The following is a 69,193-nucleotide window of genomic DNA, read 5'->3' on the forward strand; positions in this document are numbered from 1 at the left end:
CTCTGTCTCCTCTTTCTCTCCTCTCCGTGTTATGCATTAGCATGCAAAGGCAGCCCAGTGATGCAGAATGCAAATATTGTCACAGCGGGTAATTGAGGCAAATGTTGTATTTCCATACCCAAACAAAATATTCACTATAATATATATGCATATGAGAGTGCCTTAAAGTCACAAACAATGAAGCCCCCAAAAAAGATTAAATAAAGTAAACATAGTAAAGCTCAATGGTAAACTTGATGTTTTAATTGCCCACTTGAACGATAAACAGCTGGTTAGAGTGAAAGCATCTGGTTGGGATTTGTATCCCAGATGGAGCAGTTCTACGGGATGGTGAAAAATATATAAGCGATTGGGTAAATTAAATGTTGTTTTAAGGAGGAAAGAAATTTACTTTCAAAGATTGAGTGTGTAATATTTAGGCAAATTATTGAATATGAAATAATCCTAGTGATGTTTTCACCGTTGTGTATTAATCTATCTAAATAGTACAAATTTTTGTTTTCTTTACCCTAGAATTGGCCCTTTATATTTAAACACTTTACATTGACATCATGGGTGGGTCCGCTCTATGGAAGCCATGTTTTCATCCAAACTGGACAAACTAGAGACCTTTTGAATTTGTATGACAACTGCACGTTCTCTTTCATGTTTGGAAGGGGAGGGTGAGGTGAGGGGTATTCTGCTGCAACATGCAAATTCTACACACTGAACCTTTAATACATTTACACCCACGTAAGAGCTCCAAAGCCGCGGGCCCCCCCCAGTGGGATCCTGGTTCCGTCCTCCTTGTGAGCAGCGGGACACTGATGGATCGATAGGTCTAGCTCTGCTTCAATCAACGACCTGACACCAGTGGTCCTGGCCCCCCCACCTGCTGCGGACGTTTCCGCTGAAGTAAACAGTGGGATGCACTTGAGATATTAACCCTGCTTAAAAGACTGAAAAATGTTAACAACCATTTTAAAAACAACAACAAAATGAACATTAAAGGGTTAGTTCACCGCAGAATTATAACTCACTCTGGACTGAGAAATGACAATCACAACACATGAACATGATTTTCGCCCCACTGCTAAAATATCTCCTGAATGCTTCGCTCTTTTGATTTAAAAACCCTAATTTCTTGGGAGTGCCCCATAGAGTCTACCGGCGTCAGTGTTTAAGGAGGTAGTGCGGGTCGTTCACCAACCAGAAAGTCATCGGTTCAATCCGAAGATCCCAATGTTGTGTGTTGGTAAGATACTCAGCGCTGAATTGTGTGTTTGATGTTTGATAGAGAAAGTGCTGCATATAGATACACTGTATAAATATGCATGTGTTGCTGGGTGAACTGTTGAGCACTTTGAGTGGGTAACAAGACGAGAAAATGTTATTTGAATACAGACTATAAATACAGCTATTTGCTGTTTACGATGTGCCCCAAGTGTCATACCACATTGATATTAAGCCGCCATCAGCATCGATGATGTTTCCTCCTTCCCTCGGCCACCATTTTACACAAATCAGATTTATATGTAAGTGCGAACGTGTTATGTAGTCTGAGTATGGAAGTCCACCAACTGAGACACAGGAAGGGTGTTCGAACCTTGAAATATTTCAAGTGCGGAGGTATGATTCAAATTGCACAGTAATGACTGCCACAAGTCACAAATAAGTTTTCCGCGCTCACGGAACATAGCCTTCTCTTGGAGTGAATATTATTATATCCTTGCCCTTTTGCTCTGTTTATTCAGTTGTAATGAGTCGCTTTAATATGGCAATACAAACACAGGGGCCCTTAGTTAACTGGATGTTTTGATGTCTGGACTCGGAATGCAAACATGGGAAAATGAATTTATGTGATAGGCAGTTTGCTTTGCAGCAAGAATTGATAACAGCAGATAAACACGTACAGGAGTCAGGGGTGGTGATTAGGATACACAGAGGATGAGGCTCAGATTGTTTTCGTCTTCTTAAAACTCAGCTTTAATGAATACAAATACACATACACTCCTTCGCACGTGCACATTCGGCAAGGTGTGCTTCATGCTTCTGAAATCTGCTCCAGGTATAACACCACATACACATGCCCTGTGGTAAGCTGTTTATATTCTTCGTATTATGATTTGTGCCCTATTAACAATTCAAATGTATCTGTTGTCACCAAACTGCAAAAGGCGCATAAACCTCTGATACTCTTGTGCCCTTTTCTAGCCTTTCATTCTGCCGTGGCTACACGGCTTGCAAATTCCACCCAAAAGCAGACTAAGCAATGAAAGTCTTTTATCAGCACAGCTGGAGCCCAAATACCCCGTGAAATAGTATTTAATATTCGCTCCCTCTCCCTTGCTGAAGAGATGCCTCCTCGTTTCCTTTGTGTTGCTGTAATACACAAAGTCAGGCCTGCCTGTGCTTACCATCAAGGTTCCTGCTGCTTGTCACTTTCTGCTCTGATATGAGGTTTTAAACCCTCATTCAATTCACATTTGATTCCTTAATTTTGCAGGCAGCATGTTGAAGTGACCGTTATTTAAACCCCCGAGCCAGGATTGTGCTCTTGTATCCAGGCATACACTTAGATTTGTCTATGTAAGAGCAAGATGCTGTAATAACAGAGATACTCTGCATTTAAAGAGTTTGGAGCTAGACCGAGCACAGGGCCGATTTTTTTCCTGAACAGGTCCAAGCGAAAACTATCTGAGCTTTTTCCGAATTTCCAAATTTTTCAGGGACAAGGTACAATTTGTTCTTCTCATATATCAGCATACAGTCAGAGAGGAAACTATCGGTTTCTGTGAGAGATAATTCAAACCCAGAGGGTAATTTTAAAACATGTTTAGGGACCTCAGAAGACTCTAGTCACCATCTGTATGAAAAAGTATTTGTACTGCTAAAAAAACAAATATTTCCCAATACATGTAGCAGACTGTCAACTCTGTTTAGATTCACAATGAGAAATGCGATTGGTTGGAAACATGAACTGTTCATAAAGATGGACAGTACCCCAAATGTGAGGCCAAATCAATCAATGCCCCTGGTGGCTGCAGTATAGGTTATAAACCCGCCTCTTTCATGTAAGTGGATGGAACGTGGGCAGAAATACAGGTAATAATAGCTAAAAAAACATATTTCTCAAATATGGTGTCTTTCATTCTAGGTTATTCTTTTCACTCTGAGGTATGTAAATATAACTGCTATTTTTTCCAGTAAGTTTAGTTTTAATATGATATTGTAAAAAACAAAGCATGATGATTGATAGATGAGACTGACTCACAATTTGTCGACTGTGTGTATTGGCAGGACCTCACTACTGCTAGTCCGCAGACTTCAAGGACAGATTTCAGACAAAATTAAACATCAGCCAGAGTTGCTGTTTTTAGCTAACTCATGGGGCTAATGCTAGTTTGATTAGCTAGCTAGCTATATACGATTAATATGGCTAAAAATGAGAAGCCTGCTCTGTTCTTTGTCGGTCCGAAATGAGGGATTTATTGTTTAAAACTTCCAAACTTAAAATATCAGTGTATAATGTGCAAGAATTGAAAAATAAAGGCTAAATGTTTCTTACATTTGGGTACGGGACCATTTTGGAATGGCTGGCTCCTGCACAAGTTTTGATTGTGTGTTCTTACTCTTATTCAAAAGGCAGAGTTGTCTGAAATATAACTCTTGTGTCTGATTAGTATTATATTCAGTGGGCGAGAGGAATTCAACTGTGTGATTACTAACGCCGTCATTCACTACATCAGTCTCTCAGTGTGACTAACCTTGAGCCAAAGCACAGAGAGCGTGAGCACAATAACTGCTGGGCATGTACTGTGAATGCTACGACATTTGAAAAGGGAAAGTGTGACTCTGTGTGAGGGGTTGAGGCAAGATGAAGTAACTGATTCATACTGTGTCTGACTAATGTGACTTTCTTAAGTGAAGAAAAATGGAAGGTCAAAGTTGAAAGAAAGAAATATGTATTTTCTTTTTACGAAGTTAGATGTATGGTTGCTGTGGTGGCGATATGACACCTGGGTATTTATTGCATGGATGCAGTAGGCAATTTGTAAGGGGATGAGGGGGGGTACCATCCCTTTAAACTAAAATTAATAACCTGCCAAATCTGTCATCCCCTCTTAGCCATCCCCCCATCTCCTAAGAGAGAGAGGGCTGTGTGTGCAGGTAGATAATTTCTGCATGCAGGTGAACATCCTATTGTTAATGCTGAGCTCTTTGGCTCATTTTCCCTCATGTCTCATGTCTCCTACAAATAACACACCGGCTATCTGTTTCACTGAGACTGACCATCAGCAGCACCGGGGTCCTACCCTCGTATGTGGTCTGCGGCCAACTGGCCATCCATAAAGATTTTACAATCTTTAGTAGTTAGGATCCAGCATAAACTTTGTAGTTCCTTTTCCATTGTCAAAAATTCCTCTTACACCCGCTAACATTTGGCTTTTTGTGTGCAATGGGAGTGGATTCATACAGCATTCACTCCGGGGTCAAACAGTCTGCAGCTCTGATCTGTAGTTATGCAAACGTGACATCCTGGTAAACACGTTTATTTGGCAAGAACGAGATGTGAGAGTTTTTGATGCATTTGTGAAATTGAATATGATGCACAGGAGAAACTAAACAGAAAGGCAAACCTCTCTACTGGAAATGAGAAAGGGATTAATGGCCTTTTTTTGTGGTTTACCAGCGTTTAAAAGAACGTACGTACAACTGCTAATTTTGCTGTAAAATGTCGTGTTTATAAAGTAATATTCACAACATGTTTGGTGACTATCCCCTCCGGTTAAAAATGAACAAATCACGTACTTCATGGATGAAACTAAAAATGTTTGTATTTTAGTCGTAATTGTTGATTCACCTCTTCTCAAAATGCTTGTTTCTGTTCCCATGCTCTACAGAGCATTTAACAACACTCCTACAATCTCAGTGAAAAGCATGTTGGAGGCTATATAGACCTTTAACTATCTGGAAGCAATGGGCCAGTGAGAGAGATGAATCATGTCGACAGCAGAGCTCGTATCACCCGTGGTGTAAAAGGGACATTGCTGGAAGGGAGCGTATCATAATATGGATGCCATCATTAAAAGCAGTGAGAGTGTTCTGCTTCGCATGGAACACAGACAGACACACACACATAGTGTGCAAACCCACACATGTATTCACCAGATACAGACACAAAGAGTGCACAGAACTCTATATCTCTCTTACACACACAAACACACACACACAAACACACACTGGACACCTGAACAAACTTTGCTCAAGGTGAGGGAATAAAAGCGCCATGCAATCCTAATATCTTCCATTCTACACTGTTCGAAAAGCTATTATCTTGAAACGGATTTCATTAATTTGCGCTTATACAGTTTGGAAAGTCAAATCTTTAGGTCTTATTTTAAAACATAAATATCTGTGTCCCCAAAGCCAGAAAAGGTAAACACATCCACAAACCTGTAAAAAATGTAGTTGAGCCATATTCACCATTTACCACATGGGCTTCCCAAGGTTCAGAGCCAGATTACACCTTGCCTTGCCTCCTCGTTTATCTTGGGATATTTGAGCCACATTTGCTCTTTTGTAAGTGGGCAACTTTAGGCCAAAACTCATTTTGTTGAGGCCACAAAGGCCAGAAGGGCTGCATCACTGCCTGAAGTGGCCCACATCTGTATGCTATCTGGGTTTAAGAGTAGGATCCAATAAAATAAAATAAAACACATAATAAACTTGTTTAATCGATTCTTTTAGGGTTGCTAGAACTTTCCTACACCGACCAAAAGCCTCTCAAGCCATCACTTTGTAGTTTAAAGTTTATGTGAAATTGATAACAGCTTCCAATTATTAACTGTTTATATATCCTTCCTTCATTCCAAGTGTTTTGGGGGGGAAAAGCTTCAAATTGGGTGTGAACAAGTATTTGATACAAGCATCCATCTATGCATCTAATCCAGTTACGAAGTTTGGGACCTGCAGCTTCTCAAAGTTCAGTGACTTGCGACATCATACAATGGTAACCTTTTTCTAAGAGACAACAGATACATCCCTGTGGTGGTGATTTTACCCTTTAGAGAAATCCATAATTTCTGGCAGCTCAAGATTAATAATGTTTTGTCTGATAAACAGCTGACCTGAGCAATCGTGTGACTGATTATAAATAGCCTGCTTAAATGTTGCTGTCACTCACTAATAGGAAACAAGACTGAGCGAATGTAACACCGCAACACAATTTCTGATCTGAACTAATCCAAACAAGGTGAAGCTGTAAATCAGCACAAATTTAATATTCACAGAAATGGAAAATGTTGCCACTGGCACCTAAGTGGGAGAGGAGCCCATGGGGATTTTCTAGAGTAGAGGATGCATATTTTGGCTCATAACTAATAAACCCGTTTAAAAATTGAGCTGATTTCCTTATGCACCTCCAGCAAACACTTGTGTGAAGCCACAAAATGAGGCTGACATGCATTTTTAATGTGGAAACTCCAGCGTTTACATATAGTGACATCATAGGTCTGAGGGTTAGCTCTGTGGTTTTGTGACTTCCAGTAAATTCTTCCTGTTGAAGTTGTGTTGCAGCTCTCCAGGGTGAGGGGAGGTATCTAAACAAGGTGATTGAATGTGCAGATGTACAGCTTCCTGCTGGTGATTTGTACAAATCAGAGCCAAATAATTCACTGTCCATTCAGAGTCAGCTTTCAGCGTTGGGTGGGCCTTTACTGACATCTAGTGGTGTTAAAACTAACTTCAGTTTTGGCTGAGTTGAGTTAAAAATGATGCAGGGGTGAACGGAATACAGCTTCTTTACTTGAAGAAAGTTTCAAAACCTGAACGTAATAGATTATAAGTGAATGTGCTGGAATCAAAACCTTCAGTTATATTTGTAATCTAGATAATGCTCATAATAAAAGAATTAAGTCAATTTACGTCATCGTCATGTGAAGTTATGTGAAGATGCAAAGTGAGACTATCCATAGTTTTTACCGATTGTACGATTGTCGTCACTGGAGCATAAAACGTGAGCAGCCTTTTTGTAGTAGCATGTTTAAGATTGGCTAATTTGACTTATTCTTAAAAAGTTTGAGTCTGCAAGAACCTCAACCTTATAAAGACAGTAATAATTATTAATATTATGAACATTATCATCATTTTATCAGTATGTTATCACTTCTGTTCTTTGCAAAACAGTGTCATAACTTCCTTTGTACCTTATTTACGACGTATTTAAAGTATTTACATTTTTCTTTTCCTTTTTGTGTGTGTTTACCTCGTATTTTATTTAATTGTGATATTGGTGGCTGTTGCTATGACAATTTATCTATCTATCTATCTATCTATCTATCTATCTATCTATCTGTCATATCAGTCGATCCTTTAGTTTTTTCCTCCAGTGCAGTTATAATGTTTCAGTCTGTTCAACGACTTAAATATTAGCCTCTGAATGCTCAAACAGGACAGAATAATATAATGCACTACAACAATTTAATGAAACTATGACAGAAAACGCCCTTTTTTCTGAATAGAATACAACAAGAAGGACATAATTATCGACAAGTCAGGAAGACCTAACAGAGCAGAAGCAGAGCCGAGGTATAAAGTAGCATTCAATGGAATTTCTAAGGTAAGGGCAAGCACTTGAAGAAAGCACTTGAGTACAGTCGTCATGTACTTGGCCGTGTTCCACACTGTAAAGCTAAAACCATGAGACCCTATAAATGCATATCAGACCAGACTTCCTATCAGCAGATACTTAATATTCAAGGATGGAGATTGAAAAAGATCCAAAGGGAATATCCCTTCTTTTAACTGAGTTCTGAACTTCAGATAAGAAATGTTAATAGTATTCACTTCAAAAAAGAAAGACAGACACGCTGGGGTCTCCTGAGCCACTGGGCCCTTGAGCCTGCTCTCTGAAAGCCCATCAAGTATTCCATCCCCGTCAGAAATGTTAATTCACATCCATTTACTGTAAACCCTTGCTTGAGTATAAAGTTTCACAGCTTTGATCAGGTTTATCAGGGTAGTTTACTGCCATACTTTATGCTTTTGTACAACATTAACTGAGATTACTCATTTGGAATAAGCCTCAGCCTTGGTCACAGCTGACATTTTGACTTTTCAGAGTAAGAGACACAGAGTTTACAACTAATAATAACAAAGACTGTTCAATACCAGGACCCAGGACAACTAAATGGGTTAAATTCATCTATCTTTATAGACCTGCTCTCAGCAGCCATCTTGTCTAGTAGGAAAATAATAATCATGACTGTAACCAAAGCACACCTGACCTTATCCATCATGTAATCACATTTAAAAGAGAGCAGCTAACCTTTGCATACAGCAGGTAGGATCATCATGGCTCCTTCCCTGTGACATCTTTCCTGTCACATGTTCTTTCTGCTTAATTTAGTAAAATGGCTCCTTGAATGATGCTTTCGCCACATTGACAATTTATGTAGTTGACTTCACTCACATGATTCCTCAATACTAATAACAGTATTTAGAATAATTGTCTTTCATTTGTTTAATTTAAATTAATCAACTTAAATGTAAGATTAGGAGCAGTAATACAGCGATTTATTTGAATATGAATTTTGAATAAAAGTTTGTTAAATGATTTGGTACTTGTTTCATGTCAACACGACATTGACATGTTTGCCATCATATAATTTGTCAGTTTATTTGTATCACTTACTTGTTAAAATGACGCTGTGAAAAAGGCTGTTCATGCCTTTGCTTTTACTAAATTCAAAACTGTAGTTATCATCTTTTCCTTCTTTAAATGAAACAATAGTAAGGAATTAAAGTCATTTTAGTGCATGTAAAGGTTACAAATATATACGTATAATATATAATATAAATATAATATATCAATTTAAAATGGGATTATTCTGAAGTATAACTAAACAACTGCTACTAAGCAATTGATCATGTTTGAAGGTTTGAATATCTTCTGTATGTGTGTATATATACAAACATTGCACAGATAATAAATATTAGTGAAATAAACTCAAACTGCAAATACATACATTATGTCAAAACAAATTTGATTTAGCATACATTTAATGTAGAAATCATTTGTGGTGGAGTATTGATATATGTTCAAATTTAAATTCACATAGAAATCCTGCGGGGGAAATCTATTGGGGGTATGATTTAGGAGTCTGGGTGTGAGATTTTGTGTAGTAACATTTTTACGGTCAAATATCATTAAGATGATCAATAATAGATTATATAATTATTCTACCGAGTTTATGAAATAATTGAATCGGTACGATGATTTAAATAAATGGACAGCTATAGATTTGAGGGACATGTGTTTTTATACTGCTCTTCCGCTGCGTCTCCATGGACCTTACGTACGTACTGCGCGATTCACGACACTTCCGGTCGCGGCGGTGCGTGCGGTGACGTTGCTGAAGGCGCAGCCTCCACAGACGCGGAGCAGGACGGTGACAATGGCCGAAATTTCTCTGTATCTCACTAACGTGAACGTGTCGATAGGACAGAACATGGCTGTGGAGCAGGTCAGTGCAAATCTTCTCCTCACGTCGCCCTGTGGTTTGCACAGTGCGGCGAATGCTGTCCCAGCCTGCAGCCCTGATGACACTGGCACAGCTCTGCCTGGTGATGAGGATGATGTGACACGAGAAATGTTATTTATTCATTTGTAACCCACACCCTGCACCAGTGTTTGAATCCTACCTGGAGGCTGCATCCACTTACTGACCCCCCCTTGTACAAAAAGAGACTCATAATAATAACAATAATACAATAATGTGTCTTCACGTTTGCCTCCATCCTTAACTCCATCACCCCAGAGCCAGAAGGACTTTGAGTGTGTGGAGCTGGGGGAGCAGGACAAGAGAGAGGAGCAGCAGCAGCAGAGGGAGAAGGTCCCTCGCCGGATCATCCACTTCTCCAGCGGGGAGACCATGGAGGAGTACAGCACGGACGAGGAGGACGCCGAGGACCAGGAGCCGGAGAGGAAAGACCTGCTGTCCTCCCCGGTCGATGCGGTGAGGGTGAGGAACAGAGGAGGGCTGGGGAATTTGTGTGTGGGGGCACAAGGAGATACACATGAGGACAAAGGGGATGATGGGAGGGAAGGACTGTGTATGTGTGTGTGTGTGTGTGTGTGTTTGTGTGTGAGAGGGACAAGGGATTTGTTTTGTGAGCAAATAATTCAAATGAGAAGCAGCAGTGGCACAAGTCCCTCATAACGGTGACTTTATTTTTGTTGTGTCGCAGTCCAAGATGACCTGGGGTCCATACTTCTGGTTCCACATGTGGAGAGCGGCCACGTCCACTGTCTCAGGTTTGTTCTTCCAGGTTCCTTCTTCACAACATGGAGGCCGTGGAGCTCCAGTGTAATGATGCAGGATGAGTGTGCGAGTCTGCTGTCTTTGGGCTGAACTCAGGTTTTCTGATGTCATGTTGCCGCCTTTTATTCACATCACCTCATGCTGCTTGGTCACGTCACCCACATGGATGTGTAATAATACATCGATAGGGTCAACCTGTCCCAGAGCAGGTTATCTCAGACTCTCTAGTCTGGAGGTCATCATCCCTGCTTGAACCTGACAAATGACTGTGTTGACAGTAGAGTAGCAAGTTCTAACAAGCATTAAAGAGGTCAGTTGAATTGAATTGTATCAGAAAAAGGAGCCTAATTAAAGTTTGAACAAATCTGAACTGATACTCAACTTGAATACAACCTATATGTCATAAAGCACGAGTCTGAGATCCAGTGATTTTCACATGTGTGACCAGCGATGACTGTCCCTCAGTCAGAGAAACTCTCTTACCCTTTGCTGTTGTGTTTATATATTCCAACAGTCTGTTGAAAACACATCCAGATGAGGTTAATACTTCACTTGTGTCTCGTCTCCCTTGTGCTGAAAACCAGCAGATGAGTTATCCGATGTGTTTTGGACAGCCTTGTATTCGTCGGTCGGTTTGTGATCCACACACTTTGGTGCTTCGTTGTCATTGGCAGCTTCTTCCTCCATTTCTTATTCATTGGCGTGTTTTCTACTGAGAGAAGGTCAGTCAAAAGGTCAGAGTGATGGTTATCTCACCCAGTCAGATGGTCACAGCTTGTGTGGGTTGGCGAGCTTGTAGATGGAGCCTTACTTTTGATAGTATTCCTTGTTCTTCTACATAATCATACTAAACTCATGTCATATTTAATGTATTCGTTATCACTTTCATAGCACTCTCTGCTGCTGCTGCTGCTTATGTTATGTGCTGCAGGTCATCACTGCTTGGTCTCATGTCATATGAAATGCTGCACTCACAGTTCTGCTGCTGCTGCATGGGGGGTTTTGGGTCATGGAGAACTCCAGTCTACAAACTTTACGAATCCAGTTAACTAGTTTTATAAAAATACACATTTCACAGTTCACCTTATGTCAGTGAAGCTGTAGACCTTTTGGAATTATCAACGCTGCTGACTTTAAGTAGCTGCATTTGTTCAGCTAATAGAGAATTAGAAGAGGGGTTTGTTACTTGAACTGTACCAAAGTGGAATAAGTTTTTCCAAAATGGGCACTACATCATATCTGTTAGTGTGTTGGTTTGTGTTAATACCAATTTCCCCCTGTTCTGATTTTCCAGCATGTGACTACCTAGGCGAGAGGATGGCCTCCCTCTTTGGCATAACCTCAGCCAAATATCAGTACGCCATCGACGAATACTACAGGATGAAGAAAGAGGTGCGTTACAGTTCTGACAGCGCGTTAATGGGTCTTTGTATTTGCCAATCAGCTGATTTAATCTTGTGTCCCTGCGTCAGAGGGAGGAAGAGAAAGAGGAGAACCGACTGTCGGAAGAAGCAGACCGAACCTTCGACCATCTACAATCTCAGGACGACGAGGACGAGCCCGTCGCCGTGTCGGAGCGGGCCGGGGCGTCCGCCGCTCGCCTCGACGTGACCTATCGGATCGAGGATGAAAATCGGGTACCGCCGAACACCATCAGAGTCCCCGCTCTCGTCACGGCGACCTAACCATCCCGGGGGGGGAGGGGGAAAGGACGTTTGAGCTTTAATGTCTGTCTTTTTGTTGAAGAAGGACCACTGTCTTGTTTCACCGAGCACCGTTTGGTTTGTGTGTGTCGACGCAGCTTCAGATGGGCAGTGCTGCTGTATGGTGGTTGATTGGCAAGGACGGCAGAGGCGGTGTCCCTATGCAACAGCGTAGCAACTGATAAAGTAACCGCTGGATAATTATCAAGAGGTGTGATATTTAAAAAACAAACAGTACGAGCCAGGACATGAAATAAAATGATCCAGTTTACCTGCTCGAGCAACCGTTTTTCCATTTCAGGCTCCTCGCAACATTATTCAACACTTTATTAGCTGCAGCAGCGTCCCAGATCTGAGCGCCCGCTGTGGAGTGAAGGTTATACGTTGCTCCCCTGTGCTTCAGATGGACCGGACACTGTGCCTATTCACCAATACAGCCCAGTCAGTGCCAGATCTAGACTAACATATATTTGAAGATCATTTTAAGTGATTCAATATGTCAAATAGCCTTCGATTTAGCGCGCACACTCACATTTGGATGAAGTTGTTCAACTATCTGATGCTGTTTTGTCCAGATCTGTTCAAAGCAGTGTGGCCTTGATCCACCTGGCTGCGCTAAAGAGCTGGCTACTTTAACACGCCCTCACCTGTTTGATTGTAGTCTGAATTAGTGTTCATTAAGCTCTTATTGCACTCAATGTCTGTGGAAGCACTGAGCAGATTAAGCCTTGGTTACTACTGACATTTTGTTAAAAAAAAAACAATGAAAACGGGTTTAAATGTCCTGTTCTTTGTTGCTCCAACTCTCTGCCTCATCTGCTACACATTCAAAACATGTAATAGTAGATGAGGCGTGAAGATCTTTGATAAAGGCAGGGAGCATTGTTACCCTGAGTCTGTATCCAGACATGCAAAGTTACATTTTTAACAGTTTTTAGTACGATTTTTGATATTTATGTATTTATTTTACCAAACTGATTGCACTTAATTCATGCATTTTTTTCTATTGCTTTAATAAGTAACTCTGTAATGAGCTGTTAATAAAACCATTGTCTGACTTTTACACATGTCTCTCTGTTTTATTCCACGAAGTCAGTGTCTGTGACTCGGTGCTGCAGCGGGAGTGATGTGACTGATGCTTGTCGGCGCAAACAGAGGAGCCTGTGTTGTCGTGTGTGCAGACCGATCTGAGGTCAGCGACTCTGTCCACCCGCTGCACAATGTCCCCATTCTCAGGTCAGAGTGGGCTTCTGTGGTCCCCGAACGACCTCCGCAGCAGCCACGCCCCTCACCGCCAACTGTCAATGTGACGCACTCAGCTTCACAGATCAACAACATGCTGAGTGGACGCTGCTGGGTGTGATGGGGGAGTGCGTATGAAGCCACTTTCAGACGTGCACTGAACTTCGGACTTTTTTCCGGGAAATTAGCCAGAGGGGGTGCATGTGAGAAAGCAAATGTCAGAGTCAGTTGTTTCAGACATTTTTTCAGAAACTTTTCCTGCCAGCCCCTTAGCAAAATGTCAGGATAATAAAGGTGTGGATGATGTTTCTGACATTTCTCCCAGGGAGTAATTGATGAAAAAAATCCGTCGCATTCAGGAACCTGTTATCTATGATTGTGTGAAACTTGTTGCAGCTTTAGTGATTTAGGGGGGCCGTTGGGCCTCCTGTTGTGCTCTTCATATGTGAAAGGCAAACTCTAGAGTTCATGCCTGAAAACAGCTTTAGAGTCTCTAAGACACTGGCAGGGTCATGAACTATTCTTACAGTGCTAGAGTAACAACAATTGTGAATGTATATGTGTGTTTGTGTGTCGGTTGACGTACAGAGCCAACATTGCGATCTTTTCGATGTCTTCATTCATCATAATTATTTGTTACTCTGTAGAAACCTCCATCTCATCACATAGTTTTGACAATAGAGTGCAGTGAGTTTTTCTCAGCCCGTTTCCAAAACATACACTAATTTGTTATTGTGGAAGCATAATACTGGTCAAATTCTCATTGGCTTCCTTACAGTCAGTTAGATGAGAAGCTCGATACCGCCCACATCTCTGTGCCACGAACCGTGAGCGTTACCTCGGATTTAAAAAATGTCTCGAAATGTCTCAATCTCAACAAGTAATTTGAAAGTGGTTATGCTTTCCTGAGAGGGGGAGCTTGAAACTGGGCCCGTCGCCAGTACTTAAGGACTTAATGAGAAACAAAACGACTTATGATGGAAATGTTGGGCAGCGACCATGACAGGAAAACTAAGCTTTTCTTTCTGCAAAATAGCTGTTTCCTGGAAAAACCGAAAAAGAAAAGCTGGGCTCTACTGGTCATTTAGACAGGATGTGAAACTACACATTCAGACTTTGGCGTCCTTCAAACTCACAAACAAGATATAAAAGCGAAGCCTGTTGGTTGCTGAGTACATGCTGCAGCACGTCATTCTGTGGTGGTGCCGTGATGAGACAGCTCATCTGTGAGAGTCACGTTGTGAAATGGGTCCGTGCCACAGCCTGGCCTCCCAGAAAACTGACAGACAATACCACCCACTGACAGCCCTGCACAGCCAAGATCACAGAGTCATGTCACACTGATGAAGGCTCGTACATCATTCGAACACCCAGTGACAGGGCAGGTTTTTTGAAATCATGTTTACGATCTGATATGGATGTTGTTGTTAGGAGCATAAATGGAAATGTGCGTCAAAGGTGAGGTTCCTTTGCAGCTGAAATAGACTCAAACTACTGAAAAACAGCTCCTGGTGGTTTCGTCTTTATCATTAATTGATATGTTTTGGAATCATTTATGTACATACATTAAGATTTGTATTTCCCTTTGCACACACGGTGTGCAAAATGAGTCTTCAAGAGAATCTCATTTATTTATGGGGCCAGTTTCCACATGCAAATGGGACTTTGTCTGGTGGATAATTATAATTAGTCATTATTAATATCCAAAGAATTAAGCCAGATAAGGATGTCACGATAAGTCCTGTCAGTCAAGTTAAAGGAAAGGTTGGCAATTTGTTTTTGAAACACTTTTTATCTTTTGTGTTGAACTCCTCCTCACCTCCCGATCAATTCATCATTTTTTAAAAGAGAAGGAGACAGTGTCTGTGTCCCTCATTGGACTGCTACTTTTGTGGGCAGTAGCTTTTATGGGGGGGGAATAATAAGCATGTTGATCCAAAGAAGTATATTATTGGGAGGATACATTGTGGCTTAATAATAATAAGGTCTTCCTTATGAAAACAATTTTGTTGTTATGTTTGACAGTTCACATTTCAGTAAAAGATTCATCCTTCTGTTTCCCAAATGGACTTATTTTTATAATTTCCATATAGACTGAGGCTTAGACAGACGTTATCATTAATTGAACCAATTGGAAGCGATGTCCATTTGAGAAGCTCTTTTATGTTGATTTCAGCTGCGGGAGCCCATCACAGATCATTTACAAAGATAGAAACACTGAAACTGTGTTATATACTTTATTATGGCCACTGGAGGCACTGTTCATGTGTGAAGAAGTTCATATAATTCTGGTTTATTTTCTTCTCTGCTATTACCTGTACAGATACATTACTGCTTAGTCAATGAAGGCAGATATGTTTTCAGACTGTGTAGAACTGTATGAATGTATGTATAAACCTTTTTTCCAGAAGCTAGTCACCAGTGTCAGGTTGGTCTGGCTGGCTGTGGAAACTTTTTTATATTTACCGTCTTTATTGTGCATTTCCTGTTCAGTCCACTAGGGGGTGGTGCTGTATTTAATAGAAGAGGCGAACTGGGGTTACTATGGTGCATAATAAAAGTCATTGCTGAACTAATTTTGTAACTAAAAGTTTTTTTTTAAGATTTGAGGAAAAGTTTTGCATGAAAAACGACTCATACAGAAATAATTGTAAATGAATGATGGATGCAAAACATCATCTAATGAAAGCTTCTTGTCTTGTAAATTTGGAATATAAGCAAGTTCGATAAAGCATATCCACCACAGGCCTTTATATAAGAGTCTGTGCGCTGGGGCAGCAGAGACAAGACTGACTCGCCTCATCCATCTCAGCCTCTTCCTTCTAGAAGACGTGAGGCACGCACCAGTCATCGGGCAAACAGTGATTAAGTGGGAAAATCCAGAGTTGAGAATTCACAATCTGACTGAGTGTTTACTGGTGCAGCCATGAATGTGCGTGTGTGTGTGTGTGTGTACTTGTGATAGCCAAAACGTTGCTTCAATTGTCTTGTGCCAATCCCCCACCTGTGTGTCCACGTGCCGGCCCCAATTCGTCCGAAGACTCGGAGCATACCTGACATTTTTGCGGCCCTTGAGCGGTGGGGGTGGGGGCCAGAGGTGTTTACTGCTCTGGGGAGACCAGTTCAGCGACTTACCCAAATCTGGTGTACGCCAGTTTAACCTCGCGTCCTAAAATAAAGTATCAAACCACACCTGAGCACCATATGTGCTGACACATCGTCTCTGGGATTAATCAGCGTGCACGTGACGATTAATCACTCACAGAGCACTAACAAAAGTTAGGTAAGTGCCGTAGAGAGATCGGGTACCTGGCACAAAACTAGAGGGGCACGTTTGTGGCTCATTCAAAGCAATTTCCTCGACATTCGCAGAAAATGAAAGAGGACTACTGCTCCTCAGCGGTGAAAGCCACATGTACATTAATGGAAACAGAGGCAGAGGTGAGAGAGAGACGGGGGGACAGTGAGACATATAGAAAGACAGAGGGAGGGAGGGTGATGAGAACAGCAGCAGCCCCTTTGATGTGGGCCTCAGCTGGGCCCTGTGTGTGTGTGTGTGTGTGTGTGTGTGTGTGTGTGTGTGTCTGTGTGGTTGTGTGTGTCTTCGGCAAAGCAGGCCTGCTGAGGGAAGGGGATTTCCAGCGCCGCTTGGTCTCCTGTCTCACCCCCTTTAGCCTTTGCTTCCTCCGTGGGCTACAGCATAAAAATACAGAGAGCCTGTCTCGTGTGAGACAAAGCCCCTGCAGCTAACACTGGAACGGCAGGAATTGTCAGTTTAATGATGAAACTCTATGTTATAACCACATCTACTTTGGGTAGTAAAGGATGTAGAATATGCAAGGTGAAGGAGAGTGGGCTCTGTTGCTTTGGGGTATAATGTTCCTTCTCTTCAGCTTTGCATGCTACATGGAAACACTGCAATGTTTGCGTCGCAACAAAGTGTTATACACAGTATCTCTTCATTAAAACATCACTTGTTGCCATAAAAAGATATTGCAACCACAATCTCAACATTTACTAAATGAATATTTACCTCCATGCACTTGTAATTTCTCTCAAACACACAAAGGCCTATTTCTTTTAGCAATGCATGCCCCGAAAACACCAAATGTGAGATAATCATCTCCCCCACATAACTGCAAAAGCTCCTCTGCATGTTTTCTTATGTCTGCACATCACACCTCTCTCACTCACTCACCCTGTCTGCACACATTGCCCTTCACACACCCAAGAACACATGCATACACCCAAATGCAGAAACATGTGCTTGTCAAAAAGCACTTCACACACTCATGTAGCGTGTGCACGCAAACGCATGCACACACACACAAACACGCACACACAGAAGGTTGTGGAAAGTCCCTGGCACAAGTTGCCTTCTATCTCAGTTCTAGCTGTTTGCTAGTACAGGTGGGTGCTTCAATATGGCCTGTGATCATACATTGTGCTTTACCAGCTGCTCGTGCAATTATTGACTGTTTGCTTTGGGAAAAACTGCAAATAAGCTCAATAAAATACATGAAAAGTCTGTTCGGGGGGGAGATCCTCACCTGCTGCCAGATTGATGAGGCTCGCAAGCTTCCAGTTCATATCACAACAAGGTTTTACAGTGTGGATTCAATAATTCTCCCTTAACCCAAATATAGAAGAAAAAAAAGGCAACTATATCCCCTCATTCAAGAAGATTCACACCTGTTTCTACCCAAAGCACAAAGCAGATACGTGGGTAAACAAACAGGAAAAGCATTTAGATTTATTTTAATCTTTAAGATACAATTGCAATTTTAAATACAGAAATAATGTTATCATTTCAAAATGATTCAAATCTGGTATAACATTTTTATATTTTTTCTATATGTGAACCTGTGAGCTGCATGTGCCATGCTCCTGTGTAATGTGCAAGCTGCACATGCTATTTTCACCATCAACCTCACCCAATACAACAAAGACATAACAAGCTCATAATCTAATTCGATGCATATATTCCACACCACTGTATCTTCATAAATCTAGAGACAGTTTAATATTTACCAAATTATTTGAGATTTTACTCTACTGTTGAATGTTGATATATCCAGTCCAGTAAAACAAGCTGAGGTGCTTAGACGAAGGTTTGCAGGTCGTGTGAGGTTACGGCCTTATAGCCCGACCTATATACACATTTACTATCTAAAAGCTGAGGATAAACCAAAGGAGTTATAATTATACTACTATTTCAACTTAAGATGAGAAATCAGTTATCCTATATGCATTACGCCACATTATCTTGTTATTATAATTTTGAATCAAAACTCTCCGTTTGGTTTGCAGTTATTGGCCTTTTTATTATTCTTTGTCCACACTGGCTTGGACAGCAGGAACCAGAGTGAGGCCAATAGGTGGAAATTATACTGTCTCCATGATAGATGAAAACTGTGTATTTATTTAAATTGTATTGAATTTTCTCCCTGATATTTTTTTGTAAAAGTGCATCTGCAGAAAAAACACATGTCCACATAGACAGTGGAAAGTATTAGTCAGTTCCTTGATCAGTAGATGCACATGACAGTATCTAGACTTTATCATGTTTTTCTTTTAATTTATGACTCAGACTCCTGTCAACCATCAACCAGTGGACAAAATGTATCTTTTATCGCAATTTCTAACTTTCTCCTCATCTGGACATGAGTCAAGACTGACGGATGTTTGCAGTTTGTGAAAAGCCCCAGTGTGAAATTGATCTTTTTGGTTAGATTTACTTATACGTATGAATGAGTGATATTCACAACTAAGACAGACAGAGCAAATGCTGATTAAAATGTTTAGGTACTTCCATCAGTCAAACCTGATCAATATAGAATCAGTTTAAATCAGGATTTGGACCAACAACAAAATGTATAATTACTGTTCCACCACAAAGTGATGCAAGACGAATACAAGGATACATTAAATGACTACAAAGTGACACAAAACAACCAAAGAGGCATAAAAAGACTCACAAAACAAACCACAAAGAAAACATGAACATGAGAATGACGCAACATAAGACAAGGACTTGAGCAATATGGCCATATCAGTGTTTTCTATCAGCCTGTGCCCCATTCGGGCCCAAAAGTTTCTAAACCTGCTATTTTGTAGATTGAAATGCTCAAAACAACAGTTTAAAAAAATTGTATGTGATGTAGAGTCATGTTATTGAAAATTGTCATGAAAATTAAACATAATGGTTCACTTTTGGCCTTGACTTGGCTTGGTCGGTGGGTGTTTTTTTCTGCAGGGTGGTGTCCCGCTCCCTTTATTCGGAATGACCTTATGTAACTGCCGCTCGGGGCAAAGTGGTAGTGAAACATCCTCTGCACAATAATGACCCTGCATGGGTGGAGTGTGTTGCTTGCAAAGGCCGCTGAGGTCCGAATGTATAACTCTAGGTACTTTCCTCTCCATCTGTCACTCATGTTCTCACATCATGCAGACAGCGTGAACAGTGATTTGAAACCAGGAAGCAGTACATTTCAGCCCACCTTTAAGCTGTGGTTGTCTGTTGCTGGGGTCAAAAATAACAGTGACACTAATTCTGTTGGTTTTATTTTGTCATTCACAGACATCAAGTACATAGCAATGCATTACTGTTGTCATTGGAAAACATTTGATCATGAGCACAAAGGTTCAGATCTTTTGAATTTGGTTTAGATGTTGCTTCTCCTCAGGCAAATCTCTGAAATCTTTGAAGAGGCTGGTCTGTAATGGAATTGAAAAAAAAAAGCAAAATGATGAGTTATTTTAGGCAAGTCTGGAGTTGTACTGCCACTGGTAACTTAACATAGAATGTTGATGACTATGTGAAGCACAGTGGCTTAATCTATTTTAGGCGTAGCTGTCAGGCATTTAAATAGAAAGTCAGGAGTTGCTAATCCAGGCCCAACCACTACTAGAGGTAAATCAATCGGGTGGAGCTTTGTAACATACAAAAATAAATAAAAAAATGTTTTGTATTGTCTTGCTTTGGTATGGCAAGGTGTGTTTATAGACTTGCCTACGTGAGTAATGAGAATAAACACGTATCGAATCTATGATTACACACAGGTTACACACAGCTATGTAATATGCCAGACTGCATGAAGGTGGTTAAGCAAACACGCTTCATGTTGTTTTACTTTGTTGAGTTCACGTCAAGGAAAACAAGCCATTCCAAAGAGTAACGCTAGAAACATCGGTCATTTATTTGTTGCAATTACTATAAATCAATAACATAAAACAGCTCTAGAGTGTAGATGAAAAAAAAATATATCATTATAAGTAAAGTTTTTTTTTTTTTTTAATTTTGAGGCGGGGAAACAAGCTGCAAACACATCATCACCTCATTTGGGTTAAAAAGGCTAATGTGTCAGTAAAGTGTTGCTAATTTAAAGTATCATTAATGTTCATTTGTCTGGCCACCTGATGAATCTATGTCTATTATTTGTTCCCTTTTCAGCTCTGTTTTGCCTGATGCTCTACTATGCTAGCTACTACGTATTGTATCTGCTGCTTGTACTACAGAGCATACAGATCTACTACTTGTACAAAAAATAACTAAATTCCTCTAAAAAAACAACGATACAAGATAGTCCTTATACCAGGATCGCTTTGTTTCACAATATATCTATGTCCAGACAACACAAAACGACAAAAATCCCAAACAGGCATGTTAGTCCAGTGGGTGGTGATAAAGTCTACATCAACAGTTTTTGATATACTAGAGAAGAACGCTGCGGGTAAGGTGGTGCAGTAATGGTAAATTTAACTGCAAACTTGTAATTAGACGTCACAGTGCTAACCAAACATAGAGAAACCAGCCATTGTTGTTATTGTATCTGGCACATCCTCATCACACAAAGCAACAGTGGGCATATGCATGAAGTCAACTTGAACGTCACTGTTTTTTTTTAGATACTTTGCTCTTTGGTAAGTCAAAATCTCTTTCTCCTTTGTTATCTGCATGTTAATCAAGGCATAACTTTAATTCACATGATCCACTTTGCATCAGCAGTACAAAACTCCTGGATGTGCCCGGTCACCTGCGAGCTCCAGAAGGGGTGAATGGCGAGCATGTGAGTCTTCAGGGAGAGGTTATGTCATACAGTATAACAGCTTGAGGGGGCAATTAGAAGGTAATGGCTGTATAAACACACATTCACGGAACAGAACTTAATTTCATCCCTTGCTTGTGACTAGACGCTTCTGCGACTCCACAATCCGAAAGTGCTTCAATCCCAAGAGAAACGGCAGGAATGTGAATAACGCTGTGTCCCTGAGGAGGTCAAGCATTGGAGTGCATCTCGGCAAAGTTCAATTGTCAATCAGCACAGCTTGTCCCCGAATCTCGAAATGCTAACACACAAAAGGAAATCTCCCGACATCCTGGAGGACAGGAAACTCCCTACTTTTGTTTTGCTGTGGCCAACCCACGCAGCAGCAAAACAATGGATATTTTTAGCCCTTTTGTTAAATATATCCCACTTACCAGTGCTGTTAAGATGAAATTGCTATTTAGGTTGTTTGGCTTTTGAGGCGAGCCGAGGACTGTCTCACGTAAGCTGCTTTGATAAAACACTTGTGGCTGAAATCTTTGCATTTTTCCTTCGTCCCAGTCAGGACACGGGTGGTGAGGTGCATTCAAAGCCCACGGAAACCAAACGCACGCTCACAGTGCTTGTTATGTCTGTGCCTCGTACACGGTACTGTATATTTACGTGAAAGACCTGGCTCTTTTATCTTCCCTTTTAAATTCACTCAACACAAAAGGATCCCACGCCTTCTGATGTAGCTACCAGACCAGCCTGTTTGTCTGTCTGTGGGGGGAAAACAGCTCATAACACACGGAGGGAAATATGAGAGAAAGAACAGAGGGAGGCAGTCAAGCAACTCATTGTCCAAAGTTGAGGATTTAGCGGCGCAAAAAACATGGAGACGCACAGTGAGAGAGGAATTCCCCCAGTAGGTTCAAACGATTGCAGATGTGTGCCTGGCCGACTGCTACTGCATACATCTGGGCCAGAACGCTTTCCCGCACGCCTCCTCCTCCATCCTCCGAGCCCTCCATGTCTCGTCTTCATAACACTGCCCTCTGCTCTACCCTGGAAAAGCGATTAGGTAGAACACATGGCCTGGTGTAAACTACCACTCACCAGGCAGCCAGTCCAGCGGCTGTGGCGGTCCACAGCAGCGTGTATCATGGGAGGCCTGAAAAGCCCATTATCTTGGCAACTGGGAGGGAGAGATTTGGCGGAGGGGAAGTTTTGGGGGATTTCAGAAGGGAAAGATGCAGCTTTCTAAGTAACAGTGCTACTGGAGGTCAGCAGTAGTCCGTAGCTTGTGCAAAACTGCACGTTTACAGTCAGACGGTTTTTGCAGGATTTTCAACATCTTCAACCATGTTTTATTTTGAAATGCAGAGCCGCATCTTGAAACTGACTCCAGGAACTTTAAAAGAAGTGTGAATGAGTAAACGTGCATGCATGACCAGAGTACAGCATGTCCCTCTTTGTAGGGAACATTTCCTGATGAATTATTAACAGATCTATAATTGATATCAAGTAGGACCCATATAAAAACTAGTGGCATGTTTTGCTTATTGTTTACTTCCTTGTTCAAGAGAAGACACGCACCTGAACTTGTTTATGCTCATTCGGAGACAACAGACACTCTGCACATGCCCACAGACACTGATGCGCATGTGCAAACACATACTAGTGGGAAATTCCCAGCAAAAATTCCACTCCAGCAGTCCTCTGTGAGCACATTCCTGGGTTTTTCACAGCATCTTGCTGCTGAAATGAATGTCGATTTTATAGTTGCAGGGCAGTTTTGAAGATTCCGCGGAGCCTCAAGCTAGCAGTAAATCTTTCTTGGCTGAGGATATTTCATGTAAGCTTATATCCCTCCTCAATTTCCTTGATGCAGATCCTTTTGGGAAATCGAGGGAGCATGAAAGAACAAGCAGGGAACAGGGAAGAAGGAAGAGACTTATGAGTTCCAGAAAAAGGGATTTCTTAGGTGCTCAACATGTAAATACAACAATATGTTGTGTAATAATTTGCGAGATTACATCTGTACGTATATAATTCATGTTTGGCCAGATCACAGAATAGCATTATGACTAACAATCAGTCATGTAATTATATAATTTAGGGAACACACAAACTCCCCTAGAATGCCCTGCAATGATTTCAGAGGTGAATGTAACTATCTATCATAACTAAATAAGGCGGATGAGGGCATGTTTTCCGTTTGCAGATAACGTGGACACCCAATTAATGAATGTGTAACTGTTCGAGGGGGATTTTTATAGGCGTACAGCAGAGTGCAAAAAAATGAGTCATGCTTGTTGGTGACTTGGATCTTTTACTGTCTCCACAATTGTATCTATTAGGCTGTGGTCTTGCTCCGGGATTGCTCAATATTTGGTGTAAAAATCGTGTTATTGTAGTAGTTTGATGTATCTCTTTCATCATCATATATGTAATGGGCCAAAACACAGTGGGTTTGGGTGCTGCTGCACAGTACAGTTGGCATCGCTGCAGCACAGTAGGGTGTTTCCTCTCTTCGTAAACCATCAGGAGATTACTTCCCTCGCTCTGGAACCACTGTGCTTCATGCTACTGGCCCCTGAAATGAATCTGTAGATGGGATTTCCAGGTTTTATTCCAGCCAACCATGGAAAATCCCCCGTCTCCAATTAGGAATACTTTAGTTTTATTTGATTGATGAGAAGTCCCACATTCATTCACCTTGCTTCTTAAAGCTACAGTACTTTTGTATTTGCAGTTGAAACAAAAAGAAATGTATGTGAATAATGCATGCTGTAATAATAATGCAGTACTGGTAAACAAACGCTACCGATCTTCAGTTGATTAACACGTTTTTAAACATGTGTACCATTATTTGTTCGGTTGAGTACTTACATTTAAAAATGAATTATTCTAGCGTTGCATCCTCATTTTTTGCAGCCATTATCTCTTTTGAAGAGCAAGTAAGAACGTAGTAGATGTGCTGTGTTGTTGTTTATTTATTACAGTTACGAACATTACAGTAAGGCTTGGGCCTCCATACTGTGCCACTATGCTATTGGGGACTAGCTGGTGGACAAAACTGAGCATTTAGCACCCAAATATCTTGATAATACCCTACAAAATAGTAGAAGAGTGAATATCAGACTTTTATTTATTTCGTAGTCCGAGGCAAAACCGCAATTAGAATTGCTAGCTGTTTAAAAACACACATTAGCCACATCAACTCTTATTAAGTTGACATGCCAATGTTGTGTTTCCAACTTGTTCCACTGAAAACAAGGGGCCAAAAGGTCAGGTGCTCTGCACAGCAGTGTTATTGAATAATGTTTTTTGAGCTAAACAGAGAAATGTGTAATTGATCAATGAAAAAAGTTTGTAGCAAATAAATACTCTGCTTTTTGTAAGTTTTAGCCTCATGGGAGAAGCTATGTTCTGGTTCTAGTTAAACAAAGTGAAAAATACAACTTCAAAGCCTGAGGGTAGCATTCGCTGTCATGTGATGAGTAAAAAGGTTAGGTTTGTCGCTATCAGATGATGGGATGATGGCATTAAAGGTAAATATAATAAGATCGCTCAGAATGAGGCAGAGGATGACACAGGGATAAAGGTATGAGGCACAGCAGACAAAGCTTACCAGCAGAACCTTATAGTTAAGGCTTGTCTGAATACGCCTGCTGGTGTGCACTGAAAAACACTGTGAGGTTGTCATGACTCAAAATACAGAGAAATACTGGGAAAAGGAGAAGAGGGTTTGGGTTTCCTGTGGTACAGCAGAGTGAGGCATGTTAAAAGTTGTTGTTTGGCCCAATTTGGATTTTCTTCCTCAGGTGAAATTGGATCCATCTCTATGTTATTTCTATGCACTAGGCCCAGATCTCCTGTGGCAATGTGAGAATCACATGTTTTTTTCAAATTATAGACTCTACCCATCCTACAGGTTATATTCAGGGAGAAGAGGAAGTATGTGGGAGTTTAAAAAAGCTATTGATCTTGCCCACCCACTCAGACATCCAGCCATGTGGCTTCCTTTTTCATACTGGTATTTTTATATGATATTACAAGCTGCACTGAGACAGGAAGTGCAACTATTTTAAATCAAAAGCTCTCAGTCTGTGAATATCATTAGTGTTTGTTAGTCTCTGGGATTTAATGCACAGGGTATTTCAGGATCTATTTTCATGGGATAATTATAGTAAAATGCTTTGGTTAAACCACAGATACCCCCTTCAATGCTGGCTCTGCTGTTAGTGCAAACACATTCATGTATGGTTCATGTATTTTCTTATCGGAAAAAAAGGGGATGCCTATGTTTCCAATGGTCAATGTACTTAATTTGAATTATGGATCTTAAGCGACAGGAAAAACTTGGATATGTCTGGTTTATATGATATTGCATTGAAATAGGCTGCAGTAATTCAACTTCAAACTACATAACATACAGTTGAAAGAGTACAGGGGCATCTCAACAAGTAAACATATGAAGTCCAGTTCTGAGGTAGAGTATTTTTCAATCTGTGAAAATATGTGTATACTTATCTATTTTCTTTGAGGCACTGGAAGGAGCATGCTAAAGAAAGTTTAACACAAGCCTTTGTCACAAACTGGAGGAGTGAAATATGATTAGGCAGCCTGAAGGGTTCTTGTGAAAGATGCCACAGAGTAGCATTAAGGGAAGTGTTGTTCCAAGAGTTTATGCCAGTTGTTCATACAAGGAACTAAACATCCCAATAGCACAGCCTTTAACTTCGTGGAATTGCTCATACTACATCAATGTGTGACATCCTTAAAAATGAAATATGTTTCTTTTTTTTACTATTAGTTTAACACTTGATTCAACACTTAACATAAGTCCTGTTTACACCTTGTTTACTTGTGATCTGTATCAGGGTACCTTCTATCCACAAGCTTCTGTCTTCAGACCGGGTTTCAATAAAACTAAATTCTGCCCGTGACCAGATCTCAATATGCAAGTTAGTTAGCTGGGATCAACAGGCGTCATTCATTTTTTTTAAATCCACTTTTTGCAAGGTGACGACGTCTAGATGTGGTCTAAACGTCTAAATCGTGGCCTGGACTCGCTGCGGTCTGCGTACATTAACACTTTGCATTAATGTGGGGTGGTTTTTTTCCAGAGAGGATATCCAGATGTGGGCTGATGTTAATACCAGATTCAAATGGGGCCACGATACCCACTGTAGACTCAAGTGTGGTATCAATTATCCGATTGAATTCATTTTCTTATTATTTCCTTCTTTTCGCTCAATTTCTGTGTGATTTATACACATTTGTTTTGCACATTTCAGTGACGGACACTGTAGCAGTTGGGCAAGAGCTGAATGGAGTTATCTTCACTTTCTATTTGAACAAAATAGGGTCCTTTTGTTTCTCCTTTCCTCCCAGTCTCCATCAGGCTTAACGCAGTGTTTATCTGCAAGATAATCAGAGCAGCACCGAAGGGAATCAGATCATGAAAGCAAAGTCAGAACATAAGTGAAAGACGAAAAAACATTTGCCAAAAAATAAAGGCCAAGAGCAACATTTGCTGTCAAGCTGTTCAGTACTAAAACGCTTATAATAAAAAGAGAAATAGACCGGACCTTGTTGGAAGATCAATTAAATTAATCAATTAGATGAAGAGAAGACAGAGAAACAAATATTGTATGAAAAAAAATACATGTTAGCCTACAATGTTTTCCAGGTTGTGTGCCAACAGTTGTTTTTTGTTCACACCAATAATTCATGACATTATGGTCATAAAATATTATTTACTTAGGAGTAAAGCACTCCTACACTTTTTCTTCAAACCACACTTATTGCATGTGTGTTAATCTCTGTACAGTACCTGGGTGGTTTGCTTTTAAACTCTGCTGTCACTACACCATGTAATTATTTACGCTGCTGTCTCACTGGTATACAGCCAGTCCAAGATTACACCATTCTGGGTTATCGTACTTACCTTACAGGTTTGAATTTCTCTTTAATACCTTTGGCATTTGCGAACAAGTATGACAACACAAATTGCCACATATCTTGAGAATACTGTGCAACCACCTGCGTGTTTGCAACATGACAAACCGATAGATTACTTACAAGGAACAACATACAAATTCTAAAGAAGATGTCACACGTATGAGGAAGTGAGAATGCGGAATGTCTATCACACGCATGCTGGGTGGAATTGTATCACTTTTGCCTCACTTTGGATTATTTCACTATAAATTAGCCGTTCGTAGAAGCTGCACACTTGATTCAGCTTCATAGAAACTTTATTGAGAGGAGTAACATGTAATGAATATTTTCTGTTTGAGTTATATTATAGTTTATAGTATTATATATTTTGTTCATGTTTTTACAGTAAAATATAGTTTTAAAGATTTGAGCAAAAATAGCACCAAGAAATGTGTCAGATATGGAATGAAAAGCTTTTAAAATGTACTGTACAGAATGAGTCAATGTCCCGTATTCAGTTATGAGGGTTTTCAGAGAAAGCAGGCCTAATCATACCAATGTTTCCCTTGTTGCCTAACATCTAAACTTCTGCGCTTGGAAAATATTAGACAGACTGTGGGTTTTGAATGTTGAAAAAAAAAAAAAATATCATAGATGGTGGAGATCCCCCCATAATCCAGACAACCGTCCCACGCCTCTTTCTCTCAGACAAGAGGGCGGGGGTCTTTCTGGTTTCAAATGTGAGCGAAAGCGCTGCAGTATAGTATGAATGAGCTGTGCTTTCATATGGCATAAGGACCGGATGCTGGAGGAGAGATGTGGTGAAGGGGACAGGAAAGGGGGAAGAAAGTGACAGGTGTCAGGTTGGAGGGGCTCCCTCATGGGTGGGAGGTGGTTTGCATGGTTTTAAAATACCAAAAAACAGAAGGTGCAGATGGTCTCTCGACGTAAATTGGAAGCATTCTGAGGTTTGACTTACCTCAACCAGCAGTTTAATTCGGTCTTAAAAATACATTTGATAGGTCATTTCATAAAAAATGAATGTCTCCATTTACTGGTGTGGATTTTCTAAAATGATCCTTAAGTGGACATTTTGAAGTTGCAAAATCCATGTTGGAAACTCACGTCTTTATCATCTCTGCCACTCACTCCTTTAGTGAGAAGGAGTCTGGGTGTGCCGGAGAGGACTCGCTTTTTGACAGTAAACGGCTGTTAAAATAACTAAAACCATAATCGGGTCATATGAGGTTGGGTAATTAAATATAAAAACTCCCATGTATGTAACCTGCAATTATACACTATCACAAACTGTGCTGTTAAAAGAAGATTATGAAGTGGTATCCAAAGATGAAGTTATAAGATTGCCCCTGTTGGCACCGCAGGCCGAGGGGACGACTTGCTTCTTATCGCTGATCATCTGAATGCTCTGTACGTCATTATCTGAATGTGCTAGTGACTTATAAAGAGGAAGCACACATCCTCTCTACAGCTGCATGAGCTACCTGGGGACACAGGGAAAATCCCCACATGACATGCACACACATTTGAGGCTTTTTTTCTTTTTTTTTACAAGGAAGAAGGAAATGGGAATTAAGAATAAAACCATGTAATCCGTAACTGATTTTGTCCCACAAACTGTTAAAACGTTTCCTTCTAAATGTGGCATTACTTTCACATATATGGTAATATGATGAGGAAAAGGAAATCTGTGGTGTCGTGAGGGTTAATCTGATGGTTATTTCCATATTTTTCACTTTGTCACAGTAACATACAATTACAAGTTTGGCTTTTAAATGTTGATGTCTAAACCAGGCAAAATGAAAGTAATATAATAACTTATATATCAGTAGACGCTTTCTTAAATAAAATAAAAAATGAGGCACTCAGGGCTGACACAGACCAATACATGTATGTAATTAGACAAATATAAATTGAACTGTGGAAGTGATACCATTTAATAATTTCTCTACATTACACTCCAGAAAAAATATTCAAAAGCCTATACTTAACATAAAAGTTGCCATGCTGAGTACTCCAATACAAGACTGTCCTGCGTTTAATAATGATAATAAGTGGGGAAATATTATGAGTACAATTTATATAGATATCACAAGTAATGATTCCCCAAACATTATTGTCCCTGTCAGTGTATTTCAGCAGATATTGTGATATTGGATTACTTCTGATGCTTATGTGTAAAAAGCACTAAGTTGAAGCTTGGCAAGGTATAACCTAATTTAACAAGCTTATTAAGTGTTGGTTGATTTAACTTAGCAATGTGTTTAGAGTGTTTACACAACACCTCAATGTTTGCATAATGCCGAAGAGCACAGGTTCAGGTCCGAAAGGTTTCTACATAATTTACAACAGATGCATGTTGAACAAGTGACAAAAGTTTACCATTTGACAAGTTCACATTTAAAACTTCGATTTAGAGCTGTTCAATTATATTTATTGGTTCATAAGTGATGACGTCAGGAACCTGTGTACCCGAATTTCTAGAGGTTCGGAAATGAATCCTAACTTTTGGGTGAACTATCCCTTAAAGCCATTACAATATATTTTAAGAGTAAGTCATTGAATATGAATGCAAAATACCAGTTTTCCAAAATGGGTGACCTTCAAATAAACATTTAACTTGAAACTATACTTTAGAGTACTTACATTACTTGAGTGGTTCAGAGGACACAGCAGAGTAAAAGTAGTGGTAGTAGTATAAGTAGTATTATATCACCATGGAAACAACGGAGGCCTCTCACACCGGATGGTGTTCTGGTCCCTTCAGCTCAACTTCCGGGTGGAAACTGTGTGTATGAATTAGATTCTGCCTGCAATAATTTATCTGGAGGAACTTTGTCGGCGCCGCTAACCTGTGTAAAATGTCCCGAGGCTCAAGTGCGGGGTTCGACCGACACATAACCATCTTCTCTCCCGAGGGAAGGCTCTACCAAGTCGGTCAGTGCGCGGACGGGTTCAGACAAAAGCCGGCTCCGAGGCTCACCTGTTTGTTAGCTAGCTAAATGCTCTGTCATGGTTCGCTTAGCTTAGCTTGGCTTCTAGCTGGTAAACAAACAACGCGCCAAAGCGAAAGAGGCGTCGGATGTGACCATGACCTTTGTATCAATGTCCTGCGAGTTGTTCTTTAACATCTAGTTTTCTGATGATGGCAGGGAGCAAGACGGAATCAAAACAGCTAGCTGGCTAGCAGGGTCGTTAGCATGGCTAACGTTGCAGACAAGCAAGCTTGATTCATTGATCACAATGTACTGTTTATGCAAATGTTGCGTGATGGAAAAGTCACTGATCATTTTTCTATTTAATACATTTTCTCTGTAATGATCTCATATTACCGCCAGTCCATCCATCCAGAGTTTAGCTGCTGATATCTTATCAACATCAGCAGGTCCTGAGGTTGCACCACAGGCTATTTACTGGAATGAAGTGAACATTTGCTCAAACAGCCTTTCACTGAACATGCAGCATCAGGTGATCCATGTTTCCTGCTGAAGGAGACACCTTTGTGTGTCTGTACATGTTGACCAGACTGTCCACAATCATCTGAGTGCCGTGTGGGTTAAGTATCATTTATAAACGTCCATTACTGTTGTTTGAACAAATATGTGCATTGTCTCCTGCTTGTTTGCAGAATATGCTTTCAAGGCCATCAACCAAGGTGGACTCACGTCAGTAGCCATCAGGGGGAAGGACTGTGCAATTGTTGTAACACAGAAAAAAGTGCCGGTGAGTTGTCATGTTGTTTTCACATGGGTCACGTCACTAACGTCCTCCTGCAACCACAACACCTGGTTCTTCTTCATTGTGTCGTCCATACTGACAATGTATGTCAAATGTATAATACTCAGTATGTGTGGCAGGTAATTTTCATTGCAGCTTAATACTGGTCAGTCAACAGTGTGATTGTGTGTACATCTTAGTGTTGGTATTCGTGAGTTTCACTATATTCATTTCCCCCCCGTCAAACACTCATAGTTTACTGCAAAAATGTCTCACTTTTTATATTAGATTATATGTACTGTGTTTTCGATAACAGCAGAAATAATAATAGACGTGCATCATATTTTTAGAGCCCAATATATATTTGAAAAAGTCACTGTGTATATATATTATATGTAATGTATATTGTATAATATATTATCTTTCTAACTTCAGGAAGAAAATGATTTTCTTTCACTCTTTGTTTTTCAACGATGACGCCACTATCGCATGCTGATTAGTTTTCTCTTCTTTAAAACAGGACAAGCTCCTGGATTCCAACACAATGACTCACCTTTTCAGAATAACAGATAATATTGGATGTGTAATGTCTGGGATGACGGGTAAGGAAAAAAACTGATTTGATGAAGGAAACTCATTATGGACCCTTAAGTTTCACTATTTTATGTGGAAAAAATCCTATAATTTAAAGATGCAGTGTGTGGACTTAAATGATATAAACATGTTGCAGATGAATACACCTCACCTCACCCTCCCCTTCCAAACATGAAGGAGAACCGGTGGTAGTCTTCAGTTGTCATAAAACAAACAATTTAGATCATTACACACTAGTGAAAACATCGCTAGGATTACTTTATATTAAATTTCTGCCAATAGATCCCTTTCATCTAAATCTTACACACTGGACCTTTAAAGTCATAAAATGCTCAAATTTAAAAACAACCTGAAATATGAAAAAAATCTGGGTCAAGATTTGACATGAATACCATTTTTAAAAGAGCCATTTAAGATCTCCATTCTTTTATTGTCTTATTAGAGGTTAGTTCGTGGCGGCTGCTTTGCATTTGCTTCTTCTCTTTACTTTCTGTGATAAAACTGTTGTCTGAGAGTGGCTGGTTTAGAAGACACAGTAACATTTCTATCAATCGGAACAATCCAGATGAAATCCAATTCAAACCCATCTTCATAGTTCTTTGCTTTCAAGATTGAAAGCACCATAGTTACTGTATGACAGTTTAGTGGACGCTCTAAATCAAATCAAGCCTCTCTTCTCTCCCCCTCTTCAACATGCTCTGACATCCAACAGCTGACAGCAGGTCCCAAGTGCAGCGTGCTCGCTACGAGGCGGCCAACTGGCAGTACAAGTACGGTTATGAGATTCCAGTGGACATGCTGTGTAAGAGGATGGCAGACATCTCACAAGTCTACACGCAGAATGCTGAAATGCGACCACTGGGCTGTTGTACGTATGAATGTTTTTTTTTATTCACTATTGTTAATTTTTGGTCAACGCTTGTTAACCACCACTCTCCTCTCAAACGCCTGTTTACCTGCAGGTATGATCGTGATCGGCATAGATGAGGAGTTAGGCCCCCAGGTGTACAAGTGCGACCCAGCAGGCTACTACTGCGGCTTCAAGGCCACCGCCTCTGGAGTCAAGCAGACAGAAGCCACCAGCTTCCTGGAGAAGAAGGTGAAGAAGAAATTGGACTGGACCTTTGAACAGACAATTGAGGTACGTTGATAAAGTAGGAACAGGAATGTGAAAGTAACTTTAAAGGTGCTTTCCAGTTGTGTGCTGTCAAATCACGCAGTGAATTCTCTTATCAAGTCAACCATTATGTGATATAATATAAACATAAACCTGCTCTTGTCCTCCTCCTAACGTATCTATTCCTGTTTTTTTTCTTCCTCTTTTCTCTGCTTTTAGACGGCAATTTCTTGTTTGTCAACTGTTCTTTCCATTGACTTCAAGCCCTCTGAGCTCGAGGTGGGCGTCATCACAACACAAGACCCCAAGTTCAGGTAAAAGTCAGGCAGCACATGATCTTTTAACACATATCCATTTGGTAGGAGTCAGTCTAAAAATAGCAGCTACAAAAAAATAATCACTGTTAGTCATCTTTCACAACACATCCTGTTTTATTTATGTGTAATGTTTTATGTTATCTTGTTTTTACTCTTCTCTAATCTTTTATATTAATTATGCTCTAATGTTGTGTGATCTTCAAATTGCTTATTTTTTCTATCGTTTGCCTTCTATTCTTCCTTTTTAACTTGTTAATTACCTTGTCATTGTGTTTTGAAAGGTGTTGTGCTATGTCCATCATCAAGTAATTGATTAAGCCGCTAAAATAACAGAAAACAGTGAACATTTTTATAATCCCAACAGTGTGACATTCTCTTGTGTAGCGGCTTCAAAATTTCAAAATCAATTGTTACACCTCTAGTAAAAGTACAAATTGATTTTGGACTTGTAATGTATTTAAAATGTTTTATTCATTTCTGTATTTTTTCCCTCCAGGATTCTGACAGAGACTGAAGTGGACGTCCACCTGATGGCCCTGGCCGAGCGCGACTGAGCGGCCTCCAGTTAGATTAAAGCTAGAGCATGATGGGATCTGAAGTTCCCAGATGGAGGATGGTGTTATCTTTGTTTGCTGTACATTAACCTCACTGTTCATTCTTCAATAAAAAGAAATATGTTTTTGGAGTAAAATAACGGTTGTACTTGATTTATTTTTTACTGTTTATTTGTATTTTACATTGTTAGTTTTTTCCTTGCATACACACACACACACAGACCAGACTTTGTGCGTACTACTAACTAAAACCTTTGTTACACCAGCTGTGTTTTCATCGGTGGGCTGAATTTAGCTGCAGAAGGAAATAGAACATGAGCGGGTGCAGAGCTTTACCTCTGAGCTTCCTGTTGTGGCACAGTAAAAAAATCACATGACTTACACTAAAGTTGTGTGGAGAGGTTATTCTACTACACAAACTGCTGTAGACGACATCTGACCTCATTTTCTCCTAATTTATGTCTTCACGATCTTTATCGTGGCAGACATGAACTCTGCTCAGAGGATGTACTTCACAATCATTTTTAAAGTGGCTTCTAGTGTGTGTCTGTAATGGGGGGGGGGGGGGGTTCCACCTCATAATTCAGAGGACTTTATCATCACCAAATGATCAGAAGTGATGTTAACGCATCACTGAGTCATTATTAGTTGCTTCCTATTAATCTTGTCACATCAGTACTTGTTCCCCTAACGTCCAAGAAACCAATCCAACTAAAAAAAGGAAAGTTCTCTTCAAGTTTCAAATTAAGTCATCGTTTTTGATTTTCGGGACTTTTTACTCATATTAATGTTTACATCCCTTATGTAATTTCCCATTTCCCCAAAAAGTTGGTCCTCAGAAACCCCCCCAAACAGTGAAAAGTTGACAGCCCTGAGGATAATTACAGCTATTAAAGCTTATCACTGAGTTAAATATTACTTCAAGTCGGGCCAGTTCCTTCAGGTAATTCCACCTAACTCTATCAAAGTGTCACCTTGACACAGGGCTAACCCTAACTCTCCGTGGCACACTCTTCCGCCTTTTTAAATAACATTTCCTCCCTTCAAAAATTCCCTTGGCCTCTCCACCCGGTGCCGGTTCCCAGCTGCTATTCAGCAGTAGTTCCAAGGCGGGGCGGAATATTTAAGTGCATTATGCTTCTCTTGTTCTACCCAGGGACTTTCAGCGCGGTGACTCAGAGACCTGGTGACCTCGCCCCAACAAGGAAATCCCAGACGGTTCCAAGTGGTCTGTCTTTGTTTCACAAGTCTGGGTGACTCTCTTCCTCGTCACTTTGAGTAAGTGAGAAGTGTTTCTTACTTTAAACTGTGGAAAGCCCGACTGGTCACATGGAAGGAAATAATACTCATGCTGTCCAAGTTCTTTATATTCATAGACTTCTTTTTTATTCTGAGCATTTTTGTTAATAGTGCTTAAATTCACACGACATATAGAATGTACAGGTACAAAAATAATATCTCTGCATTTACAATATATTACACGTCTGATATGTACACATCAATATATATTTTTACAGTATAGAGAAAGACTACATGGAGTTCATGGTCTTTCCGGTGTGTTCGGTCCTGTGACCCGGACTGGCCTGGCCCAGACTGGACGCCATCTTCATTCATTTTTGTGATTCCGGGGCCGGCACCAGTGGATGTGGACCTGGACGGTTGGGGGGACAGACACTGACTCGTCCCTCATCGTTGGGCCGCAGGCAACCCAGTAGCAGCTTCACTCTCGTTGATACCATCAGCGGAGAGATGGTTCTGTTTACTTTCCGAACTTTATGTCATCGTACAACTGTAGGAAAGAAAAGAGAATGTTAGGGACCTGTATTTTTAAGGCAGGATAATGTGTCACATTTGCTTATGAGATTCCTCATGGTTCTGCCGTTCCAAATAAGATACTGACCTCGTCTTCCGACAGGTCCAGTTCCTCCATGTCGCTCTCATCCGATTCGCTTTCGGGGAGCTCCCTCAGTTCCTGCGCCGTCTTCTCAAACAGCTGGCACCGTATCACTTCGTTGGTGCGGCCGTAGGTGAGGTGGTACGCCGTGAAGCCGCCGTAGTTCATGCAGTTGACGTCGGCACCGAGGTCGAGGAGGCAGCGGACCAGCGCGGGGTTCTGGAGATCCACAGCCAGGTGGAGGGCCGTTCGTCCACTGCATTGTTCCTAAAGAAAAACAATGAGGTAAAAGTACCGTTAGCTTCCTGCTTTTCAATTCCGATTTCTGCAAAAAAAAATTGCAGTTTTGTTTTTTATTCAGGAGGAAGTGACGCCTACCTGTGTGTTGATGTCTGCGCCCAGCCGAACAAGGTTTTCCACCAATGAAATGTAGCCGTTAATGGACGCCAGGTGGAGACAGTTATGACCTGGGGAGGAGAAAAATATAAAAAGGTCAGTCAACAACCAAAGTCAATAAGCAGCAAGACCAACTCTGCATGTATTCAAAACTTCTATTTTTTCAATATGTACCATTGTAATTGGGGAAGGACAACATGGAGGTGAGGTGGCGCTGGCTGTATTGGGTGATGAGGCCGAAGCAGGCGAGGGAGCCTCTCTTGCAGGCGATGTGGAGCGCCGTGTTGCCGCAATTATCGGCCAACCGGGGGTCACAGCCGGCCTTCAGGAGCTTCTCCACCAACAGGGGCTGCTCTGTGATCACTGCTAGATGGAGGGCAGTCTGAGGGGGAGGGCATAAAATGGACCTTTAATTATTATACTGTTTAAAACCACTTTCTGTTTGAGCTGAAAAAGGCAATTATTTTTGGTTTAATCGTGATTCTTCGATTATTACCTGTCTCTGGTGGTTGTGGATGTTGAGGAAGGGGTGGTTGTGCGACAGCTTGATCATCTGGAGGGCATGTTCAGTGGCCTCGTGAATGATGGCCAAGTGGAGAGGCCTGTGGGGAAGGGGGGAAAGAGAGGGGGGGAGGTTAGTTAAAATAGTGCTTTTCCCCCCAATAAAAGAAAAAACACAGGCACTGAGGAAGTGGTTCCACCCAAATAGGAAAGAACAAAGGCTGAGTAGCAGTGGAGCGTTTCGCAAGAATGGAGTTTTGTCGGGTTATTTCCACCAGTTGCGGCTTGACACATCTGATGCTTTATCAGTTACTGGCAGAGGGCCAGGGACTTTCCTGAACGCGCAGCGCGGAGTTAAGCACCGCCCCAGCTGCGCTCTGAGCCAAAGTACACACACTGCTGAGTACACACTGTGCTGCTCACACACAGGCACGCACGCGAACACCCGAACCATTAAAAATAACTCTGGTTTTCGTGCAACCTTCATGCGTAATGGTGCAACTTATCAAAACCACTTCAATGCTGGTGCAGTGCCCAACGTCCATTGGTTTTGCGCACAATCGTCACATCTTGCATACGCACAGTTGCAGTATTAGTGATCCACTAAAGTCTCCACTTACGTGTCACCATCGTCCGTCACCGCACTCCTCCACGGCTCGCAGTCCTGCGAGTGATCCAGCGAGCCCACGCGCATGTCCTCAAAGTCGCTCACCAGCTCGTCCTCCTTCAGGGAGTCCAGGCCGCTGTCGAAGCGGTCCTCTTGGCAGGGAAGAACCTTTCCCTGCTTCATGTTGTCGAAGTTGTAATCCATTTGACCGTGGTTGGACACTCGGTGCACGTCCATGTCTGAGTGAGAGCAGTAGCAGGCTTTGCGTATGTGTGTGTGTGTCTGTGTGTTCGTTTCTATCCAGAGGTCAGGGCAGAATAGTGCTTCAGGAGGAGGCGCACTGCTTTTTGTATGCTCGCTGGGCGGAGCCTTGGCGGGGATTTCCACTTATCTTAGGCAGAGGGAAATCACACGGAGCTGTGCTTTTGTGAGAAAAATCCCCCCTCACACACACTCAGAACGAAAACTTGTAGTTTCCTATTCAACACCTATTTCACCTGTGATGTAGGTTAACTTAGACACTATGTATTTCAGTGAATGAGGCATGGTGAGCATGAATGAAAGAGAGAAGAATTCCCTTCTGCACTGGGGGAAAATATTTGTTTTAAAGTGTCTAACCAAAGTAGGACTGCATATTTTCCATCTCATACCTCTGACCTAATAGGCCAGATTTAAACAAGTCATAATTCATAAAAATCTGTGTTTCCAAAATGAGGTTCAGTTCAAAGTTTACTGTGACAATAGCCCACACCGTTCACCATTCACCACATTGTGTTACCATATATGAATTCTGTGGTCATCTTAATCAGACAAGAGAGGCATTTCATTTGACATGCAAAGCTCATTCATACTTGTCTTCCTCTACATGTAAATATCACAAAAATGATAATTGCATGTCCCCCAAATAAACAGATATTTATTTGATCGTGCATATTTTATTATTTACGTTTATCTACCTATTATTTCCAGAAACGTCTCATCTGTCTATATGTCGAACAGTTCATCTAATGGGCAGGGTCAAATTTAGTGTGATTTGTATTAATAGGAATTGCCTTAACGACCAGGGCTCTGTAGCAGTCTTCAATTCGGATAAACCAGGTAGGATGAACACACATTTTTCTAACTTCCCTCTGCAACATACACCGTTCATAAAAGATTTAGTTTATCTTGTCTTATCTTATTTTTACTGCCTCATAAGATTCTAAAAACATGAGATGGGCAGGAATGCCAAATGTGTCCCTTTGCCCCAGATGAATAAAATAAAATCATATATAAATGCACGTGAAAGCAGCTCATGTGGTGTGAAAACTACAAAACAAATCTCAAGCTTGTAAATTCAGAAAGTAGCAGGATTTCCACACCTGTTTCTGAACATATTTACGCTACTCAGATCAGAGGAAGAGGGGAAGATTCTGAAGTTTCCTCATGGAGACTCCCTGATGAAAACAACACAGAGCATAGTGTTCCACAACACTATGCTCTGGACTTACCAGTTAAGCAACTCACATGCTTTTACACACCTCTGGAGAAAAAGTCCTTGATAAGTCAGCTCTTATCCAGGGAAACACTGTGTTGAGTCATGCAGAAATGCACGTTACTGTTACTATGTTATGTCATAATAATGCACATCACATCGCTTTTCACATTTGGTTGGAATTCTGAATATTTTCCTTGTGTTCTATTTTTTCACATCCAGTGTTGTGACTTTCCCTCGTTATTTTTTGTTGTTATTGTGTCTGCCTCTTCGTTGCTTTGAGGTGAATTCTTAAAAAGGAAACTCCTCCGTCTTTCATGACAAAGTGGTGGCAATGTGCGTGACTGGGCTTCTGGCGTGTGCTCCCCCGACATTTAAGATAAAAATTCCCAGGATCACGCCTGTTGACACCTTGAATGGGGTCTTGGTGAAAACATGGCAACAGTAACCAGGTACAGTGAAGCTATCACACCTCTGTGGGGCGGGACTCGGTTGTGATTACGATATGAAAACCAGACACACACGCACACACATCCACACACCCAGCAGGTCTGTGATGTCAGTATGGGGCAGCCTCCTGTGAGTCTCACACACACGGAGCCCTCGCTCAGGCTCATACCATCTCCAGCCTTGAATTCCACTCATACTTTCACATCTGCCAAGTATCACAATGACACATCTGGGGACAAAATGTTCTTGCAGCCCTGTGTTTTCACTCCCGCTGCCAAGACGCTTGTGTCTATATAAGGTCACATGATAGGGAAATACTGGAACTTCCACTTTGCATCCTAGAGATTTACTTTTTAGTAAAGGCTTGCGTGTGTGTGCACTTGCCTGCACTTGCCTTGTGTATTTATTTGTGGTCGCTATGGAAACCAACATAGAGCACTGATGCCAGTTTGGATCCAGTGATGCACATTTCCCTCTATCTGCATGTTAGTAAATCTCCACTTATCGAAGTCAGCGAGGTGCCAGTTGGGGCATCGCATTCCATCAACGAAATGCTGATGTCATGAAACTAAAAAAGATGATTATTTATCACCAACCACACCCTGGATTCTAAATAATAACTTAGCTACCAGTTTTAAAACGAATGCATTGAATTGTTGCCTTATACAACCACCCTAAAATAAATTCTGCTAAGATTTTAATATTCAGTTTTTATTAAAAGTGTACATGCCAACACTGATTAATGGGGTGGGAAAAGACCCTCAGGGTAATGCAATACAGTTCAGTAGTACCATTAAACGATTCATACCAGGGTTGTATTTTTAAGGGGAACCTCAAAAACGAACTACTGAAGACACAATATATAGTGTACAATATATTTCCAAAATACAAATAAACCTGTCCTGTAAATAGTATTAATTTATAGAAATAAAAAAAAAAATAACAAACATTTGTTTTGTAAAAGTGTCACGGTTAGCCACTCTAATAATTTCCCACATTATTATAAAAATAATTAACAATAACTGCTACAAACATTTTGTGTTAGAGTAATTGTTTTCTAGATTTGGGGCTTTAGGTTAGCAAGACGTAAAATACTGTTGAATTAGAAGTCAGGGGAAAGGAGGGGGTGACGTCGAATAAACTACTAATACTGAAATTGCATCATGCATGGCTAATTTGTGAAAGTGAGACGCAAACGTAATTTCTAGACAGAATGTTTATACCTAAAGGAATAGTTTGACATTCTGGACGATGCGCTTTTTCACTTTCATGCTGAGACATGAGAGAGCGATACCTCTCTCATGTCTGCTAAATCTGGAGCTAAGGCCCAGAGGGTGTGTGTGGGGGGGGGGGGGGGGGGGGGGGGGCATTTATTTAGTACACAGACAGAGAAACATGATAATTAGTTAGCTATAGAGGCATACACATACTTTTAATAATGGACACAGTAGTGTAAGCTGTCTCTCCTCGCTTCCTGTTTTGAGGTTAAGTTACAGTAAAAACGTGTGACTCTGGTTCCATAACTAGGGTACATACCATAGTCAGCATGTAGCAATGGACATGATGAGAAAAGTGAGGTTTGGTTTTGAATTAGTCATTTGATGAACTGGGGTCAAATGGGCAAGATGGCAGCATTCATGGGAGCAAAATTGAGAGTTGTCCATCGTTGTGCACTATATGGTACAGGCATCCGTATTTGTTTGTGTACAAATTAATCAAAAGTAATGTGATGTGTTTATCGTGACATTTTCCTTCAATTTACTTCGCACAGAGCCAGGCTGGTCTTTATGCTAAATTAAGCAAATAGCCTCTTAGCTCTGGCTCCATAATTAACATACGGAGATAATGGCGTCATCATATTATCCAATTCCTGGTAGGAAATACACCTCCTGTTTCAGGAGGAAGCTATCGCTCCGTTATTACAGTAATCACTCAGTGGACCTTTACCCTGACACTCATCCATGGCTCGTGTGGGCCCAGTGACAAAGCACTTCTAGGCCCAGAGTTTACACACTACACCCACGCCATGTTTTCACAGTGCGTGGCTTTGTGTAAAGAGGAGTATTTTAGTATGACAACCACACACATGGCTGTTCTGCGCGGCTTGTATTGAATAATGGGTAGGCATGTTTGTTGTATAATGCCATGAGTCAGGCTGTTTCCTTGTAAGAGACACCTCATCACAACCGCGCTTTATAAAACGATCTTGTGTAACCTTCATGTACGATGATATGATTTTAATAGAGGCATAACGGAAGATAGTCCAAGATTATTAATCGACCCCATTAAGTGAATCACAAAAAGAACAAGGAAGGTCAATGTTTCTCAATAAAATTATTTGTAAAAAAAAAAAGATCACTTCAAACAGGTTCCCACACCTGTAAAATAAAAATGGTTCCCCTTGACAATCTCATCTAATGGTCATGAGGGTTTGATGCTTCGAATGGGGGGAAAGTTGAGTTTCTACCTGTTTTACTGACTGAAGACATCAGAGACTCACTGATTGAAACTTTCAAACTGAGGTGAACGTCTCTGAGACGCTCCCCTCTGTCGAGTCAGTTTCGCGCTGAATGCGCAAATGCATAATTTTCGGGGAAGCGTGGGTGTTTTTCGCAGAAGGGGTAATACCTTTATTTCCCTCCCCAGGCATTCCCACGGTGATATGCACACAGACACAAGTCGACACAGACACACACAAAGGGATTAGTATGAACTGCTGTCCTACTACCCTACTGCCAGCAGCCATCTCCCAAGACCCTAGGGTCCCGGTCAGGTTCAGAATTGTTCTCTTACAGCAGCATTAAACACATTATAGGTTCAGCTCAATAGATCTATAAATAAAAAAAAGCATATGTACTCAGTGGTGTCTAGCCATGCAGACATTTTTTGTTTTACTGGTAAGTTTTATTAGATATCTGATATTCGTGTCTCAGAGATTTAGAGGAAATATAGTTAAACATAAATGCTAAATGGTCTGTATTTATATCGCGCTTTTCTCATCTTGATGATAACTCATGCCCGCTGCTTCGTTCATGAGTGAAAGACAAACTCCGAAGAAAGACACGATCCTATCAAGTCTGGCAATGGCTATACAGTGCATCTCTGTGCAGCACTCTCTCTTTCCAACATTTCTCACGCACTGCCAGTAAAGCAGTCGTGGACGACCCGCTCTACCACCGGAGCCACAGCCGCCTAACATGGAGACCCCAATGGATGAAAAACTATGAAGAAAGCTAAAGATGGAGGTGTATTGTCATCACCATGAGGTTGCCAACACGATCATCACAGAGTGTAGGACTGAGATTCCAGCATGATACAATGGCACTTTTACAATTTGGGGTTTTATACAGATTACACAAACTCAGAATAACGTGTTACTTAGTGAGCTTTAGAGGGGCTGGTAGGTGGATTTGCTTTGAAGTGAACAACATCGGCTGTTTCTTTTTCAATTTTAAGTTAATTATTATATCTGTTGGCTCTTATGCTTCATATTAACCATACAGACATGAGAGTGGAATCAGTCTTCCTACTAGCCCACGCTTAGAAGGCAAATAAGAGCGTTCTTCAATCTGGAATTTCCTTTCAAGCTAACCTTCAAGCACTTATATGCAACTAAGGACCTCGCTTTAAAGAAGATTATGTATTGATGAGCCTTAACGGCTGGGAGATGTCAGGCTGTGCATACCTGCATGTGAAATCAAGGGCTCTGTGATGCAAAAGTGAAATGGGTTTAAACACGATCATGAAAATTTCAGTGTGATTTTAGAGGGGTAAGCAGATTGCTAATGTTGGGGATTTACAAAACGCCTTGCTTGGCTCAAATTCAAATACTTGTCGCTGCATATTGAACAAGCAGGAGATGTAGGAGTGATTTGATGTACTTCAATCGAAGTAAGATAAAAGCATTATAGAGACACACTTCAAGTTGTTTGATTGTAACTTGGATGACAAGCCTTCCCCTGTATCTTCATCTGTTATTGTAACGTTCAGTCAATAATAGGACCATCAGATTTTATAGGGAACGATAGATCAACTCAATTCTTAGAACTTTCAAATTAGCTCACCAGATGAGACTGAAAGCAGAGGCCTAAAATCATATCAGAGGGGGAAAGAGTTGGAGACGCAGCCTGTGTTAGCAAGTGTGGTTTGAGGTCATAGATTTACATTGATTATATGTCAGAGCACTGACTGTCATGTGAGTGTTCATGCAGTTGAAACAAGGCAAATGATATTGTACAAAGAAATGTATCCAGGCTGCAGAGACTTCAGCTACAAGTCAAGAGGGAATGTGCCGTTAACCATAAACTGTGGTTCTCTGTTTGGATTACTTCTCATTCCTCAGCCTCTCCATCAGCCCTTCGTGCGCAGCTTTATTGATAGTCCATTGTGTCAGCTCGTCTCCGCTCTGGTCCGCGTGAGACAGAGAGAAAAAGTTTAATATTATGAAATAAACCACAAAAACAGCTCGGATTTTCTGCTGTAGAACAACGCACTGCACCCTGAACTGAAATTAGACCGGCAGAGTTTCCTGACACACTTACAGAAGCATGCTACACACCACGGAAACAGTGATGCTACAAGACAAACCACAAATCAACTGAGCTCAATCTCTCAGTTTAATATCCTCTTGCGCAGTTGTGCATTTTGGTGAGGTTGGAGGCACCCCTCTGTTTGTTCTGTCAACTTACGACTCACAAATAAAAAATTAAAGAATTAAAGTAGTTCATACTTCATGCTCATCTTATTCTTTACAGATACATAACTAAAATAGTGACATATATAGTTATTCAAAGTCTTTTAAATCACGTTCCTTTCATTATTTTCAAATCTCGATTTGATTTAATAATGACTCTGAACTGTTCCTGTTTCAGTAGAAGTGCAGGTCATACTCTTCAGGAATATTTTACTTTTTTTACACACAGACTGTTTGCCCACCCTTCAAATGTCTTTATCGCCATCCTGAGGTAACAGCATGAATTGCAGATCATAGGACAGAAGGCCCTTCTCATTGTCAGTGGGATAAAATGCATTAGACTAGAGCATGTACACTGTCAACCACATCACAATGATTTTGTGCCATATAGTGTTTTGTCTGTCATCCGGCTGGTAGACAACACCACGGCTCACACTTCCCCACCACTGCTCAGTCTGTCCATCACTGTCACCCAGGTGAGTGAGAGATGAGCAGCAGGCTGTCACAACTCTGGCCCCCCAAGGCGCTGGAATGATGTTCCAGTCAGGTTTCAGAGGCCCTCCACCAACTTTGTACCAGATCCCCTGCAACTGTTCTTGGTAGAATCTCTCTAAGGGTTCTCCTGTCTGCCTCATAACCTCACTGAGACTGATGATGATGACACTGACACCATGCAATGAAAATGTTTGAGTCCCACGGGAATAAGAGTTTCTCAAAAACAATGGCAGTCAATATAGGATTATTGCAAACAACCAGGAGGGGGAAAAACATGGAATATAACTAGAATGGCAGTGGACTTACCATCGGGATCTTTATTTGGATCAGCATCCAATTGCACAGATGCATTTTATTTTATTTGCCTTTATTTAACCAGGTCGGTCCCGTTGAGATACAATGACTTCTTTTCCAAGGGAAGCCTGGCCAAGACAGCAGCATACAAAAAATGTCAACAGTCACGAGACACACAAAAATCACATAACACAGATCAAATAAGATAAGTTCCCTGTTCCCTTAATATAAGGCAACAGGACTAAAGCTCCGGATTCCCACCAAAACAAGAACAAGTGCGGTATGAAGCCGCTCCAATTTCTCTCACACGAGTCTTCAAAGTTTCAAGGTTTATGAGCTCCTTCAACTTTGGAGTTTTTTGCAGTGCATTCCAAGCAGCAGGTGCAGCAAACTTAAAACAGTGCTTACCAAATTCAGAGTGTACTTTGGGCATAATTAATAAATAAAGCTCAGTTGAACGTAAGCAATAACTGCTCTGGGATTTAAAGATGTACTTACATAAGTAGTGGGGGAGCAGACGCAAGATAGCTTTATAAATAAAAATATGCCAATGTATAAGGCGGCGTGCTGCCAGAGGTGGCCACTCAACTCGAGCATATAAGATGCAGCGGTGAGTGAGGGCTTTACAACCAGTGACAAACCTTAAGGCACCATGATATACAGTGTCTAGAGAACGCAGACAGTTTGCTGGGGCATTCATATATAAGAGATCACTGTAATCAAGTACAGGGAGGAAAGTGGTAGCAATCAACTTTTTTCTGGTAAAAAAAGAAAAACAAGATTTGTGACGGAAGAAGAATCCCAGTTTCACTCTTAATATTTTTACCAGATTTTCACAGTAAGTTCCTTGTTTGATTTATTATCAAAATCCATAAATTATTCTCTGAGGAATTAATAGAGTTGAGAAATACCCCATCTAACAACATTGATGAAGGTGAAGAAAATGTATTTGATCTGCTCCCTGATCAAGATCTGCAACAAAATTTCATGGAAATCAGTGTGAGTAGTTTTTGCATTATCCTTCTAACTTACAGACAAACAAACACGGATGAACAGAACCACTTTGGCCCCGGCAATAATAATCAAATTAAACTTTTCAAAATCACTTTTACAATATCATCAATATTCAACTGCTTTTTTTCATTGTGTTATTCTTAATAACTTAAAATGACATTTGTTTTTTATTTATTGGGAGGGGGGTCTTTTAACTGTATATCAGGAGGTTTCATTGTTATTATTAATTATATTATTATTATTATACTATATATTTTATCGTGAAATAAAAGTACATTATTATATTTGAATACCTGCTCATACAGTCGCTGTCGGGATCTGGGGAAAGTTTAACAAACACAAAATCCCTGAAACCCTCAAGTGACCCGTACCAGCATCTGATTGGACAAACTCAGTAAAGCCGCCTCTCATTGGTCGGCGGTGGCCATGTTTTCACTTCCAGCTGGTGTAGATGCGGGCTAGCTAACCGGTTAGCTGTCTGGGTCATATTTCTCTTTTTATCACCGTGGGCTAACATCAACGAACAGCGGCGCCAGCCCGTCGACACCGGCTCTTCTGTCCGCCGCCATGCCGGTTCACGCCCGGGAGAAGAAAGAAAGCAACCAAGAGGAGATGGAGGTGGACTACCCGGAGCAGGACGGCAGCAGCACGGACGAGGAGGACACAGTGAGCTCCTCCGTGTCCGAAGATGGAGACAGCTCCGGTAGGAAAACAACAACAACAGGCCTCAATAAACACCAACACGCAGTTACAATGTTACACTGGTTGTGCTTTTGAAAATGACCTGAAATGCTGACCAAGGAGTGCAGGTGGTACAGTGTTGTTGACGAGGAGCTGTCATGTCCTCCTGTAAACAGAGATGGATGATGAGGACTGTGAGAGGAGGAGGATGGAGTGTCTGGACGAGATGACCACGCTGGAGAAACAGTTCACTGACCTGAAGGAGCAGTGAGTTCCTCCACATGCTGCTTCCATTAACACCTGAAACTGTCCCGAACTTACAACATAAACAAATACATCTCTTACTGGGGTGTGGGGCAGACTCTGAGATGCTGCTCATCTGTGTAGGGGGGCGAGAGAGATCTACACACTCCAGATCAAGAAAACAACTTCATCAATTTGACCGAATGGAAATGTTTCCAGGGGAACCAAAAGGGTGATGAACCTGGCTGTAGTTCAATGCTTTGTAAAGTTATTGAAGTCTGCTACTTATCAGTGGGGATGGAACTTCATACAGCATTGAACAGCCAGGTTAATCACTTTTTTGGGTCCCCTGGAGGTACTTCTGTGGTGGTTTTTCGCTATTTGCATGTGTTGTGACCTTTTGTAGTGCATGTGTCATCAATTTGATGAAGTTGTGTTTACTTTAATGGCAGTTTTTTGCCCTCTTTCGGCCAACAAACATATGACTGCTTTTGTTCCTCTTCCACAAGTATTCTTCACATCAAATCCTTATCAACACCAAGATGACATTCAAATCAAAGATTTGTGCAACTGCGAAGTGTTATTTTAAATAGTTTTTTGCTTTTATAATGTCAACCTCGCCTGTTGTACTTGATGGTCACAACGTTCTGTCTGTCAGAAGTGAACATAGGTGGCAAACGTACTCGCATTCCTTTCATCAAGTAGAAGTACAGATACTTGTGTTCAAAAAGGACTCAAGTAAGTACTGATACAACCTTTTTTCTCAAGTAAAATTAGAAAATTACAGGCTCTGAAAAATACTCTAGGTAAAAAAATAAGTTCCTCTGAAGACCATATCTACCAGCTCTATCTTTACAAAGCAAATTGAGACTCATGTCGCAATTAATATAGTTTGAAGACTTTCAACTATATTATAACTTTCATTCTTATAACTTTCATTCTTACTTCAAATGAAAAACCATCTAATAAAAACGGACATTAAAGCAAGAAATTATTATCCCAGAAAGATAAGATCCAAGAAAAAATGGAGTAATGTCCTTTCTCCAAGCTGTGACAAACTGCTAGCTCCCCACTACTGCTAGATTTAGTAATATCACAATAATAATCATCAAGTTCAAGCTCCTGCATTGCTCTGTGTGTTGCTGCTATTATTATTATAATGTTTTGCTGCCTAGGTTGTACAAGGAGCGTCTGAGTCAGGTGGACATCAAGCTGCAGGAGGTAATGGCTGGCTGTGCCCAAGAGTACCTGGAGCCTTTAGCCAACCTGCAGGAGAACATGCAGATCAGGACTAAAGTGGCTGGTGAGTCCAAACTCGCACTCGGACATGAACTTTGACTGAACACTTGGTCCGGCATTGTCTGTCGTTTGCCTGTAACATTTGATGAATGCAGCAGGAGATTGTCAGACATGTTCAAGTCCATCAAATACAGGCGGGGAATGGAGCATGCAGGAGAGTATAAAGTCCGCCATGGAAAACACATGTATTTGTTCACAGCACATCAACACTGGCGGCGGGCCTCATAACCAAAAGCTGTCCAATCTCATTTGCCTTTCCAAGTTGATGTCGTCATCTGTGTCTTCATGTCTAATGTCGAATGTCATTAACACATCCACTCGGCTTGCTGCAAACTTTCCGGTTATTCTCACATGGGCTCACTTTACGCGCCTCTATTGAAGTTTCTTGAAAATGTCTGGACTTAGGAAGCAAAACAGGATTTAACACCTGATTAAATGTCAGTGTTTGATTTGAATACTTAATTACATTTGTCTCTGTGCAAATTAAAGACTATAGTTGTTTGAATTAAACCGAATTGTCGTCTTTCCTGTCGGTTGCCCGCGGAATTGATTTCCCATCATTGTGCGTTGCAGGGATCTACAGGGAGCTGTGTTTGGATTCGGTGAAGAATAAGTACGAATGTGAGATCCAGGCAGCCTGCCAACACTGGGAGGTGAGAGGCCAACGGTAGAGCCAGTGAGGCACCTCTTTAAAAATAGATTTTATTCAACAGACGATTACCTGAACAAAGGAGGAAATCCACTGTAGTTTTGGACGTTTGGGTTTTTGCCTCATCTGAGGCCAGTACTATGAAGCAGGATTGCAGTTATCAGGGGCACTTCAGGTTTACTTCAGGTTTTTCTGTCGAATTTTTGTCAACTTAACCTGCTCCAGACCAGGTTAAGTTGGAGATAAGAGTTCTACCAGTGTAAAATCTCTGCCCATTTATCAATCAATTCCATTGAAACATGACATCATCGTTTTTACAGGATACTGTGGCGCTCATGTGGATTGTTGAACTTGCTTCGTAGTACAGGCCCCTTCACTGCCTGGATTAGATTCAACCCTGTTCCTGCTCCTGGAGTGGTCGGTTGTGATGTGATGTGATGACCTCTCTGTCCTTACTTACTCTCTTTCTGTCTTCCAGAGTGAGAAGTTGCTGCTGTTTGACACTGTGCAAAGTGAACTGGAGGAAAAGATAAGAAGATTGGAAGAGGACAGACACAGTATTGATATTACCTCAGGTACCAGCCAGGGCTTCAACACAAACCATTGTTGTTTTGATCCATCCAAGTAACATGCCAAAATCTATCAGAATGTTTTTTTTTAGAGAGAGATTCTAAAGTTCCTGATTCAGGGCAGCCACAGTCCATGGAACCCAAAGTATTTGGTTATATTCGGAAACAGAGAAAAGACTAATATTTGTACATGTTACGAACAATAAGTAAAGCAGGTAATTTATCTCTACATACTTTACAGGGTACAACTGTATGCATTCAGGAAAGTGCATTACTCTACCAAAGCCCAACAGTCCTCTTAGATAAATCAAAAAACATTTCAGATCATAAAACCATTATCTCCATTGCCAAGGAAAAAAACAAATTAAATTTAAGCCTTCCCTTTGAAACCACATTTAAATCTGCTAACGCTGTATTTTTATTTGGACACACTCCTGAATGTTCCAAGATCCATGAATTAGTCTCTGGGAAATTGGTGAAAATGCCAAAAAATCTCTTATCAGGCAATGTCAAAGGAAAATATAAAGAACTAGATCCACACCAAAGGTTAATAGATTCTTTCTTGGCCCATTTCTCAGCCTTCCATCAAGTTTCATGGAAATCCTGCTGAAAAACAAACTGACAGGGGGGAAAACAACCTCCTTGGGGCCGGTTATCACGCAGAAGTAATGATAAGCAATCAGTGAATAAACATTGCGTATTTCATCATGAAAATGTTGGCTGACAACAAGTGAAGTTTGCACATAATAACTATATAACGGATTAAAATATTAAAGCAAATATCCAAACAGAAGAAGTGACACAGAGACATAATCTACTCTCTTTGCTTTTCAGAGTTGTGGAACGATGGATTACACTCACGGAAAAACAAGAAGAAGGACCCGTTCTGCCCTGTCAAGAAGAAGAAGCCTGTTGTAGTCTCTGATATCCTTTCCCCTTTGGCCTGTCCTTGTCTGGTTCCACTTACACTTTACTGCAGCAGTTCACTGTCATGCTTGTTAGAGACAGATGTTTGCTGCCACTCCTCAGAGTTTCCCTTAACACCTCCTTTACGGCCTTATATCGTTTACATGCTGCAAGACCTGGATATTCTTGAAGACTGGACTGCAATAAGAAAGGTACTGTAATGATTATGGCCAAACTAGTCAGCTGGTCAATGCATCTGTGTTGATGTTAAGTGCAGATGTTAGGTGTCTGTTTCCTTCACCCGTAGGCAATGGCATCACTGGGGCCACACAGGGTGAAGGTGGATGGTAAGAGTTACTCCTCTTCCTTGGTTACAGTGGCTGAGTGCAGCGATCGACCCACAGTTACACATGAGGGCTTCATTTAGTACTGAAAGTGCCCAAGCTCATTGATGAGGAGACGAATGTTGCCTCTGTCCCGCTCCTTGTCCTCTGTTTTTTTAGTTTTGTTTAGATTTTGTACTGTATTTCTTTTAACCTCACCTCACCCTTAGTCACTCCTTCCCTTCCTTGTCTCACTGTCTCATCCTCATCAAATATTATCCGTCCCTTTTTCCTCCTCCAGTTCCTGCAGTGAAGCCTGAAAGGCATCACCATGTCGCGCGCTCTGAGGACGATCGACTTTTCTATGACAACCAGTGGTACTGCAGGGGGCAGGCCATCTGTATCAACAGGAAGGACGAGTACCCGACGAGGTGTGTGTGTGTGGGGGGAGGGTTTATTTAGGAATAGATTGCTCTATGTAAAAATTGAGGATTTTGGTTACAGCATGAGAAAGTTAGAACGTTGAACAACATCCTCTGCCACATTGTGTTTATGACTACATGAATGCAGATATTTTGCAAAAAAAAACTGTTTCCTCTGCATTTTCACCTCACGTCCACCCACTAACAGGTTTTAAGTTGCAGGTTTAATTTAACAACAGAGGAAAAGATAACCATTTAAATAAATATCTACAGTTGTTTTGACAAGGCCTGTGGAGCAGTTGTCGTCACAGGGTGGATTTGTTCAGCAATGGAGATGATCATGGCTGATTTAACCCGATGCCATGATGGCGTTATCAGGAAAGATTTGTGATTCCACCCCACTGCTCCATGCGTCCTGTAATGTGCATGGTCAAGACAGGATGTACACTGAATAGATGGGAATCCATTGATGTCACAGCACAACTCCGACACCCCTCCATACCACTGAGTGGGAAAAAAAATGCAACAGAAGGGTGTTATGGGGGGGTAGAGCTGTGATACAAGGGCCAGTCAGTAAAACTTAAAACCTGACATATAAACATATAATAATATAAACTATATTCCTGAAACATACTAATTCGTGACAAGTACCTGAATCATTTTAAATAACCCAGCTGAACTTCTTTGGGAGATTATAACTTTAACTTGTATTTATTTAAAAGGGTGATCATTAATTAATATGAACACAATGGTTCATATAAATGTATCAGAGTTAGATACTTGGACTCATTTTCATCTGCAGTCCCAGGCATGTTGATGTTAAAAAGAGAACAAACAAACAAACAGAGAGCAGACAAATGGACAATAAACTTACTTGAATAGAAGGAATCCAATGCTACTAATGGGAAGTGCCAGTTTCACAAAAACAGGCCTCAAGACATCTAGTTCCAAGAAGTCATCTGAGGTTCATGACGTTAAACACCATTCAAGCACAAAGACACAATCGTGTACACACATTCATTTTGTCAGATTTGTAAATGTGTACGCATGTTGTTGTTTTTTAATAACTCGCAGTCACTAGGATGAGTCTCATCGCCACCCCCATAGTTATCTGTAAATGGAAGTTGACATAGCTGTGGGTATGATAATATAAACACAGAGACACTATATGAATACAAATGAGAAGGGCTTTCAGTAGAGTGCACACCTCAACAGCCCTCTTTTGAAACCACATTTTAATTTACTATATTCAGATTTTTTCCCGCACCTAATTTCAAATACTTTAAATATTAGTCCCCTATATATGTATTTTTGTCTGTTTTGATTTTGTTTGTCATCAAGATCCATGGTTTATTCCCTAAGGAATTAATGAAAATGTCCAAACCGCCCTTTCTCATAATGTTCATGAAAGTGAGTAAAACTATTCCAGGATCCAGACTGGTAAAAATATAACGCCCTTGGCTGTGGTACCAAGAATGCATAATTCACTGATCAAAGATTAATAGTGTCCTGTCGTGTGTGTGTTTTCTGTTCTGTCACAGTTTTAATTCTAAGCCTGATCATAAATCATGAGGTTTGTAGAAACATAATGATTTTATTCTGTGTTTCACTTTGAGATCCACATACTTCGTAAGGTCACTGCAGCAACAGTCTGCAGAACAAATGCTGCCATTTTTAGTTAAGTAATGCACAAGGGCACTTTCTGACTGTTTTCCACACTGTGAGAAGTGCTCATCCACTTCTGCTTACTGAGACAGTCTCACGCAAACTGTGAGGTTTTTGGTTTTGTTTGTCGCACTAACATTGTGCTGTTTTGTGTGTCATGCAGCGCCATCATCACCACAATCAACAATGACGAGGTGTGGTTCAAACGGCTGGATGGCACCAAGTCAAAGCTGTACATCTCCCAGCTGCAGAAAGGCAAATACACTATCAAGCACTCCTAGAACCACAGTGACACACACTCGCACACACACAGTACAAAGAACATCATCTCTGCCATGTTTCTCTGCCTCGTTTCCATTTTGTATCTCTCTACATGCTTGCCATATGTACAGTGCACACATATATGTGAATAACATGTAACTCAAAACCCTGAAAAGTTCACACAGACACACAGACCTATTCAACGAAACAAGAAACAAACAAGTATCAACTGACTCTTTTTTTCAGAAGGTGATCTTCTCTGTAAATATGTATATGTATGTTGATATTCTCGACAAGGCCACAAAGTGTCATTCTCCTTTGGACCGGAGATTAATGCAAAGTGCTGCTTAAAAAAATTTAAAACCAAGGGAGAAAAGCCGGAGCAGGAGCAAAGTGTGAAGCTCAGTCGCGTGCCTTTCTGAGACGAGACGATACCTCGACTGATTTAAAAAAAGTTCTGAACTATCAATGCAGTGTGAAGCCTTACTCTGTAGTGTGTTAGCACCAGGAGGACTGAAGCGGGTCAATGAATGAACCCTGATCCAGGTGAGGCTGCTGTAAGACTTGAATTTCATGCTCCACAGAGCCTAATAAATCTGTATTACGATCCCCAGGGACTGCAGTTTGATTCAGTGTTTGATTTAGTAAAGGAAAATAAGTGTCATTATGGAGATGGGTTGAATGATTAATCAGTTTTGAGTAGATGATTGTATTGTGAACATATTGAGATGAAACTGTTCTTCAAGAACGCCCTCTGGGGTTTGTAGGAAGCCACTTGGGGATCCTCTGTACTGAATGATCTCTTTATGTGTTGAAGATTAAGTGTAATTTTAACGGCACCACGTGTTTTAAAGTTCAAATCAAGGCTAGTTCATGAAATAAGCAAAACCGGACAGTTTGAAAAAGAAGCCTACACATGCAGAAATGGGAAGTTCCCTGTATATAGAGGCTACAGTATTGTATGTTTGCTCAGTTTTTTCCCTCTAACTCCTATTGTATTGCCATGTGTCTAATAGTGCCTAGAAAAAAAAACATTCAAAAGAGACTTTCATACGGGAAAATGCGGCTATTGTGGCTCCTATCAAGTGACGATGGCTAAGTTGATGGGATGCAAGAATTTTTCTTTCAAGGAGACATACATTTTCACATATTTATAATTTGAATTGGTGTTATTACTTGATGGTGTACATGCTCAAATGTTCAGAAAACACATCATTGTCTTCATTATGTAAATTTCTGCTCCGATTGGCCAGCTGGTCCTTTCTGCTGTAACTGGTTAACTGTTTCCACAGCATGTGGTAAGTGTTGACCTCTGCTCTTACTTTACCGTAAAGTGGCCTGTCAGACTAACAGCTCGCCGTGTATTATGCAAATTCGTCTGAAGTATCGTCCGGCCACTGACAGGGTGCTGCAGGATTATCAGGAGCAGTGTTTTCTGTGAAGGAGAGGAGCTCGGGCTTTTTAACTTCATAAAAATAACCTATAACCCACTAGAGGAAAGTAAAACTGAGCACGATGTGTCACCTTTTAAAGAGGAGGACTAAAAATGTCCAACTCAAAAGGCTTGGGTTTCATTTGACGGGCCCAGAAGAAAATTAATTTGTAATTTATGGTGCCATTTTTCATATTCTTTGTCTTCATCTAGTCTGTTTGTTTCCGCTTTGAATAAAACAGCAAAGAGGATCATTTATTAAGCACTGCAGCATAAATGTTACATCTGTAAAACATCTAAAAAAGTATTTCCTGTTCCCTGCCCTCTCCTCTCGTCTTTGTTCCTTCCTCTGTTGTCACTTCTCTTTCCCTATTCCCCTTTGTCTTCTTCTCTGTTGTATGTATACATGTTCCTCAGAACTGATGTATCAGCAGCACAAAGAGAAAGAAGGTGAAAGGACTTTATTTTTGTGCGTACAGTCCGTCCAACGTCAATGACATTTGGTTAAATGATGGGGATGTTGCGTTGTGTCTTCTCTGTTGTGCTTTATACTTTCAGCATTGCATATAATACATAATTCAAAGTATTAGCTGGGAACAGTATTGTACAGAACCATAAACAAAGAAAAAATGCGGAATCCACTCTGTTGAACTTTTGCTGTTTTATTTCTTCTTTGGTTTTTGCACCATGGTTCGTTTTCAACAGTAGAGGTCAAAAGAAAACTGACATTGTGCCAATGCATCTACAGCTGATTAAAGATTTTGTTTGTAATATATTTTGAAGAGTCCTACCTGCACACAAACATTTCATAAGAGTTAATTTGAGTAGAATTGTTTTTCCACTGTTTAAGACTTCCTGTCTGCCTTTCCAGCAAGAAAAGTGGCTCTGCATTTAGGTGATTAGAGTATCAACCTGCACAGCTCAGCTTGAGTCACGCTAATTTCCTTCTCTTTGACTTAAGAGCCTTTTGGATTTGGCTTTGCCTGCACAAAAAGGCCCAGATAAAATCTTATATAATACTCCAGTGTACAAAGGGAGAAAAGTCCCTGACAGTGCTCAACCCAAAGTCACCCCAGCGGTTTTCTGGACCCGGGCTCCACTCTGTGACAAAAAAAAAAAAAAGGTGGCTTATTTGGGAGAAAAATGCTGAGCTTGTTCTATTTGATAATGACTCTTTGGTCTGCTGCGCTGTTCAACTCTTGAGTCCCTTATTTCTGCCAGAGGGCCACTCACCAGATTAACACCACACACTATTATCGATCCAGGATCTGAGCTGATGTACCATTTTCTTCCCCCAACTGTCCGCGTGCCCTCGGGCCTGTGCTGACGCCTCGTGCAGAACGATTGCGACCTTTGATCTATTGGGAATATTGACAAGGAGTCGATTGAAAGACTAATTAGTGACATTTCTTCTTTAGATAGAGCTTCATAGCCCATAGTGATGTTTCGAATACATATCATTTCATATAATTTAACACGTTCACACCAGGTCAACACCGGGATGTTTATTAAAGTGTGTATCATAAACTCCCGCAATATGAATGGCCCAACAAGCCCACCTTTCACATTCCCACTGCACGTCCTCTTTTCTGGCCACAAGGTGTCAGTGGAGCTCCACAGTGGAGCAAGTGGAGCCTCTGCACTAGATGGGAGGGGGGAGGTGGTCTATGAATCTGGGGCACCCTGCTACTGAAGCCTTCCAGCTGATGAGAGCGAGAGAGAGAGGATGAAGGCACAGTTTGATCACAGCTTGCTGGCCACGTCTGCTACCGCAACAGAGAGGGAGAGAGCGAGGAGGAGGAAAACCCCCATCACCGCGTCAAAGGCGGCAGCAGTAGCGAGCAAGCAACAGGGCTGTCTGTCTCTGAACGTGCCATGCAGCATCCCTCCAGAGCTCTCTTTGATTCTGCTTCTTACGCTCCTGTGAGCGTGCACATGAATTCATGTATGAACATGGACATTACATGTAGATACAGAGGTGGAGGGGGTTCCTTGCTTGTTCTCTCTTTGCGAGGATGCTGGGTTGAATGTGGTGCTCACCCTGAGGTTTTGAGGGTTCTGGGGAGCTGCTACTGTGACGAGTCAGGTCCTGATGGATGAGAGAAACTAGCCATCTTCAGCTCCATCCATACTTAATGAGTAACCAGAACTGGAGGGTCATTGGGCCGTGTTTACTGCAACACTGGGGCTAATTAGACCGTGAAAGTGTCACACTGTGCTAAATTACTTATATCCCTGCCCCTCTGTGTGATGTACATGTGTGTACATTGCTACGCGTGCAGAGGGAGGCTGTGTGTGTAGATCTCTCTGTGTATGCGTGCATGTGTGCATGTGCCGTGTGCCAGTGCTGTGCGTGGGAGTGTACCTTTGCTGATTGCGCAAGAGAACGTTAAATGTATAAATCTATAGGTTAACATCAAAGGGACGAGGCACGCAGCTCATCATCAGGATCTATGAGAAGAGAGGGATGTACAGAGCGAGTTTGATTCAAATGGACAGTGCTGTCTGGTGACACCTCTCTAAGTGTGTCAGTGACAATGGCCTAGAATTTACCATCAGCACTCAGGGTATAGCCGCTTCTTCATCTTATCCTATCCTAGACTCTTCTTACATCAAGTTCCTGCTTCTCGAGAGATAAGCTCAAATTGTCTTGCACCCTGGAAACACGCAACCTTCCATTGTGCAAGACATTGAAGCACTGGAAAGGAAGTTTAGATTTGGTCTCTTTAATAAGCAACAATTTGAAGACCTTTTAAATACCATTCATTTTAAAAGATGGATCTCTGAAAGTACTAGATATTAACGTCTGACTAAATGGTTTCACATTGAAAAAATCTGTGGCAAAACAACCACAGCTAATACAATGCTTTTTGTTTTTTAATATTATACATGTTATCCATAAATGTCAAATCAATAAAAAAACACCCACAAGGTGACAAATGGCTCGCGGTGGGAAAATGGCAAATTCAAGTTGAATATAACACTACAATAACATATTATAATAATACAAATGACTAGTGCATACCAGATCACCAAAAGGTCTGTGTTATGAGGGAAAGCTATTTGTAAAAAACAATGTACAGTGATTTTTATATTTAATTTCTTATCTGATCCAAAGATTCAGTATAAATCAGATGTTTATCAGATTATCAAATAATCTTATTTGATAATCGTTAAACCATTTTCAGTAATGGGCAGTATTTGATGATTTAACTAGACAGTTTTTACTAGGATCGTCTGAGGTTTCTGTTCCTGTGGATGAATCAGACCTTTTCCTGGTTCTATTGCTCCCCTGTGAGTCTGTCACGGTACATAACAATCATGGCCTCCAACTGCAGTTTACTAGAACAACACAAGTTAACTTGTGGACTGATGCCAGGGCACAGCATGATGATGCATTGCCACTGGGCCTTGGCATCTGCGACTTACTTCTGATCTCCGACCTGTGACATGATATGTAAAGGCTACTTTATGCAAGGTGACTGAAGGATGGAACAGCAGCTGACACTATCTTTTTCTGTGATCAATTTATCAATTCCAGATATCAACCAGGCATATTTTATCATTTCCCAAACAGCAGGGCAGATATTTGTCTTGGCCAAGAAACTGCCTGTTATTCGATAGAAGGTGGGTGAGATGACTTGCCTTGATGAATGGGGTTGCTACAAGCATCTCAGGTCCGGTGGGTCATGTTTCACTACAGCCAATGGAATATTGAAGTCCTCATAGATATCCTGACAGTCCTTTCAATGACCCCTCTCAGCCTCGAGAATGGCTACTGCGGTCTCATTCCAAAGAACTCAGCCTAACAGAGCAGTGACAGCCTTGATTGGCATTACCTTAAAGCGGAACACCCACTCCCTCTCATCCACTCTTTAGCTGTCAGAGCATCAGAAAGAACTACCTGTCAACCTCTTCGAGTATGATAAGCTGAGGTGTCCCAGCTAATGTGCGTTTAAATTCTCAACACTTGTGTAAGCCTCTCAAGGCTTTGATCTGGAGACAAAGAGGGTAGAATTCTCTATTTCTGTCTCCAATGCAAAATGGCCCACCAGCACAATGTTAGTAGATGGAGTTGACCCAGAGACCCATTCTGTTCTGTTCCCCATATCCTGTCTGCCACACTCTCCTGTCCAGGTGTACACATCACTGATCTCTTCTTGTCGTGGGGTTTGGTGATAGTTGATCTTTAACCACCTTCTGCTGAATTTGGCTGAGGCAGCTGCATTCTATGGTTCACTCCTCTCCCCCTCTGTGAAAATTGCTAGTTTATACACATTGGGCAGGCTCAGCTAAAGCTGCTATCCATAACGACAGCATTGCTGCATACTCTGACAACAGCAAAAAGGGTGAATAAGCCATACAACCCAAACTACATGCTGATTAGTGGACGTGAGAGATACTATGTTCAGACAGCACCTTCTGCTTTAGCCAATAAATATAAGATGTCTGTCAGGGTGCAGAGGACCCAGTTTCAGTGCGTTGCATCCTCGAGGGACAGAGACATTGAAAAAGTGCATCATCTGTGCCCTGTGTGAGTTTGGCATGAGATGCACTCTGCAGCACGTTATCCACTCTGTGGACAGTGTTGCTGGTAAACCCCCTTAGGCTCAGCCATTGGTTGTGCAAGGGTATCTTTGAAGGATCCCCTTGGCTGTCTGTGAACACTCAAGGAGTAAGATTGCAGCTCTGCTAAGTGGAACATCTATTGATGTCTGGATGTTAGCAGCACCGTCGAGGTCCTGCATGTTTTCAGGTTTAAATGCAGTGTGATTGACATGTGGGCTGCTGCCAGCAACCTCTCTGTCCTTGCTGTATCATAGCTCTGTCCAGGTCTCCAGCATCTGCTGCAGAAGAGGCAGAATACTGCTCAGTGAACAGTTGGAGCAGCCGTATTACTCATAGAGGAGCCATGTATCCTCTTGCACTTTCACAAAGTAGCCCGGTTGGCAGGTGGTGAGTGCCAGTTGCCTACATGCAAAATTTAAATGCAGGACCAAGACGACAAGTGGCCAAGCTGTTGGAGCCTTGTAATTGCGACAATGCTCATATAGAACATGTGTTATGAAGTGTATCAGTCTTTAGCAGTCATAATAAAAACAGTTCAGTAAATGTAACAGGCTAAGGACTTTGTAATTAAAAGATAAAACTGCTAAATGTTTGAGAAGAATCTGCAAGCTGTTGATTTTGTTTGTCTCTTTTAGCTCCAACCTTTTCCTTCATATAAAACTTAAAAAAAAAACACCTGAACCTACTTTGAGATGTTTTTCCTGTCCTGACAATTGATTTCAGGTGTTATGAATCTTTTTGACTTGATAGCTTGAAACTAAGCAGCTCCAACAGGCTGGCGGGCCTCTATCTGTCAGGTTTATTTAGCCGACCGGGGTGGTATCACCTACCACCTCCACACCCACTGTCCCCAGACACCATACAGTGTCTCCTCATTATGTCAGGTCTGATATGCAAAGTAGTCCTGGGAATGACTGTAGCATTAGCAGAGAGACGGGGGCAATGTTTTTGTGTATATGTGCGTGAGAGGGAGTGTGTTTGTGTCTGGATGGGTTCCCCAGCCAGTGGCAAGACAGTTGCTATGATTTTACAGCGCGAGGGTATCACGTTCAGCGTCATCTTCCAAAACAGATAAACACACACATCTTATCCGCCTCTTGCAGGCGCAGCCTCAGAGCAGGCCCAATATGGAAATGTAGTCAAATGGCCAACTGGCATGAGCAACAGGATAGGAGACTACAGACTTGGTAGTCAGGGTGATTCTCCTGCCTCAGAGTTTAGTCATAGGCTTCCTGTCTTTCAGGATGGATGTTGCGTTTTGTTTACTGTAAAAGCCTTTGCACAAAATGCAGGCATATATACACATTTTACTTGAACGTACACTGGAATGTGTGTCAGCTGTATTAACTGCATTGTGTACGTGCACATCAGTGTGTCTGTGTGTCTGTAAGCTTGATGCAGAATCAGTGAACTGAGAAACAGAATGCTCACCCAGCCATTCGGCTGCAGTCCTAATTGGCTGTGTGCTGTTGACAGGATGCTGACAGAGCCCATTGCCAAGACAGGTACTCTGTTTCTCTCTGTTTCATCTTCTGGGTTTGTGAAATTATTTCCTCAGAGGAATTCCCTGCTCTACTCATTTTCAGGCAGAACAAAAGTGTAAGTGGTGCCCTCTGACAAGTTACAAAGCTTGTTGTTTTTCCAGTGTTTGGATAGAGAAAAAGGGGAATGTGGAGTCTGGAGATACGCAAGCTTTAATGAGACGGCTCTGTGCTGCTTATCAGGCCTTGGTGGTTCACTGTTGACTGGTGACCCGCCTGACCTCTGTGTGTGTGCGGACAAACACGTGGAATCGCACCTACAGATCCTTATAGCTATAAATGAGCATTCACACAATACTCGGATTCTGTTAATGTTTCAGCTAATACAGGTATGTGCATGCATTCATGCAACGCTGCAAAGCGCTCTACAGCTTTGCACTTAAAAAACGGGGAGAGGAACATCCTGAGTAGAGACAAATTCAGAGTACAGTTCATCATAATGGCAAAGTTGACTCTGCAGGGAACACATGCACAAACACATCCAGGGCTTTTGATGGACAGCAGAAAGCAGTGGGGTGTGAGTAAAAGAGGGGGAGGGGACGTTAGCAGTGTCTCAAGCGAACCATGTCTAAAGGAAAGATTGCTGCCTCCGGGTGCTTTTACCCAACACTTTACTTTGAAGGATCACAATGATATCACTTAATGCACTTCTTTCTCTCGCTGCCGCTCATTCACAAATACATTTACTCAATCTGGTGTCCCTTCAGGTGTGTTTTCACATTGTTTACACTTCATGGGAAGTTATGTCACACACTGTATGCCTTCCGGAGGTGCAGGTCTGCTCTACTCAGTCAGCCATGTTGTCAAAGAATAACAGAATCACCATGGCCTTCAGTCTAGACTCAAGGATAAAGGAGAAGTCGCTTTTTGCCACCAGGTCCCCTGCGTTATGAAAAACCTTGGCTGAGAAATCGAAGTCAGCTTAATTTAGGTATTTGTTGTTTTTTCCCCATGTTTCCTCTTGCATCACAGAGTGTGATATTTTGTACAGTGTGAGATCTTAGTAAATACATTAACACACTCTTTGGTGGCAAGTAAAACATTGACACCACACTCATGTCTGTCCATTTTGATATAAAGCTACAATATCAGTCTACAGCCAGTTAGCTTAGCATGGCAGTATCACTGGAAACCAGAAATACTTTGACAAATGCCGTATCCATGCTGGCAGCAGAATGTGTACAACAGGAAAAACTCTTTAATTACTGATTTTATTTCCTGATATTTTTTACTTTGGTGGACAACTACGAGGCACCAAAGTGAGACACATCATCCATCTCTATCTTTATTTAACTGTCCTTGGCTAGCATCCTGATGTTAGCATTTAGCTCAAAGTAGTACTCTGCCTGAGTGCAGCTTCACAGAGCTGCTAGTATGGCTGTAGACATTTATTCGTTAATAATTAATTTACAACTAGATCAGTGGATAATTTTTCATATCTAATAGATCATATACATAACTGTTTATTTTGGGCCTTAAGACCAAGTTTATCATGCCTATTGCCTACAGTACATGTGTCCTTAATTCCCTTAAACCAGAGGGAGAGTTTAAGAGGTTCTGTTGGGCTGAACGTTTTTATGACTACGAAATCAACAGCCACAATGACGTGCAGCTCAATGATTAATATTTGTTATCTTGTGTCTGTCTTTCTTTCTTTCCGAGACTTTGAGGGCACAGGGTCGCCCAAGTTATATGTGCTCCATGTGCTGAAAGCTAACCTCCTGTATTTTGAAATATTCCCCATCTTGCAAATGTTCCATTGGTATTGACCATAGTCTGCCTTAGATGTGACAACGTTCTGAACTTCTGTCTGAAGAATGCTCATCACAGTTTCCTGTAGGTGGTGTTTTCACGGAGGTTGTCCTGCTGGACAAATACTCACTTTACCTTCTGGTAAGAAGAAGGATATTTGCCTTTGTTAATTTAAAAATGATTTGCAATTAATCAAATATCAAGTAGATCATTATTTATAAATTGTCACCGTGATCTCCACTTTGGTCAAGACTGAAATATCGGAAAAACTACAGGCTGGATTGGCGCTAAACTTGGTAGAAAGACAATTCTAAGAACTAGTGCCCCCGTCAGCTTTGACATTGGTCATGAACGACACCTGAAAACACAATGACATCTAAATCCACCTCAGCCGTAACCTGCTTGGTGCTCATTGACAACTGTTAGCAACTACTGCCTGTAAAGTACAGCTTCAAGTATCTTGCGAGGCCAAGACTGACTGTAAAGCAGCCTTGTTCAGACAACAAGTCTGGAGAGTGGGAAGTTATTCTTTTCACACCTGGCATAAAAATGTGTCCTGAGTGTGTCTCCCGTGACCTTTTGTCGGAGGTTTCTTCCTCGCTCCGTATGCAAATATACAAGTGCATCATTTGTATTTGCAAAGACAAAATGATGTTGTCTTTAGCCTGTCTGAGTGCACAGATATGTCCAACGGTGTCAGTATTGATATTGTGGCTGTGGCCCCAAACTTTTAACACTGAGACACGTAAAAATGCTTTCAGTTCATACTGAAACTGTTGCAGGTCAGAGGATGTCAGCTGAGTAGACTCTCCTTCATATGTGGCCCAGGACGTGTTTGTGTACAATGATTTGTGTGAAAAATGCATCTTAGACCATCTCCTAATGTGTTCTCTCAGGACACAGGACCCATTTAGGTGCGTTCAGACAATACCTTACCACTGACCATCTGTGTTCCGATCACTCGGAGGTCCATGTCTTGTTAGGTAATAGTTGCACATTAATCCACTATAAGTCCAAAGTAGTTCTCACAAAGGGACCTAACAAAAGGTTTCAAAAGGCGACTGTCATCGTGGCATCAAACTGTCAGGAAGTGAATGCCTACTCGTGGTTTCTTTCATAACCGGCCATGAATCTGACCTCTGAGATAAACTGCCACAAATATGTTTTCATTAAAGCAGCTGGAGAAAATTAAACCTACCTAGTGCACTACTGCATTCCAAAGATGATTTGTTTGCTTGAGTCACACACATTCCACTCAGAACACTCCGTCAGCTGCAGAGCTGTGAGCTGAGCAACGCTGCCAGCGGATCACAGAGCACAGCAGTAACACCAGGGTACTTGTCAATTGTCTGGGCCCATAGGCTTGGCCTCGTCGCCGCTCTCCAAAGCTGACATCAGATTGGCTGTCATCTCCGTTTATTATCAAGACTCTGCCTCTGTACGGTCGAAAGCCACTGTAGCTACTCCCAAATGGCAAGTTAAAAGGCAGGTGTTGCACACGTGGTGCCGAGCCATCTGAGGACAGGATGAGGAGCACTGACTCATAAACACAAGAGAGAACACGGTGTGCAATTGTCCAAGTGCTGCCGTGCCCTCCCAAATCACTTCAGTAGGTTGTGCAGAGGTCAACCTCATTACAGTTCTTGCATGTGTGTGGTTGATGGGATAACAGTGTGAAAGAGAAGCAGCTGTCAACATCATCCAGACTCACTGCCTGTGCTGAACATTTGTACATTAGGACAAGTTCCGAGGAGAGAGACGCTGAAAGTGAAGATGTGGACCTCGATATCCTGCAGCCAGACCACGTAAACATGAAAGCGTGTAGGTGGCTGTGAGTTCATGTGTGTGTGTGTGTGCGCTCGACATTTGGATGTGCGCGGGACGACCGGATGTCAGAGAAAGAATGAGAAATGGAGAGAGAGAGCGTTAGAGAGAGCCGCTCCGTCATGCATGTACGTATACTTTCCAGCACGAGTGTACGTGTGTGTTTTCGCACAATGGGAGTTTCTCGGTGCTGAACTCAGCAAATTCTGTTGCGTCTCCAGCAGTGTTAACATGAATATTCATGAGGTCCTCTCGTCTTCCGTAAAAGCCTCATGGTGTTCCACAGAGGCTGTTGGAAGGCGGGGGGGGGGGGGGGGGGGGGGGGGGGCTTTGTGCACTTTGTGTGCACTGTTGAGGTGAATCAGTGTTTCATCGCAGGTTTGTTTTCCAAATTCTCAAAAAAAAAAAATGTTTTAGTCATAACATATGATTAACATTAGACGTGGTTTACCTGTCTGAGTGAGTAATTTGTGAATGCTTCATATTAAACAAACAAATAAACAAACACATACACACACATTGTGAATGTGTTGAAAAGCAGCCCCTGAAGCTCTCTGTTTATGAATAAGTAAATAGAATTTCCCGTCCAGCAGTGGCTTTTTTTCTCCCTCGGCCCAGCCCATCGCTTCGAGCTATTTTTTCCCCTCACATGGTCCATTCTAACAACCACACAAACCTATCACCCCTTTGGCTTAACAGGCCTACTTTCACCTCCAGCTGCAGCAGCGCCAGCACGCCTGCATCTTCCACTCTTATGTAACCCTCAGAAGGAGGGCGAGCAGAGGAGCAGGCTCGCTCTGTCTTTATGTGCTGGCTTCAATGAGCCTCAGTGATGCCCAGGGATGCATGTTAAGCCCCGCAGACTGCGCACTGGAACGTACATAAAGACACAGCGCCCCCAGCGCAAGAGCGCAGCCCCTTGACCCTGACCCATCCATCCACATGCATGTTTAAAGCGGAAACGAATGGGCTGACTTGTCTGCGTCTTTTCATAAGGAAACATTCTGTCCCCTTTATCTGTTAGCGAACTAATGCAGTGGGCTTGGGGACTGAGGTCTTTTATTGTGAAATGGATGCATCCTTTAATGGATTAGAGAGAGTGAGAGAGAGACTACATGTCGCCAAGAGAAAAAGGGAGAGGACGCACTAATGGAATCCACCGTCATCCAATCATTTTCAAGTCCAAATAATTCCCATAGGCTTTTTATGGTGACAAATTATCTCGGCTGCTAAGGCGATAATAGCTGTGCACCATGCTTTATTAAGGTATGATAATAATGTGAGTGAGCGCTTCCAAAAAGGTTGAGAGTCTGCTTTTTCAGTGAGGTTATTAAGAGTGCATCTGTCCTCATTAATGTTTCATTGGGTCAGGGCTCACAGCAGCATCACCAGAAAAGTCTGAGCCATCTAAATGAAAAGCTGCTACATTGCATCAGCACGGTATTACAGGCACGCCCCATGGAGCGATGACACCTGGTACCTGGGTGTTCCTGCTTCGAGTTGGCTTGCATAGAGTTTGCATGTTCGTCCCTTGTGTTTGATCTGGGCGACACGTGTCCTTCCTCAACATACAGGCGAGCAGGTTTGGCCGAATTGGAATCTAATCTTCTAGTAGGTGTGAATGCGAGATTAAAGGTGATCAGGTAGAGCTGAAAGTAGGATTTTCTGAAGAAAGTGTAACGATTTTGTTTATAACTTCATTGTTTTTTTGTCATTTACGGGAAAAAATTGGCCTTGGACTCTGTATCTAAGAGATCTATGCAGAGACCCGTGCTGCATCTCTCTGTCTCTCATTTCCTGTCCTTTCTCCACAATCTGTGATAAAGGAATGAGAAGCAGAACCCCAAAAAGGTTTACAAATACATATGCAGCTATACAAAACTCTGACTAAAATAAGAATACTAAATAGTTTTTTCTTTAATCTAGGACGTATCAGATATTTTGCCATTGTCTTCTCATCATACTATTGGGTCTCATTATCATTATTCTGGGTCACTGACCCAGGTCGGGCTCTGTGCCCAGCTTGCCCAGGCTCATTGCCCACAGGCCTTTATTTGCCCCTTTCACTTGTTGCCCCTCTCATGAGCCTAATTGTGGGCCTGTGGCCGCTTCAGCCCAGAGCAGAGCTCTAACCACAGCCTGGTGAGTTCACCTGCCCTCACCAGGCTACAGCCCCTGTATTATTCATCAGCTATCTCAGGTGACCTCTCATAAACACCCTATTATCATTTTGGATCAGATGTCTCATTAGTGGCCCATTCAGCCTCCTCAAAAATTGCTTTTGTGACTTCAGCGGACTGCCATCCAGCTGCCCTCATCCGACCGATTGATCCTTGACTGTCTGTCATTCGCCAGCCGGTGAACGTGATTGTGATTGGCCCTCGACGGGGAGTTCAGGTGATCTAGCGGAAACTGAAGATGGCTCGGCCTGTGTTGCTGTCACTGCCCTTGTCTCAGGTTTTCTGCCATAAAGTCCCCCCCCAAGTCCTCTTGGTAGCTGCAGGTGAAGTGCACTGACCCCCCCCCCCCCCCAGCCAGCCCCCCTGGCCCGTATGCCAGGCACTTAATAGCATTTGACAAACACAGAGGGATGAAGATGGGAGGGAAAAGAGAGATGTGTATTTGCAATGTAACGCTCCTCATCCCAGAGGAACGTCAAATAAAAGGATATTTTTAGATCGACAGGCTATGCCTCTGTGTGTTTAGCCTCTGACCCTCCATTAACACAGTACTGGCTTCACTGGGCCAGACCTTTGTCCGCTTAGATTGGGCTCTCGACACTCAACATACTGCCGCTCCATTACGATCCAGTTTGCCTTGAGCACTTACATAAAGTATGCTCTCTTGCTTTTGTATAGCTTATGTATGTGTTTTTGTTTGTGAATGTGTGTGTTTGTTTATGTGTTTGTGTGTGTGTGTGTGTGTGTGTGTGTGGGTGTGTGTGGGTTCGTGTGTGTAAAACCCATGTACGGAATTGCTTTTTGAGGTTCAAGGCTAAGTTGTAGGGTTAGTCATTTAGCTGGTGTTTATATTAGAGAGTAAACGTTCGGGAAAGAGGTGAGGAAATGTGAGCAGTGTCAGGGTTATGTGAGTGAAACAGTGAAACAAGTTTGTTTGTGTGTGCGTGTTTCCTTGTTTGTGTCACGTCATTAGGACCTTTTCTACTATAAACACAGACCTTGTCAGGACCAGTGTACCTCGTGGGGACCAAAGCCTTACTGAGGCAACACCTCAGCTGAAAGCATTATACATTGTCTCTTGTATTGAGTAGTATTTCTTTGCATAATTGTTCCCACCTTTCTAGCATTGACGATGTATTGTTCAGACAACCAAGCAAGAGGAGGTTTCTAATAGACACAGACACACACAAGAATTTATACACGTAAATTGCCCGCATGCACGCCCAATGCCCCCCCACCTGTGCTCTTCAGAACGGCCTTTATTTGTCACAATGTCGGCCAGGACTTGGCCTTTATTAGATGCTCCACTCTCTCTCAGTGTTTTCAAAAAACAAACCAGAGAGGCTGCTAATTAAGGGCAGGGCTGCTGTTTGAGTTTAACAGAAGAATCCTCATTAGTTTGCCAGGCGGTAATTAGAGAGAGGGAGAGAGAGAGAGAGGCTGACTCTGCTCACGGTGCTGTACATCACCGAGGATTTAATGATTCTTCAGCCAGTCGTATGGTGCTTAATGGTTTATATCAGTAGATTAAATACGTTATTTCTCTTTTTGACAGAGAATGATTAAATAATCATCATCTCAGCTGATTACAATAACAACAGGGCATATGTTAAATAATTCACTGATAAATAAAAAAGAATAAATTATCCTCCTTTCCCGAGCCCTTTTAGAGGAGGTGGTTTTGGTTTGGTCCTATTTGCAAACTCCCGAGCAGTTTGTTTGTGGGAACACGATCTGACCTCGATCCGACCCAGCTCCCCGGAGCTAAACGGCTCCATGTGCTTTGCATTCTGTGAAGCAGCAGAGCACGCAAACTGTAACAGTTTGTGTAAAAGCAGCAGCCGACAAACATCTGAACAATAAGTGAATGTTCTCGTGTGGACTCTAATGATGCATTTTGGTTCACTTGGATTTTTCTCTGTTTGAAAGAACACCAAGATCCAGATGATGGAACTTTCCATCAAACCAAAGACACTTGTTTGATGTGAGCCACTTCTATGACATTGACAGGTATTTGCAGGTGTTTTATACGTAGGTAATATGCAATCCTTTCCCATTACTACTCGAGGAGTTTGCATGTCTGTCTTTTGACATTGCGTCATGTTCGTCTTTGTGATTGCACCAGATTTCCTTTCCAAATTAGCACGTTCGGCCAGGTGTCATGTTTCCATCACTGCCAATCGGAGCCAGAGCTGATTAAAACCTGTGCCTACTGTGGAGTCCTTTGACCCAGAAGTGAATGCCAATTTGATCTATTCCCATTGCAGAAAAAAGCCAAATAGTGGGTGTCTGTCAGGGGGGTTTATACCAGAGGAAAAGGGGTTATGGATTGTGCCTTTTTGTGACAGGCCTCCCGAGTCACAATAATCAGCTTACAGCTCTTAAAAATTCTCACAGTCACTTTTATCCTCAGCGAATGCTCATCAAAGCAGAGTGTTGACGATATCCTCACTATTTATATCAAAGGTAATTCTCTGTTCTGAATCAGCCCGTGCTCATCGTTTGTGTGGGGAGATGAGGAGATGGAAATCATCTCTTGGCTGGGAAAAGCCAGTGGACCTCAGCTGGCCAATGAGAGTGGACTGCCAGTTGCCCACCTGGTGACTAGGCCTCTGTGTGGGCGGACACGGCATAGAGGACACTGCTGCTTCCCTGTCTCTGTGGGAGCATGCACAGACACACTTTCACTTTCATATGCATGAGGCTTTATTATAGTTCTGTGCCAAGTCAAATAAATGCTGGGCTTCCTTTGTTTGACATATTTCCTCTGCAGAGTTCTTTAATATAGCAATATAAGATTTGAATATAATATAGTTAGCTTACATATAGATATAAATAAATATGAGTATTTATATATATATATATAAATAAATAAATACCATTCATCATGTATATTTGAGTTTAAGTAATATAGTATTTCTTGACATGAATTAAATTAATTTTTGTCCATGTCCTATCCAGAAAGATGGAGGAGGTGGGGTCCATGACGTATACTGCAGCCTGCCACCAGGGGGAGGTCAAGATGTTGAACAATTTAATACAGTTTATTGTGTTATCCCTCTTAATCTGGTAATTTTAGATTTTATGAATTAACCATATTTACCCTGCTGTCGTATATTATACCTTTTTTTTTCTATTTCAATCTTCATGTTCTTTGTCTGTGGAAGCACAGAGCGACCACTTCATTAACCACACAAGCAGATTAAAGAATTGGTTCATCATTTTCAAGTCTATATTAAACACTCTTGTGCCCGTACGAGCAATGAAACAGATTTTACTTTACTGTCAAATCATTTTTTTTGGTCATTAAAAGTCAAAGTCAATGTAGTCGTTTTAGTGTAAAATTCCATCCATGCTTTTCCATGTTGAGCTACAGCAGAAGAATAGTGACAACGAAAATGAACTTCAAACCAACACAATATCTTTAATGTGGCGGGCACTCATTTGATTTGTGTTAGCATGCTGACCCTTAGCATTGACCTCTGTAGAGTCTCATAGATCCGCCTGCATGACT

General features: G+C 41.5%; 4 protein-coding genes across 5 annotated transcripts; 3 read left to right on the forward strand and 1 right to left on the reverse strand.

The window, feature by feature from the left end:
* Positions 1-9,378: 9,378 nt before the first annotated feature.
* On the forward strand, positions 9,379-13,070 carry LOC133973852 (protein FAM177A1-like). 2 transcript variants are annotated; one of them, XM_062411924.1, is made up of 5 exons: positions 9,379-9,506; positions 9,801-10,004; positions 10,231-10,297; positions 11,599-11,696; positions 11,777-13,070. In XM_062411924.1, the coding sequence occupies exons 1-5, from the start codon at positions 9,438-9,440 to the stop codon at positions 11,987-11,989; spliced, it is 651 nt and encodes a 216-aa protein (XP_062267908.1). In that variant the 5' UTR covers positions 9,379-9,437; the 3' UTR covers positions 11,990-13,070. The 2 variants fall into 2 exon arrangements, with proteins under 2 accessions (XP_062267908.1, XP_062267909.1); XM_062411925.1 differs by having other exon boundaries at positions 9,801-9,998.
* Positions 13,071-30,011: 16,941 nt separating this feature from the next.
* Positions 30,012-33,685, forward strand: LOC133973875 (proteasome subunit alpha type-6). The gene is made up of 7 exons (XM_062411957.1): positions 30,012-30,183; positions 30,875-30,969; positions 31,484-31,565; positions 32,270-32,425; positions 32,520-32,698; positions 32,894-32,988; positions 33,488-33,685. The coding sequence occupies exons 1-7, from the start codon at positions 30,108-30,110 to the stop codon at positions 33,543-33,545; spliced, it is 741 nt and encodes a 246-aa protein (XP_062267941.1). The 5' UTR covers positions 30,012-30,107; the 3' UTR covers positions 33,546-33,685.
* Positions 33,686-34,905: 1,220 nt separating this feature from the next.
* Positions 34,906-37,272, reverse strand: nfkbiaa (nuclear factor of kappa light polypeptide gene enhancer in B-cells inhibitor, alpha a). The gene is made up of 6 exons (XM_062411522.1): positions 36,957-37,272; positions 36,332-36,437; positions 36,010-36,217; positions 35,818-35,906; positions 35,446-35,706; positions 34,906-35,334 (listed from the first exon to the last, which is right to left on the reverse strand). The coding sequence occupies exons 1-6, from the start codon at positions 37,178-37,180 to the stop codon at positions 35,305-35,307; spliced, it is 918 nt and encodes a 305-aa protein (XP_062267506.1). The 5' UTR covers positions 37,181-37,272; the 3' UTR covers positions 34,906-35,304.
* Positions 37,273-45,797: 8,525 nt separating this feature from the next.
* On the forward strand, positions 45,798-54,454 carry brms1lb (BRMS1 like transcriptional repressor b). The gene is made up of 10 exons (XM_062411657.1): positions 45,798-46,066; positions 46,221-46,311; positions 47,463-47,590; positions 48,160-48,239; positions 48,714-48,810; positions 49,639-49,728; positions 49,858-49,922; positions 50,018-50,057; positions 50,335-50,464; positions 52,284-54,454. Exons 1-10 carry the CDS (start codon positions 45,931-45,933, stop codon positions 52,399-52,401), a joined length of 975 nt encoding a protein of 324 aa, XP_062267641.1. The 5' UTR covers positions 45,798-45,930; the 3' UTR covers positions 52,402-54,454.
* The last annotated feature ends 14,739 nt before the right edge of the window (positions 54,455-69,193 follow it).

The sequence above is a fragment of the Platichthys flesus genome, chromosome 18 (assembly GCF_949316205.1).
Source record: "Platichthys flesus chromosome 18, fPlaFle2.1, whole genome shotgun sequence".
In the NCBI taxonomy this organism is placed as follows: domain Eukaryota; kingdom Metazoa; phylum Chordata; class Actinopteri; order Pleuronectiformes; family Pleuronectidae; genus Platichthys; species Platichthys flesus.

Excerpts from the sequence above, each read along its gene's own strand:
- LOC133973875 (XM_062411957.1), top strand. The coding sequence starts at position 30,108 with ATGTCCCGAGGCTCAAGTGCGGGGTTCGACCGACACATAACCATCTTC. Across the intron at positions 30,184-30,874 it reads GGGAAGGCTCTACCAAGTCG|AATATGCTTTCAAGGCCATC; the intron begins GTCAGTGCGCGG and ends GCTTGTTTGCAG. Across the intron at positions 30,970-31,483 it reads TAACACAGAAAAAAGTGCCG|GACAAGCTCCTGGATTCCAA; the intron begins GTGAGTTGTCAT and ends TCTTTAAAACAG.
- nfkbiaa (XM_062411522.1), bottom strand. The coding sequence starts at position 37,180 with ATGGACGTGCACCGAGTGTCCAACCACGGTCAAATGGATTACAACTTC. Across the intron at positions 36,218-36,331 it reads TCCACAACCACCAGAGACAG|ACTGCCCTCCATCTAGCAGT; the intron begins GTAATAATCGAA and ends CCTCCCCCTCAG. Across the intron at positions 35,335-35,445 it reads TGGACCTGTCGGAAGACGAG|TTGTACGATGACATAAAGTT; the intron begins GTCAGTATCTTA and ends TCTTTCCTACAG.
- LOC133973852 (XM_062411924.1), top strand. The coding sequence starts at position 9,438 with ATGGCCGAAATTTCTCTGTATCTCACTAACGTGAACGTGTCGATAGGA. Across the intron at positions 9,507-9,800 it reads AGAACATGGCTGTGGAGCAG|AGCCAGAAGGACTTTGAGTG; the intron begins GTCAGTGCAAAT and ends CCATCACCCCAG. Across the intron at positions 11,697-11,776 it reads ACTACAGGATGAAGAAAGAG|AGGGAGGAAGAGAAAGAGGA; the intron begins GTGCGTTACAGT and ends TCCCTGCGTCAG.
- brms1lb (XM_062411657.1), top strand. The coding sequence starts at position 45,931 with ATGCCGGTTCACGCCCGGGAGAAGAAAGAAAGCAACCAAGAGGAGATG. Across the intron at positions 47,591-48,159 it reads GATCAGGACTAAAGTGGCTG|GGATCTACAGGGAGCTGTGT; the intron begins GTGAGTCCAAAC and ends TGTGCGTTGCAG. Across the intron at positions 50,058-50,334 it reads ACACAGGGTGAAGGTGGATG|TTCCTGCAGTGAAGCCTGAA; the intron begins GTAAGAGTTACT and ends TTCCTCCTCCAG.